At 36.8% G+C, this 72,089-nt stretch overlaps 1 protein-coding gene, 1 long non-coding RNA gene and 2 pseudogenes across 8 annotated transcripts in view; 3 read left to right on the top strand and 1 right to left on the bottom strand.

Moving 5' to 3' along the window:
• The first annotated feature begins 21,249 nt into the window (after window positions 1-21,249).
• On the top strand, window positions 21,250-29,781 carry LOC149236937 (uncharacterized). Its single transcript, XR_016246258.1, has 14 exons — window positions 21,250-22,053; window positions 22,230-22,412; window positions 22,523-22,905; window positions 23,107-23,185; window positions 23,645-23,720; window positions 26,882-26,958; window positions 27,048-27,747; window positions 27,842-27,915; window positions 28,007-28,081; window positions 28,343-28,409; window positions 28,533-28,627; window positions 28,995-29,066; window positions 29,156-29,444; window positions 29,585-29,781. It is a non-coding gene; the product is annotated as an uncharacterized LOC149236937 (long non-coding RNA).
• Window positions 29,782-29,807: 26 nt separating this feature from the next.
• Window positions 29,808-50,999, top strand: LOC149236936 (26S proteasome non-ATPase regulatory subunit 1 homolog B-like). 5 transcript variants are annotated; one of them, XM_089372534.1, is made up of 14 exons: window positions 35,922-36,448; window positions 39,567-39,643; window positions 39,733-39,969; window positions 40,119-40,206; window positions 40,412-41,011; window positions 41,150-42,076; window positions 42,215-42,285; window positions 42,977-43,058; window positions 43,190-43,361; window positions 43,493-43,572; window positions 43,827-43,871; window positions 44,274-44,578; window positions 50,036-50,598; window positions 50,745-50,999. In XM_089372534.1, the coding sequence occupies exons 9-12, from the start codon at window positions 43,336-43,338 to the stop codon at window positions 44,315-44,317; spliced, it is 195 nt and encodes a 64-aa protein (XP_089228660.1). In that variant the 5' UTR covers window positions 35,922-36,448; window positions 39,567-39,643; window positions 39,733-39,969; window positions 40,119-40,206; window positions 40,412-41,011; window positions 41,150-42,076; window positions 42,215-42,285; window positions 42,977-43,058; window positions 43,190-43,335; the 3' UTR covers window positions 44,318-44,578; window positions 50,036-50,598; window positions 50,745-50,999. The 5 variants fall into 5 exon arrangements, with proteins under 5 accessions (XP_089228659.1, XP_089228660.1, XP_089228656.1 ...); XM_089372531.1 differs by having other exon boundaries at window positions 35,955-36,448; window positions 43,493-44,578; window positions 50,036-50,188; window positions 50,437-50,598; XM_089372530.1 differs by having other exon boundaries at window positions 43,493-44,578.
• Window positions 50,583-55,360, top strand: LOC149236935 (26S proteasome non-ATPase regulatory subunit 1 homolog A pseudogene; annotated as a pseudogene). The gene is made up of 6 exons (XR_016245908.1): window positions 50,583-50,598; window positions 51,299-51,517; window positions 51,774-52,806; window positions 53,055-53,407; window positions 53,520-54,018; window positions 54,718-55,360. The product of XR_016245908.1 is annotated as a 26S proteasome non-ATPase regulatory subunit 1 homolog A pseudogene (transcript).
• Window positions 55,361-66,214: 10,854 nt separating this feature from the next.
• The window catches only part of LOC149236934 (26S proteasome non-ATPase regulatory subunit 1 homolog A-like), a 17,394-nt pseudogene continuing 11,519 nt past the window's right edge, over window positions 66,215-72,089 (bottom strand). The window contains exons 6-11 of the transcript XR_016245907.1: window positions 69,963-70,095; window positions 69,277-69,502; window positions 68,870-69,134; window positions 68,466-68,679; window positions 67,858-68,319; window positions 66,215-67,336 (exon numbers count right to left, since the gene is read on the bottom strand). The product of XR_016245907.1 is annotated as a 26S proteasome non-ATPase regulatory subunit 1 homolog A-like (transcript). The remainder of the gene's footprint in view (window positions 67,337-67,857; window positions 68,320-68,465; window positions 68,680-68,869; window positions 69,135-69,276; window positions 69,503-69,962; window positions 70,096-72,089) is intronic.

The following is a 72,089-nucleotide window of genomic DNA, read 5'->3' as shown; positions in this document are numbered from 1 at the left end:
GCTTTCATTCCCTAGTCTTGTTTCAACTACCAATAACATGAAACCCCTAAATATTCCTAATTCTAAAGTGGTATCTACCCCGCCACGGGTTAATTATGTGGCAACTTGTCCCATGTTTTCAGTTACCGATGTAAGTGAGCCTCTCACTATTTGCTCATCTTCCTTTGATTTAGATCTGGTAATTGACATGGAAAACTCTATGGATTTACTTGAATGCAATGTTCTTATCCCTTTTGAGTCCCTTGACATGTGTTCCTTCCAGAGAACTATTCTTCCTTCTGATGAAGACCTGTTGGAAGCCATGATCAAGGTGTGTCCATTGACATGTCTTTCTTCCAGTTGGAAGCCATAAGCAAGGGTCGCGAGGATAGTTTTTTTTCTCCTGTATCAACCTCGTTAAAAAATGAAACAGGCCTGGTTCGAGGAAAGTTCCTTTTACTGTGTCGACCTCGTTAAAAAATGAATCAATGAGTATGAGGACAATTCTTTTCCTGTGTCAACCTCATTAAAAAATGAATCAGTTGGTCAGAGGATAGTTCCTATTACTGAGTCAACCTCGTTAAAAAATGAATCAAGTATGAGGACAGTTCTTTTCCTGAGTCAATCTCGTTAAAAAATGAATCAGTTTGTCAGAGGATAGTTCCTGTTACTGAGTCAACCTCGCTAAAAAATGAATCAGGTATGAGGATAGTTCTTTTCTTGTGTCAACCTCGTTAAAAAATGAATCATTTGGTCAGAGGATAGTTCCTATTACTAAGTCAACCTCGTTAAAAAATGAATCAGGTATGAGGATAGTTCTTTTCCTGTGTCATCCTCATTAAAAAAAATGAATCAGTCGGTTATATAGGTAGATTGTAGAGAGTAGACTTGAGCATAGTTCCTTGTCTTGTGTCAAGCTCGTTAAAAAATGAATCAAGGATTTTATAACATAGTTCCATGTTAGGTAGATTGTAGAGAGTAGAGGTAGATTGTAGAGAGTAGACTTGAGCATAGTTCCTTGTCTTGTGTCAAGCTCGTTAAAAAAAATGAATCAAGGATTTTATGAGCATAGTTCTTTGTATTGTGTCAAGCTCGTTAAAAAATGAAACAAGGAGTCATGAGCATAGTTCCTTATCTTGTGTCAAGCTCATTTAAAAAGTGAAACAAGGGTTTTGAGGATACTTCTTTTCTTGTGTCAACCTCACTAAAAAATGAAACAATTCCCTCTAGTCTTTCCAAGATCTTGAAAGTAAACCTTCATTTCATCCACCTGGTTGAATGCAATGAAGCTTGGGGGGCATGTACCTTGTTTTGTGTCATTATGCTGGGGACATGAGAACTTATAACAAGCATAGTTTTTCGTTTCAAGCTTGTGTAAACATGAAACCGAATCCAAGTAGAGTTCTCTATGGTTCAAGCTTGTGTAAAAATGAACCTATACCTGATTTACATCTCATGATTGTCATTTTTATCTGCTAAATTCTGTTAGATGAGCCTTGGTTGTTTTCATTCCATCACCCCCATCTCTTTGGCTGATCATATGCTTTCACTTGGTTGTTTACCCTTCTTGAGGGACCGCATCTATGAGTGGTTTTATTAGCCAGCCTCTTAACCATTACATGTTTTGAGCAGTTCCTCCATTGCCGAAACCAGTTGCTACCCTTTATACCACTCGTTCCTCTAGGACGAGTCCTCTTTAAGCTCTTTTCTGACTCGTAAAATATGAAAAGATTGCCGAGTTTTTCCTTTTTAAACTCGCTAAAACGGAATTAAAAGGACGGTCCACTTATAGCTCTTTTCTGACCGTATAAACATGAAAAGATTGCCGGACTTTTGTCGTTTCAAGTTCGATATTGGTAATAAAACGATGTGTCTTTGATCACTTTTCTACTTTTTCAGATCAGAGACACTAATTATGAAAAGTACTCCTTGATCGTAATGGTCAAGCGGTTCTCTCAAGTATTATTTTATACTTTTTCAGGCTTGGGAGACACAAATTTATGAAAAAGGACAACCATGGAGTTTTATTAAGTTTTTCTTCTGACTCCATAAAATTGAAAAACGCCGAGTTTCTCCTATACTGGACTCGTTAAGATTTAACAGTAAAGGACCTGTTTAATTACAAACAGGAACGGACCACTCCTTAGGGTTCGAATTTTAAACTAAGTTGGACTCATCCGAAGGATGAGCTTATAATCAAGCAAATGTTATCCTCGTCAAACTTGCAAAAAATAAAGAGGTACTTGCCAGAAATGGTGGGGGAAAGAGAGAAAAATGAACATGTTTGTCATACTTTGTGTCCTAGAAAACCATTCAACCACTCTTCAACACGACACTTTTTGTTCACCTGGGTTGTGAAATCCTTTGCCTAACAGTTAATCAAACAATATTGAAAGTCTTCAGCCAGTTTCTGGGTATTAGCTTTGGGTCAATTGTCACCAAACCATCTGCAATGTCGTTATGTGTTCAAGAGGTTAGTGCAAATAAACCATTCATCTGCAAAATATCTGTCATCCATCTTGACCATCCCTGAGTCAGTCCTTGCAACTCTATTTCTTCAAACTTGATCTATGATTTCGTGTTGTGGGCTTGCCTATGACGGATCGCTTTCTATCGACTTCAGCTCATTATCTAGAAATATGATCCAGGAATCGTCAGTACCTTGGGATCTACATGCCTCAATGGCAGGTTTCTCGCCTTCAACGATAGGTTGCATCATTGACCTTCGATCAAAGGATTCCGTGACATGTTCGACATCAACACATCTATTCACATTTCATGGATTGTACTGAGTACTTTGAGAGCCATTGACCTTAATGGTGGTTTCTCTCACACTTGTTAACAGTTTACATCATTGACTGGTAATCAAGTGGTTTCTACCATGTTCGACTTCGACACATTCATTCACATGGATAGAATCGTACTATTTCGAGAAGTAGAAATCAAGACCCTGGATCTAGTTTCCACCATCCAGGCTGCGAGGAATTTTGTATTCATTATACAGTGGACTATTCATAAACAGATGGTTGCGCCCATACTATGTCTACATGTGTCTATACTTGTGATGTATTACAAGATCATTCCTATATCAGAGCAGTTTAGTTAGTTTTCTAGTCAGTTTTGATCTGAGTATGGGAATGCCTACCTCAACGATGATATGATCTCATATATATATTTTGTATTGAATGTTTTTACAGGTTCCAACCAGGCTCTCCACAAGACGATCCTCGAAATGATAAAGTACTTCACTCTTCTTAGATGACAAATACTATCTATTACAGACTTCGCACTTTAGGGGGCAATCTGTTACACAAAATATTGTCACCATGACTTTTTGCAATCAGTGTGAGTCTATCACCACTCATATTGTCCTCCTATGCAAGTCTTAAACCTCAGCTCTTCATGTCAAGCCTTAAAAATGAGAGAAAGTCCTTGAAAATCTCTAAAACTCTGGTTCCGCACTTTCTCTTAGCATTACCTGCGGTCCCGCACCCCTTTGGTCACCTCACCTGCGGACCTGCCCGCTCTGTCTCTAAAGGAAAGGGTGCGGACCCCTGTAAAAGTCAAAAAGGCGCAAGTTTATTCTTAAAAATTCACTTTGGGTTAATTTTGGACGCTTCTAGAAGGAATCTTGAGGTGGCAAGTTCGCTCCTAGGTGGTTCATGTATCCCATAACTAAAGGAGCTAACCCCTTGATGTGAGGAGCTTATCCCTTTGAAAGAGGACTCTATCCCTTTGAAGGTGGACTTGGTAACTTCCTTCCTCTGCACTATAAAATGAGGCATTGGGCTGGTTGCTAGGGAGGTTGAAATCTGAACATTTTTAAGGGTAAATGATGTTGGAATTAAGACTTCCTAGTTAAGCTTGAGAGGAGAGATTACATACCTTTTGGCTTCTTTGGGAAGAGAGTGAAACTTGTCAAAGTAGAGGAGATTCTTGCTGGACCCTGGGAGGAGCTTGTACAGCATCAAGGCACCAAGGTTGTAAAGTTCTTCTTTGTTTAAATTTAATACAATCAGATTCATTTTTCTCAATAAATTGTCTTCTATGGTTTATTTCATGAATTCCTTGATCATCATGATAAATATGGTTTATTATATTGGCTTTTCAGATGCTATTTGATGTGTGTGCCTATTTGTGTTTGCAGATTCTTCAAAAGGGAGCTCATTTGGATCAACGGAGCGTGGCTTCCACAAACTAGCACTGGACCCAAGGTAGGCCTAAAACATCTATTAGCCTTTATTTATAAATCACATATTTAGAGAAAGATAGAATTTGTTTGGTTTGCTTGTCGCTAGATATCCATAGATACTAGGGAGGTCGGTCTTGTCCGCAAGAACGATTCATCTGCCTGACAGTCGCGGGGATGAGCGAGTCACACGGTATCCGATGTTAAAAATGCGACTACGCGACTGAGGTCAAGGGTCGGGCGTGACTGCAAGGTCGCGATGCACAAAATTAGGTGGTGGATCACACAGCGAGCGGTGGTCGCAGGTCGCAAACGGTAGGATGTCGCAAGAAAGAGGAGTCGCAAAGTCGCGAGGGGAATCGTATCACAATTACAGGGCGCACGACTATGGCTCAGGTTGGCTTAGAGAAGGTCCTGAACAACTTTCGGGAGACTGGGGTCATTTTCAGAAGGATGGAGCTTCAGGTTCTTGGTCTAATGAGGGGGATCAAATGTAAGGCAAACCTGAAACTCTAAGTGAAGGAACGAGGAAAGGCTAGGGTAATTTATGAAGCACAAATGGAAAGGAAAGCTAAGTAAAGGGCTAAACCCTAGGGCAGGAGGTAAGCTAGAGGTCAGGAGGTGCAGTCAGTGACATTTGGAAGAAAATAATCATTGCAGGAGGGAGGACCGTTACTTACCGAAGTTGGACGCGCGCACAAAGTCAGGTCGGAGGGATTTCTAGCTTCCAGTGCAACCAACAGAGCCTTGCCAAATGCGACTGTGGTGCCCTCCTATTTATAAAATCATCGCACGTGCGGAGGTCGCGAGGGTCGGGTATGCGGATATTGCGACCTTGCGACTCGCAGGTCGCATGAGTCGCGAGGTCAGGTTGGAATGTGTGAATAGGTGGTGTGACCTTGCTAGTTGTGTATTCGCACAAGTGACTGATGGTAATTAAGGTGACTTTGTGACTCGGAAGGTCGCGGGGTCGTAGGACAGTTGAGCGGTTGGAAGTGCGACTATGCGACCTTGCGACCCGCGAGTCGCCATTGTCGCAAGGGTTTCCGTGGTTGCTGGTACAGGCGATAGTCGTGTTACGACTATGTGGCCCGATCTATCTCATGAACTGGCGACTTGGCTTGACTTAGCCAAAAACTTGGATTTTCTTTAGGTTTATCGACACATCTGAACCTTCGGGTAGGACCTGACGGGTCTGAAGCTTAGGCTTGATGTAGGGGCTCCAAAAATTTAATGGTTACCCATATTTTTGGAGGTGTTGTCGCAATAGCTACAACAATTGGCGATTCCCTGGGAAGAACCCAGGATCTCTGACGTTTACGAACCTCGCTTAAGGGACTGGAGTAAATATCATTTTATTGGGCTGTAGGTCCCACTGATGGTATTCTGGGTCCCCTTTTCGAACTTGGGCCAGTTTTCCTGAATCTCTTAACATGATCTTTGCATACGCAATAGGGTGCTACCTCCTGCTGCCTTGGGTCCAAAAAGGGAAACTGAAGTTACAACATGAGTTTTAAAGTATTCCCAGTATAGTGGTCATGGTACTCTGGTGTTGCTCCGCTACCAGCGAGCCTGGACAGTACTCCGGTGAAGTCACTACCTAGAAATCGCGAACGTTGCTCCACTGCCAGCAAGCTTGGTTAGTACCCCAACGAAGTCATTGCTTCACCTCTTTGCGCAGGAAGCCTCTCTCAGTCCTTTAGCCGTTATTATGAAAAGGTTTAGGTGCTCATGTGAACTTATTTTGCATATGCATATATGCACTTATTTAATGAAGGCTTTAAAACTTGGGAGGACGAGGGATCCCGACTTATTTGACTTGCAAAGAGGTTATTTCTAGCTTTTCAGAGTCCTTATTGTTTTCCCGGGATATGTGTATACTCATTGTTGGTTTCTTCAGTTTCTCTTTCGTTCCTAAGACTGCAGGTGAGCTAGAACGACTTCAAGAATTTTGACCATGTGAGCAGTGGGGATAGACCGACGTGGGTGCAAATGAGGACATGTGTATGCCATCGAGTTCCCCGCCATTACCAATCCTTCTTACTATATTCTTATCGTTCTTAAGCTCTGGTCTGTTAACAGATCCGGAGAGCATCTAAGGGATCCAAAGTGTAGGGTTGTTTTAACTTTAACCTGCCATCTCTACTTTATTCCAAAAGACAACAATTAAATTAGCAACTAAAACTAATTGACAGTAAATTAAAACTATCTATGAAAGAAATGGTAGACTATAGTACAAGGTGGGACTAGAAACTCTATGTTTTCTAGGTGAAGTAACGTTTGAGGTCGTGACTGTTCACTGGAAGGGGTTCCACCCATCCTCCCAGGGTTTGTAATTTGAAAGTGTGATAACAATTTTTTCTACAATCTGGAATGGACCTACCCACAAAGCTTGAAATTTTGTGTGTTTTCCTTTGTCCTTGTGAGCCTGGTCCCATTTGAGCATGAGGTCCCCTACCTCAAATTTGTGGGACCCTACGGGTTTCCTATTGAACCATCTTTTGATCCGGGCTTGGTGAATGGTGAACTTCTCCTTAGTTTTGCACCTTTCTTCCTCTAGTTTTACAAGGGTATCGATCTGACTTTGTATAGATGCGCAAGGGGTGCCATGCGACTCTTGGGCTAGCCTAAGGGCGAGGAGATACAGATTGGGGGGCGGGATGGCTTCTTTCCCGTAGACCAGGAAATATGGAGATGTGTTTATTGAGGTTTTAGGAGTGACCTGGTCAGCTCAAAGAGCGTTATTGAGGGAATTGTGCCAATTCTTCTACTGCGAGAGCAGGGTTTTCTTGATAACATGAATGAGGTTCTTGTTGGTTGATTATGCCAAGCCGTTTCCTTGGGGATAGTAATTAGCCGAATGTTTTAACACTATGTTATTTTCTAAAGCAAAATCATATAATTTCAAAGATGAGAAGTAAGTAGCGTTATCAAAAACAAGGGAGGTTGGAACCTGGCCATGATGTACTGCTTGATAAAAGATATTACCTCATCGTCGTTAACTTTTCATAATGGGATTTCTTCTACCCATCAAGTGAAATAGTCAGTGACCGTGAGTATGTACCTATGCTGCTTTGACGAGTTAGGGATGATCTCGCTTATGATGTCCAGACCCCATTGTTGAAAAGGTTCCTCGATTGCTATGGGTTGCAGGGGAGCAGATGACCTCGCCTGACTGCCTGCATGCTTTTGGTAGATCGAATGCTTTCATACATAGGCATGAGCATCTTTGAATAGAGTGGGCTAGTAGAAACCTGCCCGCATAACCTTGTGCGCTGTGCGCCATGGTGTCGCCCGCAGAATGACCTACTGCCAGTCCATCATGTAGATATTTCAACACCCGTTGGGCTTCATTATATTCTAGACATCTTAGCAACACACCAAGGTGATGCTTCCTAAAAGGGTTCCCCCAGACCATATGATATGAGGCTGCTTTAAGTTTGATGGCTCTTATCTGTTTAGCAGACATTGATTCGGGTAAAGACCCCTGTATTAGGTATTATTTTAAATCGGCATACCATGATGAGGAATCATGTGAGCTGAGGAGTTCATTGTGGTACATTTCGATCTCGTGCTCCCATCCTTCTGTTTCCTGGGCCAATCGATTGGATTCCGTGTCCTACAGATCCATGGCTTTGGCGGCCAGTTTACAAAGAGCATGTCCTTTTACATTGTGGGAGGGCTTAAATTCTAAATCATATTCTTGGAGGGATGTCATCCAGTTGGCTCTTCTCTCCTCCAACTCTTGTTGTACAAAGAGCAATTTGACGGCAGGATGGGGAACCAACACGGTGACGTGATTCTTCAGGATGTAGGGCCTGAAGTGTTTCACTACTTTGTATACAACATAAGCCTGCTTATCGATGTCCAGGTTTAGCACTGCCCCTTGAAGTCTTGTACTCATGAATGATATAGGACGTTCGTCATGATCACAGTCCTTTTGGGTAAGGACCGTGACCAGTGATGAATCTGAAGTGAAGGTGTACAAGATAAAATATTTGCTGAAATTGGGGTTTGAGAGGGAAGGTGCCTCCACAATAGCTGCCTTAATCCGATCAAAAGGTTCCTTTTCTTCCCGATCCGATTTGAAAACCGTATCTTTCTTTATCTTGTTCTGTAGAGGTTTGAAAATTTTTTCAAATTTTGAAATAAACTTGTGCAAGAAATTAATTTTGCCAAGGAAAGATTGCATACCTTTCTTGGTGTTTCGCTGCGGGATTTGTGCTATGGATTTCACATGTTCGAGATTGAAGGTGATCCCTTTCTTGGTGATGATGTGGCCTAGTAGGTTGCCTTCCAAAACTGCAAATATGCTCTCCTTAGGGTTGAGAGAGATCCCATATTTTCGGCATCTTTCAAAAATTTGTTTCAAGTGCTGGAGATGGTCACTTCTTCTTTTTGAAAAAATGGTGACATCGTCTAGGTAGACCACCACACTTTGACCCATTAACCTTCGAAAAGCGATATCCATAGCTCTCTGGAAAGTTTCCCCAACATTTATGAGTCCGAATGGCATACGACAAAAAGTGAATGTTCCCCACTTCGTTCAAAATGTCGTCTTAATCCTGTCTGGTTCTGACACTAGGACCTGATTGTAACCAGAGAATCCATCAAGTAGAGAAAAGACCTCGGCTCTTGAGACGGTTTGAAGGATTTGCTCCATGGATGGAATAGGGTAGTTATCTTTGTTCGACGCTCGATTAAGGTTCCGAAAATCGACGCATAGGTGTATTTCTCCAGATTTTTTTCTTACTGGCACTAGGTTAGATACCCATGTCAAGTGCCTGACTTTGAAAATAATGCGGGCATCCAACAATTTCTTTAACTCCTTTTGTATGAGGGTTTCTAAGGCGGGATGCACCTTCCTCAGTTTCTACTGAAATGGTTTGAACCCCTCTCTAGTAGGAATAACATGTTGAGTAATCTAAGTATCATATGCCTTCAGGTCATCATAAGTCCAAGCAAAGACATTGTGGTACTTTCGAAATAAACTGATGAAAGCCTGTCTTTCCTCTGGGGTGCACTATGTTCCGAATTTAACATATTTGGGGTCAAACTCGGTCCCAAGATTGACTTGCCCATGCAAGAGAGTGGAACTATGAGTCTTGGCATTTGGCGGACCTCTAAAACGATTCTGAAGGTCGAACAATTTTTCCAATGACACCACCCCTCTCAGTAAGGTATTTCCTTTCCGGGAATCAACCTCATCTTGTAATGATTTCTCATGTTCCTCTTCGTCGATAACCGCGTCTTTGAATACTTCCGCATTTGCCATGAATTACATAATTTGTTGGTCATCATTGAACACGTGCAAGTTAGTTACATTGTCTGGTAACGCTGGTTTATACATAATTTCAATCGAAAAACCATCTCTAAGGGGTGTGAACCTAGCTGCGGCATTAGCTAGAGTATCAGCAGCAGCATTGTTAAACCTAGGAACAGACATGATATTGAAAGCTTTAAAAGAATTTATGAGACGCCATACCTCTTGCTGGTAGTTCTTTAGATGCGGAGACAAATAATGGATGCTATTGCGTACCTGTCTCATAATGATTTCCGAATCCCCAATGACTTTTAGGCAGTCTGCTCTTAAGTCGATAACCTTTTTTAGGTCGAGCACCAATGCCTTGTATTTGGCAGTGTTGTTGGTACATTAGAATTCTAACCTACAAGAGATCAAAAATCTATCTCCTTTGGGATTTAGCAGGACACATCCAGCCCCTGCTCCATTGTGGGTTTTTGAACCATCATAGTACATCATCCACATCTCTGTGCTGGGGGAAGGTAAACCTGACATATGTAAGTTTAAGGAAAAAATTGCATCATCGCAGCTCGGGGTTTGCATGGGGATTTCAATCTGGGCATCCGGGGAAACGGTTGAGGTCTGAGGCTGATAGCACCCGAATGAAGATTCGAGGAGGCATACTCATAGATCTTGTTATGCATAACTGATTGGTTCATTAGAGCTTTCAAGGTCAGTAACAATATGTTTCATACAAGGCTCACTATTTACCCTGATCTGGTTATTCCTTCCTTTGTAAGGCAGCCATAAGTGAGACCAATCTGTGGCGAAGTAGCCCTGCAACTTGCAAGACCAATCTCTACTGAGAAGAAGACCGTAAGCTTCTAGGATGTCTACGACAATTATGTCAATGCACTTGTGCACTCGAGAATCAGAATATAACTGAATGATGACATTATTTAATTCTCCTACAGCTGGGACTTGATACCTGTCGCGTTAGATAATTTTGGCATTGGTTTTCTCTGGTTGAATATTTAGTTTCTTGCATACCGACCAGGGCATAACGTTGGTTGATGTGCCAGAGTCAACAAGGCAGTTGTGGACGCTGAAATTAAACATTCCAAAGCTTAAGAGGAATGGGGGAGTTGAGCCTCTCGAGTTGGTGTTGGTGGCGTTTACTATAGCTTGGAGGTTGACCACAGTTGGAGATCGACCTATGGGATTTCCCTTGCTTGACGTGGCAGGTTTAATAGGAGTAGGGGAGAAAGCGAAGGCTTTGGCTATTAGCTCACATTGAGTTGTCAATTTGCACAACTCGAATAATGAGATGTTGGCTCGCGTTTTCTTTAAATCTTCAATGATATTGTAATCTAACTCCACGGGTAAAGATTCTAGCATTATGCATGGTGTTGTCACAGTAGCCTTAGTAGTAACCCTTTTGAATGCATCTTTAGGTGTGGAGGATTTCTTTTTCTCGCTGGCGAGCGATTTGTTCAGGTATAGATCATCCGTTCCTCTGGGTGATGAGGAAGATGGTTGATTAGTATTGGTTGGGGGCAATATCCTACACAGCAAAGCCTTCTTCTTGTCTTCTAGGGAAGGTTCTGCTACCGCGCCTTTACTCCTGAGGTTGTAAATTTTGGGGGCTTTTGGGGAGCCTCCCTGACAAAGGCTTCTTGTGTAGTGCACACGTCTCCTCCCCGGAGGATCTCGAAAGTTAACATAGCAGACAGGGAATCCTCACCAAGGGGGGAATCATCTTCTCCCGATTCATTTGTTTCCTCTTATGCTTCCCCAACGATATAGTCTTCTAACAATTTGTTGACAACGGCGGTCATATTATGAAGCCATTGCAGGCAGGTTTTTTTAGAGTGTGAAGTCTGATGGAAAGTGCAGAAGTTATCTTTTCCTAAATCTTCTATGTTGAAGGTTGAGCTAGGGTTTTGTGAAACCTTAGGGGGAAAATTATTGGTCTTCCGGAAAAAGGGCTTAGTGGGCTTGGACCCTCCCGAAGCATCACTGGTTCTTCGCTTTAGCTCAGATACTTTGTTGGTTAGCTGTTTTAGCAATTTGGTTAGTCCTTCGAAATCGAAGGGGTCTTTGTCTTTATCAACCGTTTTACTTGAGGAAGCTTGGTTTTTCTTACCGGAGGACTTTGGGTCTTCTCGTGACTCGTGCTCCAAGGCGTTGATCGAAAGAAGATCCTTTTTGACCTCGAGTGTCGCGACAAAATTCTCTACTAGAGTGAGCTTTGCTTCGCACTTAATGAATACAACAATGTCTCGCGGCAGGGCCCTTGTGTAATAATCAATTGTGATGGAATTGTCAAGGGCTAAATCCATGGGGAACTTGTTCAAAATATTGGTAACATGTTGATTAAAATCTTTTACCTTCTCCTTCTTATGGCATTTCAGCGTGTTGATCTCGGTGAGGAGCATGGAAGGTGTCTTATCTTATGAAAATTTGTCCAGAAAGGATTTCCGGAACTCGTTCCACGTTCGGATGGAGGCAACGGGTAGTGCCCGATACCAAGTGGCCACTTTATTGTCAAGGGTATGCAGGAATATGCAGCATACTACATCGTCGAACTGGACCTTCATCATTTGCAAAGCTAAGTAGAAATTTCTAATGTGGTCATCAGCTGAGGTCCCTTTCTCAAGGTCGAACTTTGGGAGGTGCTTGTCAGAGCATCGAGGTATATCATGAAGGAGGCCTCTAAGGTTTAAAGGGGATTGCGCCATCCAAGTTAGCGGTGGGGGACGATGGTTTTCTCTAAGGTTGAAAAGGAGGTTGTCTTCTGATTCACTGTTTGTACCTAACCTGCCACTGGTGCGAGGGGGGCATCTGGCTTCTCTTCTTGACACTCTGAGATGTCCTAGGTCTCTCGTGTTTCTCACGTTCTAGTTGTCTCTTAGGTTTCTAAGGAGACGTTGATTTTTGTAGAATTTTATGTGGTCTCTAAGGTAGTCCCCGGCTCCTTGTCCCAAGATCCCATGAGTGCCCTCGGTGAGAGGTTGATTGTTGACATGGGTTTCCTCAGTGATTCGTCAGTTGTTCCCGTGCACTTCCTCTTTATGCATCCGGTTATTCTCAAAAATAAATATATTCTTAGGCTTCCTTTCTTCATCTTCAAGCTGGCTTTCCAACCCTTTGATAGATAGTCTTTCAACAGCGTCTGCATAGTCGTCCAACGCTAAGCCAATTAATTGTGAAATGGAGTTAACTAGGACACCCTGATGCGTATGTTGAAGGTTGGAGGTGTGAGAGTTGGCTAAGGAGTTAGTGGCGGGGATACATCTTAAACCCCTGGTGAATTGGCATGTGATAGGGCGCAGAGCCCTGAGCTGTTCATTAGTGACTTCGTACATGGGAAGTTCCTCTCCTCTAGGGGTGTCTTCAAGGAGGGGAATATGAGGTTCTTCCTAGAGCGGTTTTGTGAAGGGTGGCCCGAAAGGAGGATTATATCGTACCTCAGGGGGTGTGGGAGGCCGAGGTTGATTACTTCCTTGATGGGAAGTCTCTGTGTGAGGAGGGATTTTAGTGCTTGCCATGGCCCTCCTTCTAGTGCCAAATCTGTTGATGGGCTGGAATTTATCACCAACAATCAAGGGGATCTCTCCGGTGTAGGTTCCCAACTAGAGCCTGCACCGAGTGTGTTGGAGATCCCTTCCGGTATGTAGGCCCAGCTGTCGTTCAGTTTTGTGGAGCTAGCTTCAGACGGAGGTGTGATATAAACTTAGTAGAATGTATGAGCTTTAATAAACACAAGAGAATAATTGACAAATATCCTGTACCATATATATACCATGAATAGAAAAAGGTAAACCACACAATCTCACATAAAGTTACTGTTAGCAGGACTTTAGATAAGACTTGTGCATACTAGATAAATAATGCTTAACGATTGCAAAATCAGTTTACAACAATCAACCATTTATTAGCGTACATAACTGTGCAGTCAAAAGAAAGATTATACTAATACCTAAAGAAATAGTTCATTGGCATGCGTATAGAGTGAGTAAACCAAATACCATTCATACGTAGAAAAACCAGATTTGGAGTACGAAACAGCATGTGGGGAGACCGCACATCAAATAGCTTTCGGGAACATTCAATCTGTCAAGTGAGAAAATACTCATGGCACAAGCACATAGATATTTGAAGAATTCAATAGTGAAAATGTACAATTAACTCTTGTATTGACTAGAAGGACAACAATTCTCTCAAGCAATATGTCTATGAATCTCCAAAATAGTCCTCAACAAAAAGCCCTTGTCAAATGAGGTGTGAGGTTACATTTATAGGATGAGAGAGACCTTTGGTCTACTCTTGACTCTTGGACTTCCTAGTGACCTTTCACCAACAAAATGGCTCTTGGCATTCTATGTGACCTTTCGCATTCATAGATATTCTTTGCTATCATAGTACACAAAAGAAAAATGACTATTATCCTAGTTGACTAATTTGCAGATGGAGAGTTCCGGAATGTTGAGCCTGAGCTTTTCTGTCAGGTAAGTGCACCATATGTTGTATTCTGCCGCGATGGGAGAGATTTGTGGTTGGCCTTCATCATGTCAGTGTAAGCACTCCAGTGCGTCCGGATGAGGGTATTTCGCTTAGCACGTATATGATTGTTCAAGGTACCCAACTTGGTGTAGAGCCTCACTTGTTCTACGATGTAATGCTTGATATTTTCTCTTAAGATTGGCATATCTCTTGTGTGGGCGACTTGTCTATATGTCTCCACGAATGCTTGCACCTCATTGTTGATCTCCTCCTAATTTCTTACCTGTCCAATTTCTCCTATAGAAGGGGACCCATGTAGTTGGATGTTTCCAGAGTGTTGAACAATTGCCTGTAAGAAGCCAACACCCTCTCTGCATCTTTAGCCAATTTTTCTCTGGACTGCACTTTAATACGAAGTTGGACCCTAGTATTCTGCATAGCAATCCAATCTTTCCTGGGAACTACTTCCGGGGCTTTGGGGTACTTTTCAGACCACTCATGTATTTTATCTAAGGCAGTCATGGCCTCTTTGAGCATGGTGACCCTTTCTTTTGAGTGAGTTTGAATGGTCACTATGGAAGCTATAGTGTGGTGCATTTTTGCCATTTCTTCATACACTACTGCCATAGTCTCCCCTAGGATCTCTGCTTCTGATGCGACTGCTGCTTGGAATTCAGCTGATCATGTATGTAACAAGTGGAGTCTTGCGTTTTCCTCCTCCATCTTTCTCTTCCCTTTTCCTGAAACGCTAGCCCTTTGCTTTGATGCATATAACTTGTTTTGAAAATCTACAATCTGCTTACCCATCCGGGCTACGTTGTGTTCTGTGGCAGCCATGAATGCGGTACCGACGGAGGCGATCATTTGAGGGTTTGACGTGATATTTGGCACGATATCCATTGTCGTAGTTACCAACAATGGGTTAGCTGGGTTTCGGCTGCAGGATCTCTTCCTCTCCTATATAATTTTGAGGTTTACTTCATCAAATGTGATTTTAGTCAGAATCCCTAGAACCTCTTCATCTTGATCTTCCGAGATGCCTAGCTCTTGGAGGGGTAGGTTTCCACCAGTGAGGGGAGTAACGGGTGGTACATCCAAAGGAGGAAGCTCACTTTGTCTTGAGCTTGAGTCGACCACCTTGCTCCTCGTCTCTCCTTGTTCATTTACTACATCTTCCTTCTCCCTGTTTTCCCTAAGCTCCTCCTCCTGTTACCTCTTTTCTCTTTCTGCTAGTGCCCGTTTCCTTTCTAGCTCTTCCTCCATCTTCTTCAATTCCTATTCTAATCCTTGTTGTTTCTCCTATTTTTTTCTTCGCAGCTTCTTCTGCTTGTCTCTGCTTTTCGGCCTCTTCTTCCTTCTTTCTCTCTGTCTCATCCTGTGCTCTCTTTTCTTCTTCCTGATGCATTTTCTCGTCTTCTTGCCTTTTCTTCTATATCTCATCCTAGCTTTGGTCGTCGGATTCCTGCGATTATTTTCTTTCTAGTCCTCTTCGCCTCTTTAGCTCTCGCTCATTTCTTTCCATTTTGGCATTTCTTTGTATGAGCGTAACTTCCTCTTCCTCGTTGTCGCTTGGAGGGTCTTCCACTTCTTTTCATTTTTTCTTCCCTGATGTCTCGGCTCCCTTCGATGTTCTTTCTTTGAGGCTTACATCATCCTAGAAATCATCAAGGAGCTCATATTCTATGGCCTGCTGCTCACTGGGGTTGATCTCCCTTGTGGAGTTATACCAGTTCCTAATTTCGTCCTCAAGATCCTTCCTAGTGAGGGCATAAGACCAACTGAATTTCGCCTTCTTACAGTGGGTAGCTATGACCTTCTCGGGGTCATACATTTTGTAATTCAGGGTCAAGAAACGGCTCCCCTCCAATTCTTCAGCTTCCGCTTCCACCTGTTTGAATTTTTCTACTACATACGCTCCAATAGTGAGAGGGAAAGGCGGCCAAGGTTTCTTTTTACCTTTTTTCAACACCTTCGAGAAACCGTGTCATCTGGTAGCATACTTCTCATAGAAGGGTCCTATCTGTAATGAACTTGGGTAGAGCGTGTGGAGCTTTATGAGTACCAAACACCCTGACGATCGTTCCTTCATCGATAGGGAACCAATGAGCTACTTTAACCACAATCCTCATGTCTCTCTTTGACATGTAAGGTGGATCTTCCCCGAACAACAGTTGGTATAATGGGATGATAAATGTTTTAAATATTATATCCAACATGGATTTATAAGTTGTGTCCCAGAAGACTTTGTAGTGGCAGTGGATGGGTTGGGATATTGATGAGTCCCAATTACAGCTTCAATGCTCAAAGTGGCACCTCCAATAGACAACATCAAGGAGGTATGAAGACATATAGAATTTTGGAGGTTGCTTGAGGGGTGGGCTTTGGGCGACATCTATGTTGGTCCTCAAGGATGATGACAGGATGCTCACCCAGTTAAAAATAATTCCCTGAGTGGCAACAACATACATGAGAGGGACCCACATGCCATAAAACACATCACAGTTTGGCTTGCCATATAGTCGGCACATCATTGCAGCGATTAACTGATATACTTTGCGTAGCCCTTCTGTCTTGTAGGCCTGGTCTGTCCTAACTCAGAATTTCGCAAGGTCTTGCCACCAATTCCTCAATATGTCTTTTGTCGGGGTAGTGAATCCAGCGAGCCACTTGGTGTTAAAAAATTGTTGCTTCTCAAGTAATTTGTAGTAGGCATTGGTGTTTGTCGAAGCAATGGTGGCTATGGGTGCTCCATCATGACCCCTAATCATCCAGTCATTTGTACTTGTATATTGAAGACCCATTCGATGATCTTAGCGCACAAGAATACTGGTGGATGAGCTGCTACTTTATGTAATCTTGACCTTTTGACGTTGATATATACTTGGAAGTCCTCACGTGTTTCCGGAATATCCCTCTTAGCGAATTCTTTGTAGATATCATACCAAGAGAGCTTGGTGGTTTTATTTATGTTGCAAGCCATGTCTGTAAAGATAGGTGGTTGTTCGTCTGGATCGATTTCCCATGCCCCGCTTCCTGAGGTGCCTTGAGTTGTTTTAGTAGTTGGGTGACCTATCTCGTCTTCAAAAGAGGAAATGGATATGCACTCGAGCTTGACGTCACCTGACATGTCAAAAACATAGTCCCATGATGAGAGAGAGGGCATGACAATAAATTAAAAACACAATAAAAGGAAAACTTAGCCGGTGAAAGGAGGGTCACAGGGATGAGTGAGTCGCATGGTATTTGATGTTAAAAATGTGACTACGCAACTGAGGTCAAGGGTTGGGCGGTCGCGATGGGCAAAATTAGGTCGCGGATCGCACAGTGGGTGGTGGTCGCAGGTCACAAATGGTAGGAGGTCGCGGGAAAGAGGAGTCACGAAGTCGCGAGGGGAAGGGTATCGCAGCCGCGGGGCACGCAACTATGGCTCAGATTGGCTTAGAGAAGGCCCTGAATGAATTTTGGGAGACCTAGGTCACTTTCAAAAGGATGGAGCTTCGGGTTCTTGATCTAATGAGGGGGATCAAATGCAAGGCAAACCTGAAACTATGAGTGGAGGAATGGGGAAAGGCTAGGGTAATTTATGAAGCACAAATGGAAAGGAAAGCTAAGTAAAGGGCTAAACCCTAGGGCGGGAGGTAAGCCGAAGGTCAGGAGGTGCAGTCAGTGACATTTGGAAGAAAATAACCATTGCAGGAGGGAGGACCGTTACTTACCGAAGTCAGATGTGCGCGTGAAGTCAGGTCGAAGGGATTTCTGGCTTCCAGTGCGACCAACAGAGCCTTGTCAAATGCGACCAGGGTGCCCTCCTATTTATAAAATCATCGCACGTGCAGAGGTCGCGAGGGTCGGGTATGTGGATATTGTGACCTTGCGACTCGCAGGTCGCGAAGTCGCATGAGTCGCAAGGTCGGGTTGTAATGTGTGAATAGGCAGTGCAACCTTGCAACCTTGCGACCTTGCGAGTCGCGGAGTCGCATAGTCACGTAGTCGCATAAGTGATTGATGGTAATTAAGGTGACTTTGCGACCGGAAGGTTGCGAGGTCACGAGGTCACGGGGTCGCAGGACAGTTGAGCGGTTGGAAGTGCGACTATGCGACCTTGAGACCCGCGAGTCGCCATGGTCACAAGGGTTGCCGTGGTCGCGGGTACAGAAGATAGTCGCGTTCCGACTATGCGACCCGGTCTATCTCATGAACTGGCAACTTGGCTTGACTTAGACAAAAACTTGGATTTTCTTCAGGTTTACAGACATTGTTGAACCTTCGGGCAGGACTCGATGGGGCCAAAGCTTAGGCTTGATGTAGGGGCTCCAAAAATTTAATGGTTACCCGGAATTTTGGAGGTGTTGTCGCAACAGCTACAACAATACCGAAATGTTTTGAAAACTTATTTTTCTCCATATTCGAAGCTTCATGAAACTCAGAATGTACTGAGTCAATTGTAGAAAGTTGCTTTTATATTAATTGTCATTTTTATTTCTATGTGGTTCATGGATCACAGATGGGAGTACTACATCCATGAATATTTGTACCACGTTTATTAATATTTGCAATTATATTGACAAGACAAAAATCTCGAAAGATTATGTCCAACATTCCCCACCTTAAGCCGAAGGGATGTTTGTAAGCCCAAGCATCATTTTGAATTTTTCAAACTTCAAGATCCTCTACAACCTAGTATCTCAAGACAGTTGTATGTCTAGTGTTTCTTATGTAACTTGTGTCATGCTTCCTATGATAATTATTATATATTATTATGCATGGTATATGTGCTTCTCCTCTTCTCCCCATCACATGTCAAATGTGTTAACTATGGAAATCCATGAAAGTAGTGTTTAAGAAGGAGGAAATTAATGAATGAAGATGAAATCAATCTCTTTGACATTTTATAAATGGATAGTGAAATGACACGATAATGGATGAAGAAAGAAAAGTTGGAAAGTTGGAAAGGCAGTGATGTTGAATGAACTGTGCTCACGACCTTCCTTGATTAAGTCGCCAATGGTCATTGATGCCAAGTGCATCGCTAGAACTATATATGATCCTTCAACAACATGTCCTACCTCTAGGGACATAAACAATTTCTAGTGTATCCACTTGTAATTCCCTTTAAGATTCCCTTTCCCAAGCTATAATAAGTTTGGTCATTATGAATGGGAGTGTGTTTTGGCCTTATTTTAAATCTAATTGCTCTCCACCTCCCTTGGATTGGTAATAAATAAACCAAAACATCCTAAATAGCTTATTTAGTTGTAGTTAAACTTTTATATGTTTTGGCTCTTGTTCAGGCATATTTTCCGATCATTTTTTCTTGAAATCCAATAGAGATTTGTTTGAATCACAACTTTGAGTGTTTAATCTACATAATCCAAGTGTCCAAGGGATTTTTCAGGACATTGAATCTTTATGCATTCAAGAACGCATTTGAAACTATAAAAAATCACAACCTCGCTCAAAATTGTATTGCTTGATTCCAACCAAAATAGGAAAAACTTGGGAGATTTAAACAATGACATTTTTTTCAATGTTAACCACATCAAGATGATGGATAGTGCTTTAAACCTCAATCTAAGATACTCTCCTTGCTCAAGAATGATGCAATTTATGTTTATGTCATTCAAAAATGTATCTGAAACTATAAAAAATCACAACCTCGCTCAAAATTGTATCGCTTGATTCGAACCAAAATAGGCAAAACTTAGGAGATTTAAACGACAACATTTTTTCAATGTTAACCACATCAAGATGATGGATATTGCTTTGAACCTCAATCTAAGATACTCTCCTCACTCAAGAATGATGTGATTTATGTTTCTGTCATTCAAAAATACATTTGAAACTATAAAAAATCACAACCTCACTCAAAATTGTATCACTTGATTCCAACCAAAATAGACAAAACTTGGGAGATTTAAACGACAACATTTCTTCAATGTTAACCACATCAAGATGATGGATAGTGCTTTGAACCTCAATCTAAGATACTCTCCTCGCTCAAGAATGATGTGATTTATGTTCTTGTGATTCAAAAATTCTTTTGAAACTATAAAAAATCACAACCTCACTCAAAATTGTATTGCTTGATTCCAACCAAAATAGGAAAAACTTTGAAGATTTAAACATCGACATTTTTTCAATGTTAACCACATCAAGATGATGGATAGTGCTTTGAACCTCAATCTAAGATGCTTTGCTCACTCAAGAATGATGTGATTTATGTTTTTCTTCGATAATGACAAAGATCCAAGATGTTATCCCTTTAAATATCACTCAAGAATAACAAAAACCGCAATCCAAGATGCTCTCCCTGTAAAAATCGTTCCAATATGGTTTCCCCACACCCATCATTGTTTTGAATCTTTTCACATCGTGCACTCCCTCATGTGGCAGTATCTGACACAAAACTAATTGTTTCTCTTCAAAATGGCTCCTTCAAATTAACCATACAATATAAAATTGTCTCTTTCAAATTAACCATACAATATAAAGTGATATGAAATAAATCATTTTCCTTTTACTTTTTTCCAAAAAAAACTAAAAATTCAAATTACAATTCATTACAGATATTAAACGATAAAATATCTTTTCTTTACAAAGTCAATATCAAACTATCAACAATACCATAACCTTACACTATTATTATGGATATAAAAACATATTTATTTAAATCTTATTAAACAACCTTGATATATAACATTTTTGTTATAAAATCAGAAAACACTTTTAATTTTTTATAAAAACGAGTAAATTAACCTATTTAATTTCTTATAAAAACACATAGACATATAACATTTTTGTTGTAAAATCAGAAAAACACTTTTACATCTTTAATCTCTTATAAAAAAACATAGTAAACTAACATATTTAATTTCTTATAAAAACACATATAGTGATGAAAGAGTCATTCACCTTGGTTAATACAACTATAATAAAGAAAAAGAAAATGATCCCTTGCCCTGAACTTTAAACATTGTCCCATAATGTGAAGGAGACAACAGACTGACATTATGCTTTTTTGCAGAGGTGGTTATGCTTTATTTTGCATAGGTGGCAGTCAAGTAAAGTGCTTTTCCGCAGAGTTGTCAGTCCAAGAAAAGCAGGACCGTTGAATCCAACCAATATTTATTTGCAACTTTGGTCTGAATCTTTGCCTTTTTCATTCCCTCTCCTCCTCCTCCCATGGTCGCCTATGCTCTATGTGTCGTCTTGTCTGTATGACTCTTGGAGCTCCATGTCATGTATGTTTGTGTGTGTCTGGTTTGGTCTGTCTGAACTTTGCCTGGTCTGGTTTTGTATGTGTTGTGTTGTGCGGTTTGGTATGTTTTGTATTGTATGTGTTGTGTTGTGCGGTTTGGTATGTTTTGTATGTGTTGTGTGGGAGGTGAAGGCAGATATCACATCAATTCAATTTTTAATTAGCAGGGGCCAAGAGATTCAATTCCAGCTATATATATACGAGGAGATATCCACCCATATCCTTCTCAATCCCAGGTATGCAAATTTCTGTACATGTAATCTCATCTCTTTTTATTGGGTTAACCTTCATACAGATTTTAGATTGGCTTGGTAAGTGACGTACATTACAGGATTTAATATGAATTTTTTAATTTCAAGCAATTGGTTCGCTCTGCTCAAGTGTTATTGAATTGCCAGGCTAAACTTAAATATGAATTGGTACAACATCAGTTTGTGAATCCACAGGCGTGCGCAAGAATTGAATCCCAGGTAGACTAGATAAATTTATTTGCGTCTCTTTGCTTTTCTGGTTATATATGTTCAAATTTATATCAGCCCAATGAGTGAGATGAGCAGGAACAAATTTGATTTGGGATCGGCCTTTTTCAAGTTGTTAACTAGGCTGCATAACCTATGGCTATGGAAAACAGAGATTACCCATGTCTTGTCATGGTGCCATAGGATTATTGCCTCCTGCAACTGCTGCAAACTTCACAAGCCCTGATTGGTACAGAATTAAGAAGGTTGGGATCGACCTTTTTCAAGTTGTTAATTAGGCTGCATAAGCTATGGCTATGACAAACAGAGACTACCCATGTCTTGGTATGGCGCCATAGGATTATTGCCTCCTGCAACTGCTGCAAACTTCACAAGCCCTGATTGGTACAGAATTAAGAAGGTGTGTGGTAAAATTCTGTATAGTCTCTGTGTGCCTCCTCCTCCTCCTTTTTTTTTTTTTTTGGTTGGTTCTTATAGCAAATTGATTCAATTTTGTTAAATGCATACAACTAGCTATTCAATTCTGCATGAATTAACATGCCTATTTTTTCTAAAGTTGTAGCGCCTGGTTTGTAGATTTTCTCTAATGGAGGAGTATTGGTTTATCCCCAATTCGTTTCATAGAAAGAGTTGCCACTGTGTAATAAGATGGAGACTCCACCTCTGTGGTCTACAGTACCAGACCAGAAGTTTCACAAATACCAGCGTTGTTGCCTCTGTTCTCTATGCTTGCAATATGTTGCGAGGGGAGGGAATGTCGTAAGTATTGGAAGGGAACTTTTCATAATGTTCATTTTCAAACCCAGCAGAGTAGAGCAGAATGAATCTTAATCTTTAATCGTATTCGCTGTGTGGTTGCATATATGCAGGTCTCTATGGTGGCTCCCAACGTCCCTGAAATGCATTTGGCAGTTCAACTGGCAGGGGCCGTTATTGTTCTTAACACAATGCCTTCTCTGCTCGATTCAATTCCTGCCTCCAGACGGAACCAACCATAAGCTCAACCTTAGCCTGGTACTCAGAGTTAGATCCATCCATCAGAAAATCTTGACCTCCGCTCGCTGCTGTGTTGCTGAAAATTGAAACGCTTAAATTCTTTGTTACCCACGCGCGCTTCTGGGCTTCAATTCTCTGTTACCCATGGTTATATGCGCATGGAAATGTGCTTTGACTAGCAGCCCACCAAAGGAAAGCTAGACAGGGCATTAAGTTGCTAAGGGTCAAGGATGCGGGTAACATGGGTAGAGATTGGGTGAGGTTATTTTATTCGCGGGCTGCGTTGCTGGTTAATTTGTTAATTCTTTTTTTCATATTTTTCTGTGCATGACCATGCATCTTGGCTTTTACAGTCATTTTCTCTTTTAATTTTGTTTGTAGTTTTGGGGTTGATTTCTTATTTTTATATTTTTGTATGTGCACATTCTTTGGTTTGGTCGATTTGTTTTTTTTGCAGGATTTAAAGAAATGGACGAGGAGAAGAGAGTCCTCTGGTTTGGATTCTTTTTATGACTAATACTAGAATGGTCAAGCAGGTATGCTTCTTTTATAATTTTTTTCTCTAATTTGAATATATATATATATATACCTATTTAAATAATTCTTTATTAATAAATATTTGCATAATGGGATGTCTTATGTTCTGATAATAGCTGCTAGAGGGGATTGGATGCATATAGTTCTTTGAAGAGTTTAGCTATGGTTGGGCCTCTCAATAAAATGAAATCTATTCAACTTAAAGTTCACACTAAACGAGCTTATTGATTTATTTTTTTTGGTCGGCAGTTTTGATTATTTAGGGTTTTTTCTATCCAGAGGTTTTTCATCTTTGAAATGGGCATTGGTTTTTCCCAATTTTTTTTCTTTTCATCCATAATTTCATTTCAGCGTGAAGCAGCATTGCAGTGCTCTATGTTTCATTATGAATCCATGTTACATTATGAAAGGAACAAGGCACAATATATAATTATTCTAGATTAAATTGGCGGGTGCAGTAGATTGCAGCGGCTCTGGTTGGTACATCGTCGGCTGCAGCTACAGCCTCAACTTCAACCCAACATTTCGCAGCAGGTACAGCCTCAAATAATATAGGAACAAATAATATTTACATTTTAAATGATATATATGTGTGTATCTGTTCAGATCTTCTTACCTTTTGAATTCTCAGTTTTTTATTTGGAGAGTTTGAGATCTGTTTGAAGTGGATTTATGTTATTTAAAACAATTTAAATTTACATTTTAAAGGATAATTGTAAGGTAGATGATATGTTTGATTTGATTTGTTATATTTTTAATATTTTTGTTTGTGTTATTTTTAGGGATTTTTTTTTGATATATTTTTATTTTAATTAAAAAATAAAAGTTTTAAAATCCTAGAGTCTTTAAAATTTAGTTATCAACCATGTTTGACAACTTTTCAGAAAATTTAACGATATGATTCACACCAGAAATGTATTTACGAGAGGATTTTATATTTGAAACAACTGAAATTATTGAAAATATAACGATATGATTCACACCACAAATGTATTTACGAGAGGATTTTATATTTGAAACAACTGAAATTATAGTGTGATGGAAACAATTATATCGTGTCTGATATAAAGGATATCTCAGCACAGAAGACTTATCATTCATTTGTCAGCAGATTAGTTCATTTGTCATTATTTATTTGTATCAACATGAGTGCCCGCCTTCCTTTCTTGTGAAAAGTCCCTTCAAAAAGAGCGTCCTCTAGAGATATTGTGAATGCCCTAATTGGGTTATGGTTTCTCATTTTGATTGTATTCAGCATCATTTTTTTCAAACCATTGCCTAGATTAAGGTAGCTATGGTAATCCGATCAAGCACTACATGTATTACTTCTTCTGCAGGATGACGTAGAAGAACCTGGGGTTTTCTCCCTTCTTTCTTGGGAAGGTTTATCTCCATTTCCTCTTTTGATGATTGAGCATATAAATACATCTTATACCAAGGATTTCCTATTACATTAGATGTTCAATCTTGAATAGTTTTTCAAGATCAATGTGCATGTTTGGTTACAATGGCATGTTGAGTACTTTGAGCTATCGTGTCAGATTCACTAGCTCCATGGCTGGTTGCATTGTCATCTAAGTATATTGATCAGTTTCGGTCATGTTTGGTTAGTTTAGGATCTTAGGTTAGGTCCGGTTTAATATTTGTTAAGTTGTAGTTTTTTCTTTTAGAGTTTTGGTTTTCAACGTGCCTTGGGATACCATAGGTTGATGGGATGAGTCTGAATCATGTGGTTGGAGTTGACCTGGGAACAAGGTTTGTTTTAGGGTTGTGTCATATGTCACTAGTCTTGGAATCCAGAAGTTGTGTTTGATGGGTTGATTTGAGTCATTCACTTGTTTTCAAGTTGCCACTTTTCAAGTTTCTAGCATCTGGAGTTCTGGGAATCTCAGCATCCTGTAGAGGATGCTGCCCCAAGTTGGAGTAACTATTAACCTTTGAATACACACTTAGAAACAAAGACAAAGCCCAAATTTCCAAATCAGCATTTTAAGATCATATTGGTGGAGATGTTTCAGACTTTTACTGGCTGAATTTTGGTATAGATTTCAAGGTGGCTTCATGCTGACTTTGAGGGCCTTTTCTAGCATTTTGGGTCCTCTATTCAAGGTAGATTTGATGGTATCGTCACAAGAGTGGGTAGCATAGGAGGTGAGCTACAACAACTCTCAAATGTGCACTTTCCAAAGAAATATAAGCAACCTCCTTAGGTGAATAATGGATAGAGTAAGGGTGCACTGATGATGGCTGTTTCAGGCTACAACCTATTCTGAAAACGGATTTCATAAGTATGTCAGCTTTTATGATAGCACTAGGGTACAGTCTTGTAGCAGTCAAAAAGGCATAGCTTCTGGTAGTTTCTAATCCTATTTTGGGCAGTATCTTAACAAAATTATATGACAATCTGGCAGCTGATTTGAAAATCTATTTGAGGTGCTGATTTTAGTAGGTTGTGGCAGCCTGGAGGGTGCCAGTATGATAGCAGTCTAGCAGCAATTTCTTTCAATTTTTCATGTAGCCTTCATGCCGTCATGATGACAGCTAAATGCTTTATGCTTGACTAGATTGGAGGGCGCATTCCTCTAGAGTTATTCACCCTACACTCACCTATTTTAGGCATTGGCATCCTGTCAGAATTGGCAGAAATATGGCAGCCAGCTGACAGAGCTGATCTGCAATTATTATGACAGCATTATGCCAGTTAGTGAGTCATTAGACAAGTTACTTTACCTTTTCTGGGCAGAAATAAAGGGCCACCTTTCATCCTTTTGTGAACAGCACTTTCACCTTATTTCCTGGAAACGCATTGTTAGCATGAAGGTGAGTGAATGCAGAGGTACTCATGCACCATAGGCACCCCATTCAAGGGAGTTGCTTCATTTTTTCTTAGCATATGTAAGAGCGTCGTGACTAAGTTATTTTCCTATTTTTGAGAGAGTGACATTAATTGTAACTTACCCTTGCTCATTCTATAAGAGGGAAGGATAGTGAGACATTTTTTTCATATTTGCCCTTTGATCTTTTTTTGACATCTTTCAACACTTCTTCCTCTCCACTCATTATTCTAGAGACATTGCATGCAGCATAGAAGAGTGATCTTTTATGAATTTCAAAGAGTTGATGACAAATAGATGTCTATTTTTGGTTGTCATAATTAATCTTCTATGTGGAATTGCTTGATCAATTAAATAGCTTTTCAGTTTTCTAATATTTCTTCCAAGCAATCTGTAATTTTAGGGTGAGAATAGAGAAATGTACAATTAGTATGAAAGCCATAGGTTGCTATAGCCTAATTTGGGTTCTTTGAAATTTTCTTAGCTTTTAAATTTATGTCTCTTTTATTTGGTTTTTCTATTATTATGTTTGAAATGTATTTGATTCAGGTTATTTAAATAATTTAACAATATTTAAAACCAATTAAATTTTTTAGGGTGATAATAGAGAGATACACAAATAGTATGGAAGCCATGGGTTGCTATAACCTAGTTCGTTACTAGTTCTTGAATTTTTTTAGCTTTTAAATTCTCTCTCTTTTATTTGGATTTTCTATTGTTATGTTTGAACCTAATGAATTTAGGTTATTTAAAACAAATTAAATTTACATTTTAAAGAATACATTAGATATAGCAAGGCAAATAATACATTTAAATCTTCTTCAATTTTCAGCTCACGTCTTGGTTATCTATTTGTTGCAGACGGTTTGTTTCATTGAGCACCGATAAGTGGAAGAGAAAGTGGATTGTCCGTCTTTATAAAACAAACTCCATCGGAGGTGCTTATTGGTTTTGAAATATATTTATCATTACTATCTCTATCTATGTGTATTTCAACCTAATACTCCCCAATTTCTTTTCCTTGCAGCGAAGAACAGCACATTAGAAGAAAGATGAGTTGTAGAGGGAGCATATGAAATTTTTTGTTTGTTGTTGTCTACATATTTGTGTTTTGTTGAGTTTGAGCATGGCCATGCTTTGTGTTGTTTATTGTGTGTCGTACTTGTGTTCCTTTATTTTTCTTTTTTCCTTGTTTTTTTAGTTTGGTCTTGGTTTGGAGAGAAATGAAGGCAACATGGTGGGGGTTATTGTTCATAAATCAAGGTAATTCACCTTACCTATATGCATTGCATTTTATTTACTTTAATTAAAATAACCTATGATAATTTGTCACTCAATTTCTTTGCTATTTAATTTATTATATGTTTTATTTGTGTTCTCATGCTCAACTATATAGATCTTTTTTGTTGTAGTTACCAACTACAACTCTACAATATAGGAAGGTCAAATGGTGAAGATACCCTTGACAATACAAAGGCGGAACAGGGGATGGTTGAGCAATGCTTTTATCCTACAAAATAATGTTGTCCTTTAATTTTTTGTTGTAATGTTGATTAACATATAATGATTCCGTAAGTTGTAGATTTGAGGCTTCTACGATCTTCATTTTTTGTAGTGTTATTTTCCGGAGTCATCGCATTCATGATTTTATTGTATCGACTTTTCGAACCAACCTCTGTGGTTCATCATCAAGATCAGATGTGTTGGCACTAGGAAAAGGCAGGCAGGTATGTGTATGGTTAATTCATCACTTTCTTTATTTATTATTTAGTTTTCTCCATGGTTTATTCATGATCTTGTATAAAAATTTAATTTGTGCAGTGAGTGACTAAAATGTAGAGTCTAAAAAGGTTAACTGGAGAAGATACCTTAGGCAATGTAGAAGCAACACAGAGGTATGTTTGCTATTATGAATAATTATTGTATTTAATTCTAAAGTTTAACTTTTTATAATGATTCTAATATTTTATTATGCATCTGTTGTAGATGCCTTATTCTGTTGATCATCAATAAGTGGTACAAAGTGGATTGCCCATCTTTATAAAATAAACTGCATGGGAGGTATTTATCGGTTTTGAAATATGTGTATTTCAACATAATTCGCTCCATTTTTTTTCCTTTTAACGAAGTAGAGCACACTATAGGAACAATGATGCGTAGAGCGGATGTTTACAATTTTTTGTTTGTTGTTGTCTACATATTTTTGTTTTGAGCATGGTCATACTTTCTATTGTTTGTCGTGTGTCATACTTGTTTTCTTTTGTTTTGCATTTTTCTCATTTTTTGTGATTTGGTCTGAGTTTGGATTGTTGGATGTGAAAGAGGAAAGGAAGATAGCATGCAGAGAAACTGAAAGAGGTGAGATGGAGGTTATTGTTAATAAATGAAGGTGATTCACCTTACCTATATGTAGTGCACTTTACTTAAAATTACATATGGCTATTTTGTGACTCAATTTGTTTGCTTTTTAATTTATTATGTTTTATTTGTGTTCTCATGTTCAATTGTATAGATTTGCGTTGTGTAGTCACCAAATACAACTCTATAGTATAGGAAGGTCAAATGTTGGAGATACTCTAGACACTACAAATGTGGAACATGGCATGGGTGAGCAATGATTTTCCCCTACAAAATAATTCTTTGATTTAATTCCCTATTATATTGTTGATCAAAATATGAATATTCCATAGGAGTTGGCACTGGGCAAGGGCGGGTAGCTATGTGTATGGTTAATTCATCGCTCCTTTTATGTTTTATTTAGTTTCTTCCATCTTTTTTGGATGATGTCGTATAAAATATTACTTTATGCAATGAGTGACTGTAGATGTAGTCTAAGAAAGTTGAGTTGAAAAGATACCTTAGGTAATATAGATACAACACAGAGGTATGTTTTCTATTACGAATAATTATTGTGTTTAACACTACGGTTTAACTTTTGTAACAATGCTAATATTTTGTTATGTATTTGTTGCAGATGGGTTGTTCCATTGAGCACTATTAAGTGAAATAAAAAGTGGATGGTTTTATAAAACATACTCCATGGGAGGTACTTATTGGTTTTGACATATGTTTATCGTTACTATTACTATCTTTGCGTGTTTCAACTTAATTATCACCAATTTATTTTCCTTGCAGTGAAGGAAAAAAACAAGGAGAGCACATTGCAGGAAAGATGATTTGTAAGGAGGGTGTTCGCAATTTTTTGTTTGTTGTTATCTACAGTTTCTTGTTTTGTTGAGTTTGAGCATGGCCATGCTTTATGTTGTTTATCGTGTGTTATACTTGTTTATCTTTGTTTTGGTTTTTTTGTTCATTTTTTTTTATTTTTGTCTTGGTTTGGATTGTTGGGTGTGGGAGAGAAAAGGAAGGTAGCATGTAAAGAAATTGAAAGAGATGAGATGGAGGTTCTTGTTCATAAATGAAGGTAATTCAATTGACCTATATGCAATGCACTTTACTTAAAATCACCTATGGCTAATTTTCTATTGAATTTGATCGCTATTTAATTTAGTATATGTTTTATTTGTGTTCTCATGCTCAAATATTTAGATCTTCTTTGTGTAGTCACCAATTGCAGCTCTGCAACTCTACAATATAGGAATGCCAAATGGTGAAGATACCCTAGACACTACAAACGTGGAATAGGGGATGGGTGAGCAATGTTTTTGCCCTACAAAATAATGTTGTCATTTAATTCCCTATTATAATGTTTATCAATATATGATGATTCCATGGGAAAGGGCAAACAAGTATGTGTATGATTATTTTTTTATTTATTTAGTTTTTTCCATTATTTATTCATTTCATATAAAATTTTACTGTGTGCATTGAGTGACTATAGATGTAGTGTCTAGGAAGATTGAGTGGAGAAAATACTTTAAGAGAATGTAGATGTAACGCAAAGGTATGTTTGTTATTATGAATAATTATTGTGTTTGATTCAAAAGTTTAACTTTTATAACGATTTTAATACTTTATTATGTATGTGTTTTAGATAACTTGGTATTGATGGAATACAAAGTAGATTATCTTTTTTAATATAAAATAAACTCCATGGGAGGTACTTATTGGTTTTGAAATTTATTTATCATTACTATCACTATTTATGTGTATTTCAAACTAATTCACTCTAATTTCTTTTCTCCTTTTAACGAAGGAGAGCACAATGCAGGAACAACGATGCATGGAGCGAACGCTTGCAATTTCTTGTTTGTTGTTGTTTACATATTTTTGTTTTGTTCATTTTGAGCATGACCCTGTTGTGTTGTTTGTCACGTGTCTTACTTGTTTTCTTTTGTTTTGCATTTTTCCCTCATTTTTTGTAGTTTGGTCTTGGTGGATGTGGGAGAGGGAATGAAGGCAACATGGAGAGAAAATGAAAGAGATGAGATGGGAGTTATTGTTCATAAATGAAGGTGATTCATCTTACTAGTGCACTTTACTTTAAAATACCTATGGCTAATTGTCACTCAATTTGCATGTTGTAAAATATATTATATGTTTTATTTGTGTTCTCATAGTCAACTCTATATTTGTTTTGTGTAGTCACCAAATACAACTCTACAATATAGGAAAGTCAAATGGTGAAGATACCCTAGACACTACAAATATGGAAGATGAGATGGGTGAGTAATGCATTTCTCCTACAAAATATTGTTGTCCTTTAATTTCATGTTATATTGTAGCTCAGTATATGATGATTCCATAAGAGTTGGCACTAGGCAAGGGCGAGCAGGTATGTGTATGGTTAATTCATTGCTTTGTTTATTTGTTATTTAGTTTCTTCCATCATTTTCATGATTTTATAACTGAGTGATTGTAGATATAAAGTCTAAGAAAGTTGAGTTAAAAATATATCGTAAGCAATATAGATGCAATGCAAAGGCATGTTTTCTATTATGAATAATTATTGCGTCTAACTCTAAGATTTAATCTCCATAACAATTCTAATGTTTTATTATGTATCTGTTGCAAATGGCTTATTGCATTTAGCACTGATAAGTGGAATAGAAAGTGGACAATATGTCTCTATAAAAACAAAGTCCATGGGAGGTCTTTATTGGTTTTCAAATATGTTTATGCTCACTATCACTATATATGTGTATTTCAACCTAATCCTCTCCAATTTCTTTTGTTTGTAATGAAGAAGAGCAGGAGGAAGGAGAGAACATTGCAAGAAAGATGATTTGTAGAGTGGGCGTTTGCAATTTTTTGTTTGTTGTTGTCTACATATTTTTGTTTTGTTGAGTTTGAGCATGGCCATGCTTTATGTTGTTTGTCGTTTGTCAGATTTATTTTCCTTTGTTTTGCTTCTTTTTTTCCTCCTTTTTTTAGTTTTGTCTTGGTTTGAATTGTTGGGTGTGGGAGAGGAAAGGAAGGCAACATGTAGAGAAATTGAAAGAGATGAGATGGAGGAGATGGACGTTATTATTCATAAATGAAGGTAATTCACCTTACATATGTGTAGTGCACTTTAGTTAAATTACATATGGCTAATTTGTGACTCAATTTGATTTCTATTTGATATATTATATGTTTTATTTGTGTTATCATGCTCAGTGATATAGATTTGTTTCTTGTAGTCACGAAGTACAACTCTATAACTCTACAATATGTTGATTTTTCAAACTTTTCTAGATTGATAATTACTTTCAATGATTTCTTCATTAGTTTAACTTATGTGACATTCATTATTAAGAAATTACACAAATTCTTTAACAATAAAACTAGTAGGATCCTAATGAGAGCCAAACAAGAGACAAAATGTATCCTGGTAAAACCCTAACAAAGGAAAAACCCAACAACCTTTTCTTAGAGAAATTGTCCAATTCAGCAAGAGATACAATCTGGTTTCCCAATCAAAAGCAAAGTCAAATTACCAGTAACCAAACCCAGGTCAAACTTGGTCAAATAGAGACAAATTTGGCTTCTTGAAATTTCAGCCTCCTGCACTTTCCTTAGAAATTTCGGTCTACTACCTCAAAAATCATCCTTCTTGATGCCTTAGATTCGTTCTTATTCTACCTTATATGGTGATTTTAATTTCTCTTAAATGGAGACAAATGAGAGCCAAACAAGAGATAAAATTTATCTTGGTTAAACTGTAACCAAGGAAAAACCCAACAACCTTTTCTTAGAGAAATTGTCCAATTCAGCAAGAGATACAATCTGGTTTCCCAATCAAAAGCAAAGTCAAACTGACCAATAACCAAACCTAGGTCAAACTTGGTCAAATAGAGACAAATTGGCTTCTTGAAATTTCAGCCTCCTACACTTTCCTTGGAAATTTTGGTCTACTACCTCAGAAGTCGTCCTACTTGATGCCTTAGATTCATTCTTATTCTACCTTATATGGTGATTTTAATTCCTCTCAAATGGAGACAATTTTAATTCCTCTCAAATGCAATTTATGTTTATATCACTCAAAAATGTATCTGAAACTATAAAAAATCACCTCGCTCAAAATTGCATCGCTTGATTCAAACCAAAATAGGCAAAACTTAGGAGATTTAAACGACAACATTTTTTCAATGTTAACCACATCAAGATGATCGATAGTGCTTTGAACCTCAATCTAAGATACTCTCCTCGCTCAAGAATGATGTGATTTATGTTCTTGTCATTCAAAAATTCTTTTGAAACTATAAAAAATCACAATCTCACTCAAAATTGTATTGCTTGATTCCAACCAAAATAGGAAAAACTTTGAAGATTTAAACGTTGACATTTTTTCAATGTTAACCACATCAAGATGATGGATAGTGCTTTGAACCTCAATCTAAGATACTTTGCTCGCTCAAGAATGATGTGATTTATGTTTTTTCTTCGATAATGACAAAGATCCAAGATGTTATCCCTTTAAATATCACTCGAGAATAACAAAAACCGCAATCCAAGATGCTCTCCCTGTAAAAATCATTCCAATATGGTCTCCCCACACCCATCATTGTTGTGAATCTTTTCACATCGTGCACTCCCTCATGTGGCAGTCTCTAACACAAAACTAGTTGTTTCTCTTCAAAATGACTCCTTCAAATTAACCATACAATATAGAATTGTCTCTTTCAAATTAACCATACAATATAAGGTGATATGAAATAAATCACTTTCCTTTTACCTTTTTTCCCAAAAAAAAAACTAAAAAATCAAATTACAATTCATTATAGATATTAAACCATAAAATATCATTTCTTTACAAAATCAATATCAAGCTATCAACAGTACCATAAGCTTACACTATTATTATTGATATAAAGACATATTTATTTAAATCTTATAAGCTTACACTATTATTATTGATATAAAGACATATTTATTTAAATCTTATTAAACAACCTTGATATATAACATTTTTGTTATAAAATCAGAAAACACTTTACATCTCTAATTTTTTATAAAAACACATAGTAAATTAACATATTTAATTTCTTATAAAAACACAGACATATAACATTTTTGTTATAAAATCAGAAAAACACTTTTACATCTTTAATTTCTTATAAAAAACATAGTAAACTAACATATTTAATTTCTTATAAAAACACATATATTGATGAAAGAGTCATTCACGTTGGTTAATACAACTATAATAAAGAAAATGAAAATGTTCCCTTACCCTGAACTTTAAACATTGTCCCATAATGTGAAGGAGACAACAGACTGACATATGCTTTTTAGCAGAGATGGTTATGCTTTGTTTTGCAGAGGTGGCAGTCAAGTAAAGTGCTTTTCCGCAGAGTTGTCAGTCCAAGAAAAGCAGGACCGTTGAATCCAACAAATATTTATTTGAACTTTGGTCTGAATCTTTGCCTTTTTCATTCCCTCTCCTCCTCCCATGGTCGCCTATGCTCTATGTGTCGTTTTGTCTGTATGACTCTTGGAGCTCCATATCATGTCATGTTTGTGTGTGTCTGGTTTGGTCTGTCTGAACTTTGCCTGGTCTGGTTTTGTATGTGTTGTGTTGTGCGGTTTGGTATGTTTTGTATGTGTTGTGTTGTGTGGTTTGTATGTGTTGTGTGGGAGGTGAAGGCAGATATCACATCAATTCAATTTTTAATTAGCAGGGGCCAAGAGATTCAATTCCAGCTATATATATACGAGGAGATATCCACCCACATCCTTCTCAATCCCAGGTATGCAAATTTCTGTACATGTAATCTCATCTCTTTTTATTAGGTTAACCTTCATACAGATTTTAGATTAGCTTAGTAAGTGACGACATACATTACAGGATTTAATATGAATTTTGTAATTTCATGCAATTGGCTCGCTCTGTTCAAGTATTATTGAATTGCCCGGCTAAACTTAAATATGAATTGGTACAGCATCAGTTTTCGAATCCACAGGTGTGCGCAAGGATTGAATCCCAGGTAGAGTAGATAAATTTATTTGCGTCTCTTTGCTTTTCTGGTTATATATGTTCAAATTTATATCAGCCCAATGAGTGAGATGAGCAAGAACAAATTTGATTTGGGATCGGCCTTTTTCAAGTTGTTAACTAGGCTGCATAAGCTATGGCTATGGAAAACAGAGACTACCCATGTCTTGGTGTGGTGCCATAGGATTATTGCCTCTTGCAACTGCTGCAAACTTCACAAGCCCTGATTGGTACAGAATTGAGAAGGTTGGGATCGGCCTTTTTCAAGTTGTTAATTAGGCTGCATAAGCTATGGCTATGGCAAACAGAGACTACCCATGTCTTGGTATGGCACCATAGGATTATTTCCTCCTGCAACTGCTGCAAACTTCACAAGCCCTGATTGGTACAGAATTAAGAAGGTGTGTGGTAAAATTCTGTATAGTCTCGGTGTGTCTCTTTTTTTTTTATATATAACAAATTGATTCAATTTTGTTAAATGCATACAACTAGCTATTCAATTCTGGATGAATTCACATGCCTATTTTTTCTAAAGTTGTAGCGCCCGGTTTGTAGATTTTCTCTAATGGAGGAATATTGGTTTATCCCCAATTCGTTTCATAGAAAGAGTTGCCACTGTGTAATAAGATGGAGACTCCACCTCTGTGGTCTACAATACCAGACCAGAGGTTTCACAAATACCAGTGTTGTCGCCTATGTTCTCTATGCTTGCAATATGTTGCGAGGCGAGGAAATGTCGTAAGTATTGGAAGGGAATTTTTCATAATGTTCATTTTCAAACCCAGCAAAGTAGAGCAGAATGAATCTTAATCTTTAATCTTATTTGATATGTGGTTGCATATATGCAGGTCTCTATGGTGGCTCCCAACGTCCCTGAAATGCGTTTCCCAGTTCAACTGGCAGGGGCCGTTATTGTTCTTAACACAATGCCTTCTCTGCTCGATTCAATTCCTGCCTCCAGACGGAACCAACCATAAGCTCAACCTCAGCCTGGTACTCAGAGTTAGATCCATCCGTCAGAAAATCTTGACGTTCGCTCGCTGTTGTGTTGCTGAAAATTGAAACGCTTAAATTCTTTGTTACCCATGCGCGCTTCTGGGCTTCAATTCTCTGTTATCCATGGTTACATGCGCATGGAAATGTACTTTGACTGGCAACCCACGAAAGGAAAGCTAGACAGGGCATTAGGTTGCTAAGGGTCAAGGATGCGGGTAACATGGGTAGAGATTGGGCGAGGTTATGTTATTCCCAGGCTGTGTTGCTGGTTAATTTGTTAATTCTTTTTTTCATATTTTTCTGTGCATGACCATGCATCTTGGCTTTTACAGTCCATTTTCTCTTTTAATTTTGTTTGTAATTTTGGGGTTGATTTCTTATTTTTATATTTTTGTATGTGCACATTCTTTTGTTTGGTCGATTTGTTTTTTGGGCAGGATTTAAAGAAATGGACGAGGAGAAGAGAGTCCTCTGGTTTGGATTCTTTTTATGACTAATACTAGAATGGTCAAGCAGGTATGCTTATTTTATGAATTTTTTTTCTCTAATTTGAATATATATACCTGTTTAAATAATTCTTTATTAATAAATATTTGCATAATGGGATGTCTTATGTGCTGATAATAGCTGCTAAAGGGGATTTGATGCATATAGTTCTTGGAAGAGTTTAGCTATGGTTGGCCTTTCAATAAAATGAAAGCTATTCAACTTAAAGTTCACACTAAACGAGCCTATTGATTTAATTTTTTTTGATCGGCAGTTTTGATTATTTAGGTTTTTTCTATCCAGAGATTTTTCATCTTTGAAATGGCCATTGGTTTTTCCCAAATTTTTTTCTTTTCATCCATAATTTCATTTCAGCGTGAAGCAGCATTGCAGTGCTCTATGTTCCATTATGAATCCATGTTACATTTATGAATCTTTATGAAAGGAACAAGACACAATATATATCTATTCGAGATTAAATTGGCGGGTGCGGTAAATTGCAGCGGCTCTGGTTGGGACATCGCCAGCTGCAGCTACAGCCTCAACTTCAACCCAACATTTCGTTGCAGGTACAGCCTCAAATAATATAGGAACAAATGACATTTACATTATAAATTATATATATGTGTATCTGTTCAGATCTTCTTACCTTTTGAATTCTTGTCTCTTTTTTCAGTTTTTTTATTTGGAGAGTTTGAGATCTGTTTGAAGCGCATTTATGTTATTTAAAACAATTTAAATTTACATTTTAAAGAATATATATGGATAATTGTAATGTAGATGATATGTTTGATTTGATTTGTTATATTTTTAATATTTTTGTTTGTGTTATTATATTGCTGGTAGCTTTGATATTTTTAGGGATTTTCCTTTTTTGATATATTTTTATTTTAATTAAAAAATAAACATTTTAAAATTCTCGAGTCTTTAAAATTTAGTTATCAACCATGTTTGACAACTTTTCAGAAAAACAAGAACAATGACAATATGATAAATTTGAAAATATAACGATATGATTCACACCACAAAAATATTTACGAGAGGATTTTATATTGAAACAACTGAAATTATAGTGTGATAGAAACAATTATATCCTGTCTCATATAAAAGATATCTCAGCACAGAAGACTTATCATTCATTTGTCAGCATATTAGTTCATTTGTCATTATTTATTTGTATCAACATGAGTGCCCACCTTCCTTTCTTGTGACAAAGTCCCTTCAAAAAGAGCGTCCTCTAGAGATATTGTGAATGCTCTAATTGGGTTATGGTTTCTCATTTTGATTGTATTCAGCATCATTTTTTTTTTCAAACCATTGCCTAGATTAAGGTAGCTATGGTAATCCGATCAAGCCTACATGTATAACTTCTTCTGGAGGATGACGTAGAAGAACCTGGGGTTTTCTCCCTTATTTCTTAGGAAGGTTTGTCTCCATTGCCTCTTTTGATGATTGAGCATATAAATACATCTTATACCAAGGATTTCCTATTACATTAGATGTTCAATCATGAATAGTTTTTCAAGATCAATGTGCATGTTTGGTTACATTGGCATGTTGAGTACTTTGAGCTATCATGTCAGATTCACTAGCTCCATGGCTGGTTGCATTGTCATCTAAGTATATTGTTCAGTTTCGGTCATGTTTGGTTAGTTTAGGATCTTAGGTTAGGTCTGGGTTAATATTTGTTAAGTTGTAGTTTTTCCTTTTAGAGTTTTTGGTTTTCAACGTGCCTTGGGATACCATAGGTTGATGGGATGAGTCTGAATCATGTGGTTGGAGTTGACTTGGGAACAAGGCTTGTTTTAGGGTTGTGTCATATGTCACTGGGCTTGGAATCCAGAAGTTGTGTTTGACGGGTTGATTTGAGTCATTCACTTGTTTTCAAGTTGCCACTTTTCAAGTTTCTCTAGCATCTGGAGTTCCGGGAATCTCAGCTTCATGTAGGGGATGCTGCCCCAAGTTGGAGTAATTGTTAACCTTTGAATACACGCTTAGAAACAAAGACAAAGCCCAAATTTCCAAATCAGCATTTTAAGATCATATTGGTGGAGATGTTTCAGACTTTTATTGGTTGAATTTTGGTATAGATTTCAAGCTGGCTTCATGCTGACTTTGAGGGCCTTTTCTAGCATTTTGGGTCCTCTATTCAAAGTAGATTTGATGGTATCGTTACAAGAGTGGGTAGCATAGGAGGTGAGCTACAACAACTCTCAAATTTGCACTTTCCAAAGAAATATAAGCAACCTCCTTAGGTGAATAATGGACAGAGTAAGGGTGCACTGATGATGGCTGTTACAGGCTACAACCTATTCTGAAAACGGATTTCATAAGTATGTCAGCTTTTATGATAACACTAGGGTACAGTCCTGTAGCAGTCAGAAAGGCATAGCTTCTGGTAGTTTCTAATCCTATTTTGGGCAGTATCTTAACAGAATTATATGACAGTCTGACAACTGATTTGAAAATCTATTTGAGGTGTTGATTTTAGTAGGTTGTGGCAGCCTGGAGGGTGCCAGTATGATAGCAGTCTAGCAGCAATTTCTTTTAATTTTTCATGTAGTCTTCATGCCTTCACGATGACAGTTAAATGCTTTATGCTTGACTAGAGTGGAGGGCGCATTCCTCCTAGAGTTATATTCACCCTTCACTCACCTATTTTAGGCATTGGCATCCTGTCGGAATTGGCAGAAATATGGCAACCAGCTGATTATGCCAGTTAGTGAGTCATTAGACAAGTTACTTTACCTTTTCTGGGCAGCAATAAAGGGACACCTTTCATCCTTTTGTGGGCAGCACTTTCACCTTATTTCCTGGAAACACATTGTTAGCATGAAGGTGAGTGAATGCGGAGGTACTCATGCACCATAGGCACCCATTCAAGGGAGTTGCTTCATTTTTTCTTGGTATATGTAAGGGCGTCGTGACTAAGTTATTTTCCTATTTTTGAGAGAGAGACATTAATTGTAACTTACCCTTGCTCATTCTATAAGAGGGAAGGATAGTGAGACAGCTTTTTCATATTTGCCCTTTGATCTTTTTTTGACATCTTTCAACACTTCTTCCTCTCCACTCATTATTCTAGAGACATTGCATGCAGCATAGGAGAGTAATCTTTTATGAGTTTCAAAGAATTGCTGACAAATAGATGTCTATTTTTGGTTGTCATAATTAATCTTCTATGTAGAATTGCTTGATGAATTAAATAGCTTTTCAGTTTTCTAATATTTCTTCCAAGCAATCTGTAATTTTAGGGTGAGAATAGAGAAATGTACAATTAGTATGAAAGCCATAGGTTGCTATAGCCTAATATGGGTTCTTTGAAATTTTCTTAGCTTTTAAATTTATGTCTCTTTTATTTGGTCTTTCTATTATTATGTTTGAAATGTATTGGATTCAAATTATTTAAATATTTTAACAATATTTATAACCAATTGAATTTTTTAAGGTGATAATAGAGAGATACACAAATAGTATGGAAGCCATGGGTTGTTATAGCCTAGTTTGTTACTAGTTCTTGAAATTTTTTTAGCTTTTAAATTTATCTCTCTTTTATTTGGATTTTCTATTGTTATGTTTGAACATAATGAATTTAGGTTATTTAAAACCAATTAAATTTACATTTTAAAGAATATATTTAAATCTTCTTTAATTTCAGCTCACATCTTGGTTATCTATTTGTTGCAGACAGTTTGTTTCATTGAACACCGATAAGTGGAATAGAAAGTGGATTGTCCGTCTTTATAAAACAAACTCCATCAGAGGTGCTTATTGGTTTTGAAATATATTTATCATTACTATCTCTATCTATGTGTATTTCAACCTAATACTCCCCAATTTCTTTTCTTTGCAGCGAAGAAGAGCACATTACAAGAAAGATGAGTTGTAGAGGGAGCATATGAAATTTTTTGTTTGTTGTTATCTACATATTTTTGTTTTGTTGAGTTTGAGCATGGCCATGCTTTGTGTTGTTTATTGTGTGTCGTACTTGTGTTCCTTTATTTTTCTTTTATTCCTCATTTTTTTAGTTTGGTCTTGGTTTGGAGAGAAATGAAGGCAACATGATGGGATTTATTGTTCATAAATCAAGGTAATTCACCTTACCTATATGCATTGCATTTTAATTACTTAACTTAAAATAACCTATGGATAATTTGTCACTCAATTTCTTTCTTATTTAATTTATTATATGTTTTATTTGTGTTCTCATGCTCAACTATATATATCTTCTTTGTGTAGTTACCAACTACATCTCTACAACTCTACAATATAGGAAGGCCAAATGGTGAAGATACCCTTGACAATACAAACGCGGAACAGGGGATGGGTGAGAAATGTTTTTCTCCTACAAAATAATGTTGTCCTTTAATTTCTTGTTGTAATGTTGATTAACATATAATGATTCCGTAAGTGTTGGCACTAGGAAAGGGCGGGCATGTATGTGTATGGTTAATTCATCACTTTGTTTATTTATTATTTAGTTTTTTTCCATGGTTTATTCATGATCTTGTATAAAAATTTAATTTGTGCAGTGAATGACTAAAATGTAGAGTCTAAAAAGGTTAAGTGGAGAAGATACCTTAGGCAATGTAGAAGCAACACAGAGGTATGTTTGCTATTATGAATAATTATTGCGTTATTTCTAAATTTTAACTTTTTATAACGATTCTAATATTTTATTATGTATCTGTTGTAGATGGCTTATTCCATTGATCATCAATAATTGGTACAAAGTGGATTGTGCATCTTTATAAAATAAACTGCATGGGAGCTATTTATTGGTTTTGAAATATGTTCATCATTTCTATCACTATCTATGTGTATTTCAACCTAATTCACTCCATTTTGTTTCCTTTTAACGAAGTAGAGCACACTATAGAAACAATGATGCATAGAGCAGATGTTTACAATTTTAAATTTTTTTGTTTGTTGTTGTCTACATATTTTTGTTTTGAGCATGGTCATACTTTCTATTGTTTGTCGTGTGTCATACTTGTTTTCTTTTGTTTTGCATTTTTCTCATTTTTTGTAATTTGGTCTGAGTTTGGATTGCTGGATGTGAAAGAGGAAAGGAAGATAGCATGCAGAGAAACTGAAAGAGGTGAAATGGAAGTTATTGTTAATAAATGAAGGTGATTCACCTTACCTATATGTAGTGCACTTTACTTAAAATTACCTATGGCTATTTTGTGACTCAATTTGCTTACTTTTTAATTTATTATGTTTTATTTCTGTTCTCATGTTCAATTTTATAGATCTGCTTTGTGTAGTCACCAAATACGACTCTACAGTATAGGAAGGTCAAATGTTGGAGATACTCTAGACACTACAAATGTGGAGATACTCTAGACACTACAAATGTGGAACATGGCATGGGTGAGCAATTCTTGTCTCCTACAAAATAATTCTTTCATTTAATTCCCTATTATATTGTTGATCAAAATATGAATATCCCATAGGAGTTGGCACTGGGTAAGGGCAGGTAGGTATGTGTATGGTTAATTCATCGCTCCTTTTATGTTTTATTTAGTTTCCTCCATCGTTTTTGGATGATCTCATATAAAATATTACTTTGTGTAGTGAGTGACTGTAGATGTAGTCTAAGAAAGCTGAGTTGAAAAGATACCTTAGGTAATATAGATGCAACACAGAGGTATGTTTGTTATTACGAATAATTATTGTGTTTAACACTACGGTTTAACTTTTGTAACAATGCTAATATTTTGTTATGTATTTGTTGCAGATGGGTTGTTCCATTGAGCACTATTAAGTGAAATAAAAAGTGGATTGTTTTATAAAACATACTCCATGGGAGGTACTTATTGGTTTTGACATATGTTTATCATTACTATTACTATCTTTGTGTGTTTCAACTTAATTATCACCCATTTATTTTCCTTGCAGTGAAGGAAAAAAAACAAGGAGAGCACATTGCAGGAAAGATGATTTGTAGGGAGGGTGTTCGCAATTTTTTGTTTGTTGTTATCTACAGTTTCTTGTTTTGTTGAGTTTGAGCATGGCCATGCTTTATGTTGTTTATCGTGTGTTGTACTTGTTTATCTTTGTTTTGGTTTTTTTGTTCATTTTTTTTGTTTATTTTGGTTTTGGTTTGGATTGTTGGGTGTGGGAGAGAAAAGGAAGGTAGCATGTAAAGAAATTGAAAGAGATGAGATGGAGGTTCTTGTTCATAAATGAAGGTAATTCACTTGACCTATATGCAATGCACTTTACTGAAAATCACCTATGGCTAATTTTCTATTGAATTTGATCACTATTTAATTGATTATATGTTTTATTTGTGTTTTCATGCTCAAATTTATATCTTCTTTGTGTAGTCACCAATTGCAGCCCTACAACTCTACGGATGAAGATTCCCTAGACACTACAAACGTGGAATAGGGGATGGGTGAGCAATGTTTTTGCCCTACAAAATAATGTTGTCATTTAATTCCCTATTATAATGTTTATCAATATATGATGATTCCATGGGAAAGGGCGAACAAGTATGTGTATGGTTAATTCATCGCTCCGTTTATTTTTTATTTAGTTTTTTCCATTATTTATTCATGATTTCATATAAAATTTTACTGTGTGCATTGAGTGACTGTAGATGTAGTGTCTAGGAAGATTGAGTGGAGAAAATACTTTAGAGAATGTAGATGTAACACAGAGGTATGTTTGTTATTATGAATAATTATTGCGTTTGATTCTAAAGTTTAACTTTTATAACGATTTTAATGCTTTATTTGTTATGTGTTGTAGATAACTTGTTATTGATGGGGAATACAAAGTAGATTATCTTTTTTTTTATATAAAATAAACTCCATGGGAGGTACTTATTGGTTTTGAAATTTGTTTATCATTACTATCACTATTTATGTGTATTTCAAACTAATTCACCCTAATTTATTTTCTCCATTTAACGAAGGAGAGCACAATGCAGGAACAATGATGCATGGAGCGAACGTTTACAATTTCTTGTTTGTTGTTGTTTACATATTTTCGTTTTGTTCAGTTTGAGCATGACCCTGTTGCGTTGTTTGTCACGTGTCTTACTTGTTTTCTTTTGTTTTGCATTTTTCCCTCATTTTTTGTAGTTTGGTCCTGATGGATGTGGGGAGAGGCAACATGGAGAGAAAATGAAAGAGATGAGACGGGAGTTATTGTTAATAAATGAAGGTGATTCATCTTACTAGTGCACTTTACTTAAAAATACCTATGGCTAATTTGTCACTCAATTTGTATGTTGTAAAATATATTGTATGTTTTTTTTGTGTTCTCATAATCAACTCTATATTTGTTTTGTGTAGTCACCAAATACAACTCTACAATATAGGAATGTCAAATGTTGAAGATACCCTAGACACCACAAATATGGAAGATGAGATGGGTGAGTAATGCATTTCTCCTACAAAATATTGTTGTCGCAACATGAAGAGAAAATGAAAGAGATGAGATGGGAGTTATTGTTAATAAATTAAGGTGATTCATCTTACTAGTGCACTTTACTTAAAAATACCTATGGCTAATTTGTCACTCAATTTGTATGTTGTAAAATATATTGTATGTTTTTTTTGTGTTCTCATAATCAACTCTATATTTGTTTTGTGTAGTCACCAAATACAACTCTACAATATAGGAATGTCAAATGTTGAAGATACCCTAGACACCACAAATATGGAAGATGAGATGGGTGAGTAATGCATTTCTCCTACAAAATATTGTTGTCCTTTAATTTCATGTTATGTTGTTGCTCAGCATATGATGATTCCATAAGAGTTGGCACTAGGCAAGGGTGGGCAGGTATGTGTATGGTTAATTCATTGCTTGAATGTCAAATGTTGAAGATACCCTAGACAACACAATATGGAAGATGAGATGGGTGAGTAATGCATTTCTCCTACAAAATATTATTGTCCTTTAATTTCATGTTATGTTGTTGCTCAGCATATGATGATTCCATAAGAGTTGGCACTAGGCAAGGGCGGGCAGGTACGTGTATGGTTAATTCATTGCTTGGTTTATTTGTTATTTAGTTTCTTCCATCATTTTCATGATTTTATAATTGAGTGACTTAGATATCAAGTCTATGAAAGTTGAGTTAAAAAGATATCGTAAGCAATATAGATGCAATGCAAAGGCATGTTTTCTATTATGAATAATTATTGCGTCTACTAAGATTTAATCTCCGTAACAATTCTAATGTTTTATTATGTATCTGTTGCAAATGGCTTATTGCATTTAGCACTGATAAGTGGAGTAGAAAGTGGACAATATGTCTCTATAAAAACAAAGCACATGGGAGGTCTTTATTGGTTTTCAAATATGTTTATGCTCACTATCACTATATATGTGTATTTCAACCTAATCCTCTCCAATTTCTTTTGTTTGTAGTGAAGAAGAGCAGGAGGAAGGAGAGAACATTGCAAGAAGGATGATTTGTGGAGTGGGCGTTTGCAATTTTTTGTTTGTTGTTTTCTACATATTTTTGTTTTGTTGAGTTTGAGCATGGCCATGCTTTATGTTGTTTCTCGTGTGTCAGATTTATTTTCCTTTGTTTCGCTTCTTTTTTTTCGTCGTTTTTTTTTTGTTTTTTCTTGGTTTGAATGGTTGGATGTGGGAGAGGAAAGGAAGGCAACATGTAGAGAAATTGAAAGAGATGAGATGGAGGAGATGGACATTATTATTCATAAATGAAGGTAATTCACCTTACATATGTGTAGTGCACTTTATTTGGAATTACATATGGCTAATTTGTGACTCAATTTGCTTGATATTTAGTATATTATATGTTTTATTTGTGTTCTCATGCTCGGTGATATAGATCTGTTTTTTGTAGTCATGAATTACAACTCTATAACTCTACAATATGTTGATTTTTCAAAATTTTCTAGATTGATAATTACTCTCAATGATTTCTTCATTAGTTTAACTTATGTGACATTCATTATTAAAAAATTACACAAATTATTTAACAATAAAACAATAAAACTAATAGGATCCTAATGAGAGCCAAACAAGAGACAAAATGTATTCTGGTAAAACCCTAACCAGGGAAAAACCCAACAACCTTTTCTTAGAGAAATTGTCCAATTCAACAAGGGATACAATCTGGTTTCCCAATCAAAAGCAAAGTCAAACTGACCAGTGACCAAACCCAAGTCAAACTTGGTCAAATAGAGACAAATTTGGCTTCTTGAAATTTCAGCCTCCTGCACTTTCCTTAGAAATTTCGGTCTACTACCTCAGAAATTGTCCTTCTTGATGCCTTAGATTCGTTCTTATTCTGCCTTTTATGGTGATTTTAATTCCTCTCAAATGGAGACAAATGAGAGCCAAACAAGAGACAAAATTTATCTTGGTAAAACCCTAACCAGGGAAAAACCCAACAACCTTTTCTTAGAGAAATTGTCCAATTCAACAAGAGATACAATCTGGTTTCCCAATCAAAAGCAAATACAAATTGACGAGTAACCAAACCCAGCTCAAACTTGGTCAAATAGAGACAAATTTGGCTTCTTGAAATTTCAACCTCCTACACTTTCCTTAGAAATTTTGGTCTACTACCTCAGAAATTGTCCTTCTTGATGCCTTAGATTCGTTCTTATTCTGCCTTATATGGTGATCTGAATTCCTCTCAAATGGAGGAGGACGAGTGTGAATTTATAGTGATCAAATATGCCCCTAAGTGGTGTGTCTCTTGGGTTGGGTCGACTTATCCATTTGGGGATGACTTGACTTAGAGGAGACAAATAATTTAAATTTCAAAAATTGATTTTCCCTATATTGAAACGGGGACTTTAGATTCAAATTATATTTATCATTTTCCTTCATATGAGCACTGACCATAGCTACAAAAATTCAACACTCCCTCTTAGGGAGGTATTCGTAATGACTTCTTCAAATGTTTTCTTGTTGAAAAATCTCTATACCAAGAAAAGGTTGAACGAGCTCAACTATGTTGATGAATCCATCCACCTCATGTTCTATACTAGAACCATGTGGAAATCATCCCCGCATCAACATCAAATAAATGAATTAGCTACCCACTAGTCCTTAGGTCACCAATCTACCAAGTTGACACTTGGAGTCTTGTGAGGAACCCACTTGACCCATAGTGAAGTCACCAATCTACCAAGTCATCACTTAGAGTCTTGTCAAGAACCCACTTGACCCATGGTGACAACCGGGGCCCATTTACCATTCCCACATGTCACATGCAATTGAATCGTAAAAAAATCACCCGATGTTATAAGGCACAAGCTCAACACACTAGCCAAACCCCATGGCAATATGGTCAGATAACCCTTGACCGAGGGAGTAATCCAGGCCTCTATGCTAACTAGGCCAATCTTCCCAACCATAAACCATGGCTTCCGGGTCAATACCCTTGACCTAAAGGAGATTATGCCCCTTGATGCTACAACATCAACACTCCCTCCAACCAAGGGAAGCATTCTCAATCACTCCAATCTTGTCCGAAAAGTATGCAAATGTCATCCAAGGATAGAGGCTTTGAGAATGTCAGCAACAAGCTCAATTACATAAATACATAGGAGCCTCGTTATTCCTTTTGTATCATGTGCTTTGACTTGTCAACATGGTTGTCTCTCGCATAGTCCTGCGAGTAGCCTCTAAAGCCACATTGCTTCACAACTTGCCCAACAAACTACAATATACTCTGCTTCAGTAGTGCTAACAACTTCCTGTTCATTATAGCAAACCCCAAGCTAAATTTGTCAATCCTTGTAACTATATGAGATATATCTCAATCCATATCCAATTGTACCATGCCCATACCTCAATGAATGTTGTGCCACATGCCTTGGCTCAACCATAAACTGACCAGCTTCAATCCATCACCACAGTTGTTTTCTGATCACTCTCACTGGGTGCTCCCTTTAACACTGAAACAAATTTTGCTGAGACAATCCAGACTGCTCCCTTTGCCACTCAACTTCATCAGATTAGATACCATGGGAATGACCATGGACATGTTGTCCATCATCCTAAATCTCTGAAGGATCATAATAATACAATTCCTTTTGAGCCAGGAAGATCTCATTTGGCTTCTGCCACACTTCTAGTCCCAAGAAGTAATATATCCAACCAAGATCCTTCATCTTGATCCTAGAGATCAACTTCCTTTTTCATGACTTCTCCCTCTATCATGGAAGAAAATCTTCATACAATTGTCACTCCCTATAACAAGTGAGTCCATCCACTCTCATTAGAAACAAGATCAACCAAGCTTTCTCAAATATCCATACCAAGCTCGAGGTTCGTACAAAGCTTTCTCTAGTTTGCAAACATGTACCTCAAAGTCCAAAGGTTTTTCCTTGTACACTTCTTCTTCCTGACAACTAGAGCAAATGTCTCTTCATAGTCCTCTTCCTCTTCCTAGGAGAATCCTCAGTTTATGCTACCATCTACCAAATGCTTGATCTTATAAATCCACTTTGAACTCATCACTAACTTTCCATAGATCTCGACACAATGACATCCTTCAAACTTGTTGGCCTGCTTGCTCCTTTTGTACTAGTAGCTTCTCTAGTCATCAGGTATGATTATGGATGTCAGTACAATTTCTCCTTCTTGAACATGAATCACTCCAGAGAGAATCCTCTTGCCACAAATCTTGCTTTGTTCTTCTAAAAACTTTATATCTGCTACCAGAGCCTTGGCAGTCTTCATGGTGTACCTTCAATCCTCACTAGGAGGCCATGGAAGAACGATTATAACCCAACAAAAGGAAACAAAGGCAAGAGGCTAACAAAAATAATAAACAAAGCATAGATATATGAAGTACTTATATTTTGAAGATTGTAGGGAATTCGTTGACTCCCTCTTGATCCTTTCCTTATTGCAAACACCCTTGTCTTCATCATCAGCACGTTGTTTTCCTTTCCTTTCCTTGTGTGAGCTAGGGTTTCTCCATTCAAGGAAATCATCGATCTAGTTCCAACTCAAGGATTTTATCCATAGTCCTTAGGGAATTCACATCCAAGACTTTAAGTCTTCTACGGTTTATAAACCCTAGATTTACAATTTTCATTTACACCTTTTGTAAGTCCAACAGACTTTGTCATATGCAAATTTTTTTCCATATCCAAATTTCCAAATTCATAGAGTCCCCATGTCTCAGTATATGTGATAAAATCCATCATGTCATCAAACAATCAACGATGTTCCATCTTGATATCAATATAAGTAAATGTATCAAGATTAATGGTCCATTGTAGTTTTTGTAGGGCTTGTATTCTGCCTCCATCTAACATTGTAAAGAAACAACATCCTCCAACTATCAACAAAGGACAAAATATAGCAGGTCGACTTATAGATACAAATCTCCAAGGAATACTTCATGAAAGTAAGTTTCTTTAACCAACTCTTAATAAATGGGCAAGTAAAAGTCTTCAAATGGTCTAGACTTCCTTTATAGAAGTGTTGTGCTCAAGATAGTACAAACTATTTGGCAGATCTCAGATGATTACTCTCAGTGCTTCCAAATTAAGTTGTTGGATAATGTAACTAGTTTCGGTCTTCACAATGATCTTTGTAAACGTGACATTGTATATTTTGTATTTAAAAAGAGAAAATTATTTTTTATTTGTTAAAGCATGGGTTTTATGCTCAATTCTAGGTCAAACCATGTTCTTCATGCTTCTAGGACTTTGTAGGTCAAAAAAGAAGTTTTGTCATGTATTATAGTCCCATTTGGACTCATTGCAACAAAAGAAAATAATTATTTTTTAGTCAAGAAAGCTAATTTATCCTCCAAGACCAAGACGGCCTAGTCATGATGAAGTCGGCCTAAAGAGGGCTATTCAATCCCTCAAGAAGGCTATCAATAAGACGGACTTCGACTCACTTGATACACCAATTCACTCAAGTTCGATTTGCAATAGCGAAGGAAGAAAAAGAGCAAGGAAGACAAGAAGAAGAGGAAGAAGTCGAAGGAAGGTCTCTTAGTGAAACATCTTTTTTTGTCCACACGTGCAAAGTTGTCTAGGGTTTTTGTGTGAGTTTTAGAGGCCGAAATTGCAAATTCAAGTTGCAGGGTCGAGATTCTAAGTTGAAGCTGCTTGGACCGAGCTTGACTTTTGTTGACTTTGGAAGAATTTGGTTCATTTGAAAGAGATCTTGCTAGTGGGTTGACTTGGTGCTTGGGAGGATTTTTGGCTTTGGTCTTTGGGTTTTGGAAGTCTCATTTTGAATTGATTCTATAAGAAGAGAAGTATTCCTTTTGGGTTTTCCCCTCGGAGGGGTTTTGCCCTGGCTTGGAGCCTATATCTTATATACTTTGTCTCTTTATGATCTTCATTGTTTTGGTAATTGCTTGATGAACAAGCAATAATAAGTAATAAAAGACGAACTAATATCACAAGTAATTATCAAGTAAGATAAGTCAACTATAATCTACAAGTCTCTTGATTTTCCAACAAAAGTAACTACAAATGAGTTTATAATTACTATAGTTTCTCCTACTTCGTCGATAACAAATTTTCTAATTTTGTATAAACCAATTTTCCTTTTAGTGAAAAGAAAATAAGCACAAACACTAAAAGAGAGTTCAAGTTCAACGTAATCATGAGAAATAAGTTGGTAAACATCAACGCGATGTGAAACTCAAATGGAAAATAGCACCTACTCAAAAAATCTCAGTATTGTGATAAACCAATGTATTTGGCATACTAAAACATTGTCTTTGCTTTGATGATGTTTTATGCTCCATTCCAATCAAAACGTGTCAATCTCTTATCATGCAATTGATTTCGCAGTTAGTCAGCAATGTTGTACACAATGACTGAGTTTGGACATACCAGAATGCATTCAAGAATTAATAAGCCTAAGGGAGCAATGAATATAGTGCTTATAAAGGGGAAGAGTCGAAGTGGATTGAATTGATTGATATTAATATATATTATTATTCTCTACAAATCTGGTATTCAAGAAGCACGACCAAATCACAATTCCGCTTTTAATATAGTTTTACAAAACACTATGAGTAGTTTGTAATCCCAGACACATTCTTGAGAGAAAATCTGGTCATATGCCTTTGTTTTTCAAGCTGTTTCGCTCACCTACTTTTTACATTTTTTGGGATATTATTTTAATAAGCTAGAATTCTAACGTTTAGCACATTCTCTTACCAGGAATGGCTTAGCAGAGCCACAAATTGGGCAAAGTTCAGTGCTACCGCTGGTTTAGGTGTCATTCACAGGGGTCACCTTCAGCAAGGTCGATCTTTGATGGCTCCTTATCTTCGTCAAATGGTTCATCTGTGGGTGGAAACCCATATTCGGAAGGTAGAGCTTTGTATGGTTTAGGGCTTATCCATGCAAACCATGGGGAAGGCATTAAAGTGTTTCTTCATGATAGTTTGCATAATACAAGTGTTGAAGTGAGTGTCCACCTAACTTTCAGCCACTGATATCATTTGATGTATAGAACCTTTAATGAAAAATGCGTTGTTCAAATCAATTGTTTGTTTTCAAAGCACTTATAACAAATTTGTGGTGATTGCAAAAGATAATTCAACATGGTGCATGTTTAGGACTGGATTTGGCTGCTTTGGGAACTGCTGATGAAGAGATTTATGAGGATGTCAAGAATGTTCTTTACTTAGATAGTGCAGTTGCTGGAGAGGAACTGCGAGTGGAAAGGCCAGTAAGATGATTGCATATGCACATGATACTCAACATGAAAAGATTATCAGGTATTGTTGGTTACTTACGTTTGAACTTAAAAAAGTATTTCATGTGAAAATATCATTCGAAGATTTATTTTTCCTTGACTAATTCTAGTCAAGTTGAAACTTTCCACCAGATTTTAATATGTCTATTTGTAAACAATTGTGTACAGAGATCTGGTCCTTGAAATATCATTAACTCTCTAGCCCTTGAAATGTCATTAACTCTCTATGGAAGAAGAGACTGATACACTTATAGTGGCCCTTGAAATGTCATTAACTCTCTATGGAAGAGAAGAAGAGACTGATACACTTATAGAGCAAACAACTCATGATTAGGATCCAATTCTATCCTATGGTGGGATTTATGCTCTGGCCCTCGCATACAGGGGCACATCCAATAACAAATTCATTCGTCGTCTATTGCACTTCGTTGTTTCCGATGTTAGTGATGATGTGAGAAGAACTGCGGTGCTAGCACTTGGATTTGTTTTAAACTTCGAACCTGAGCAGGTTTAAACTCCGAACCTGAACAAGTTACAGTGTACCATGTTTTTATTATTAAATCAATTTTGGACTTGATTTGTTATAAGTTTTGTGCTACATCTTGATGGAGCATATGGCTCAATATTTTAAGAATAATATCAAGGGGATCAGTGTATGCTGGCTTGGTCCTTTATGCTGGTGCTAAATCAAACTCTGCAAATTTAACGGACCCCACTAATAGTTTCTTTACTTTCCGAATCATATAATCCACATGTCAGACATGGAGCAGCCTTGGCAGTAGGTCTCTTGTACAGGCACAGCATTAAGTGAGGCCATTTTTCTGCTGAAACCATTAACATCAAATGTCGTATATTTTGTTCATCAAGGTGCCCTTATAGCCATGGTTATGGTTCTTGTGCAAACAAATGAGGCACGTGAACCTCGTGGTAGGTAGCTTCAGGTATGTTATTATACAATGTTGTAAGCTTTTATTTAGGAAACAAATGTTCATTGTTGCCATTGTAGTTGCACTTCTATTGTTAATTTTTAATGCAAAGTTCCCAATTGAAATAATAACTTCTAAATGTTGGCATTTAAAGGTAGAATTATATCCTATATAGACTGATGTTGTTATTATATTGCATTCAAACTCCAGGCTTTGCCACAATAGATCTTTTTATCACCTTTACATCGTTTTTTTTTATTTCATACTTCAGGCGTCAACTTGAGAAGATCATTCTTGACCAGCATGAAGACACCATGAGCAAGATGGGTGCAATTTTAGCTTCTGGTATTTTAGATGCAGGTGGGCGGAATGTCTCAATTAATTTTTCATCGAGGGCTAAGCATGACAACATCACTGTTGTTGGTATGGAAGTATTTAGTCAATTTTGGTATTGGTATCCACTTGTATATTTTTCTGAGCCTCCCTTTTGCACCTACTGCTTTGATTGGGCTCAATTATAAACTGAAGGTCCCAAAATTAGACTTTCTTTCACATGCCAAGCCCTCATTATTTGAGTATCCACGTCCTACAACACCTCCAACAACAACTTCTGCAATAAAATTGCCAACTGTTGTTTTTTCTACATCAGCAAGGGCTAAAGTGAGAGCAAAGAAGGAAACAGATCAGAAAACTGCTATGGATGAGGGAAACATTTTTGGTGAAGCAGGGCCCATAAAAGGCCCAAAATCTAGTGATAAGGAGGGGGAAGCAATGCAGGTAATTGCCACCTGCAACAAAGTAGATCTTTGATGACTCCTTATCTTCCTTAGAATGGTTCATCTGGTGGTGGAAGCCCATATTCGGAAGGTGGAGCTTTGTATGTTTTAGGGCTTATCCATGCAAACCATGGGGAAGGCATTAAAGAGTTTCTTCGTGAAAGCTTGCACAGTACAAGTGTTGAAGTGAGTGTCCACCTAACTTTCAGCCACTGGTGTCATTTGATGTATAGAATTTTTAATGAAAATTGTGTTGTTCAAATCAGATATTTGTTTTTAAAGCACTTACAACAAATGTGGTGATTACAAAAGATAATTCAACACGGTGCATGTTTGGCACTGGATTTGGCTGCTTTGGCAACTGTTGATGAAGAGATTTATGAGAATGTCAAGACATTCTTTACTTAGTGCAGTTGTTGGAGAGGCTTTAGGCACAAGTATGGGCTTGCTTATGGTTGGAACTGCAAGTGAAAAGGCCAGTGAGATGCTTGCATATGCACATGATACTCACCATGAAAAGGTTATCAGGTATTGTTGGTTACTTACGTTTGAACTTTGAAAAGTATTTCATGTGATATGAAAATATCATTCGAAGATTTATTTTTCCTCGACTAATTCTACTCAAGTTTAAACTTTCCACCAGATTTTAATATGTCTATTTGTAGACATACTTTTCATGTGATATGAAAATATCATTCGAAGATTTATTTTTCCTCGACTAATTCTACTCAAGTTTAAACTTTCCACCAGATTTTAATATGTCTATTTGTAAACAGTATGTCTGGCACTTGAAATAGCATCAATTGTCTATGGAAGAGAAAAATAGGTTGACACACTTACAGAGAAAATGATTCGTGATCGGGATCCAATTCTATGCTATGGTGGGATGTAAGCTCTGGCCCTCGCATACAGGGGCACATCCAAGAACAAAGCCATTCGTCGTCTGTTGCATTGTGTTGTTTCCGTTGTTAGTGATGATCTGAGAAGAACCGCAGTGCTAGCACTTGGATTTATTTTGTTGGTGGAACCATTAACATCAAATGTGGTAGATTTTGTTCGTCAATGTGCCCTTATAGCCATGGTTATGGTTCTTGTGCAAACAAATGAGGCACGTGAACCTCGTGTAAAGGTGAAATTATATCCTATAGAGACTTATGGTGCTATTATATTGCATTCAAACTCCAGGTTCTGCCGCAATAGACTTTTTATGATCCTCACATTGTTTTTATTTCTTACTTCAGGCGTCACTTGAAAGATCATTCTTGACAAGCATGAAGACACCATGAACAAGATAGGTGCAATTTTAGCTTCTGGTATTTTAGATGCAGGTGGTCGAAATGTCTCAATTAAGTTGTCATCCAGGACTAAGCATGACAGAATTATTATTGTCATTGGTATGGCAGTATTTAGTCAATTTTGGTATTGGCATCCACTTGTATATTTTTCTGAGCTTCTCTTTTGAACCCACTGCTTTGATTGGGCTCAATTATGAACTGAAGGTCCCAAATTTTGAGTTTCTTCGACATGCCAAACCCTCATTATTCGAGTATCCTCGTCCTACAACACCTCCAACAACTTCTGCAGTAAAATTGCCAATTGTTGTTTTGTCTACATCAGCAAAGGCTAAAGTAGCAAAGAAAGAAACATACAGAAAACTGCTATGGATGAGGGAAACATTACTGGTGAGGCAGGACCCATGAAAGGCCCAAAATCTAGTGATAAGGAGGGGAAGCAATGCAGGTAATTGCCACTGCAACTTTATTCCATACTTTGAGTATTTCAGAGTTTAGATTTCTGTGATGTGAATTATTTAGCTTAAACATTTTCTGGATTCCAAAATTTTGTGTGATGGATTCGGAAATGTTTAATATACTTTGAGTATTTCAGAGTTTAGACTGTGATGTGAATTATTTAGCTTAAACATTTTCTGGATTCCAAAATTTTGTGTGATGGATTCGGAAATGTTTAATCCAAGTAAATGGAGGTATTTTAATTAAAAGGTCGTTCTTGAGTCAACATCTCTTCTTGGCTTTTGTAGAGCTCCTGTCTTATTATAGTTAAGAAGGTTATTTGTCAGATTTCATATCATAGCTATTTTGGTCTTGCCACCACTTATTGGTTATTTTCCATTTCATATCTATGATATCTATGTCTTATTGCCACCTTATTATATGTAATAATTTTCTCCAGTGAAAATGGGCACAAAGGTTCTGTAGGGAATATTGTAGTTGAAATCTAGGAATGTTGTAGTTGAAATCTAGGAATGGAGTGTATCACATGAGTGTTGTTTATGGTCATGGTTGTAATGAGAAAATCAGGGTCACTTTAACACTGTTGTTTAATGCTTTTTGTTGCTTAACTTTATGATCTTGGGCTTCTTTTGGATTTGTCCATCTACATAACCTACTCTGCCTTTATTCTTATTCAGGTTAATTTCAGTTTTGCAGGTGGGTAATGCATCTGAAAAGAAAGTTGAAGCCATGCCATCTTGTGAAATTCTCTCAAATCCTGCTCGAGTTGTTCCAGCGCAGGAAAAGTATATTAAGTTTTTTGAAAAGAGTAGATATGTGCCCATTAAATTAATGCCTTCAGGGTTTGTTTTACTAAGGGACACCAAGCCATCAGAACCAGAAGCGTTTGTTTTGACTGATGCATCATTAGCGTCATCTGGGAATTCGTCAATGTCCCAAACACCTGCACTGTCTGTTGAAGGATGGAGAAACTCAACCACCACGACCTTTCGAATATACACATGATCCAACTGATGGGACAGTTTTTTCATTGGAAGAAATCGTTCCTTGAAAGAATGACAGGCCTTCCAAAAGGTCCTCTTTCTTTTATTTTTCAGAAGTCATTACGTGGCTTTGTTTAGTTTTAGCCATGTCATTTTGTAAGATCTGCACCTCTTGCTTTCCACATGTTGAAAATCTCCTCAAGACAAGTGAAGGGAGCACTTAGCCGTCAAGCCCATTCCATACAAGATTGTGCTTGGGATACTGTATTTCATATGAATTGAAACTAATTTTTCTTTAAACTTTCCAAAAAAGCCATTTAATAACCTTGTTTTGGGATATTGTATTTCATATGAATTGAAACTAATTTTTCTTTAAACTTTCCCAAAAAAAGGCATTTAATAACCTTGTTGGCTGAACTTCTATGGATATTATGGTCTTTGTATCTGATCCGATGAATCATAAATTAGTGAGTTTGGAGTGTAATAAGATTGTGTTTGGGATATTGTATTTCATATGAATTGAAACTAATTTTTTTTTAAACTTTCTAAAAAAGCATTTAATAACCTTGTTGGCAGAACTTCTATTGATATTATGGTCTTTGTATCTGATCCGATGAATCATAAATTATTGAGTTTTGTGTGTAGTTTTTATGGTGGTTTTGCATATTATTTTTTCACGGGCATTATTATTTTATATGTGGGTGAGCAATTGTGGGTTTGATTGAGGGATTTTACCCTTGAAGTCCTTCATCAGGTACATTTGAATCGTAAATTAGTGAGTTTGGAGTGTAATTTTTGATTGAGGGATTTCACCCTTGAAGTCCTTGATCAGCTACATTTGAATCGTAAATTAGTGAGTTTGGAATGTAATTTTATATGATGGCTTTGCATATTATTTTTTCATGGGCATTATTGCTCGAATATGTGGGTGAGCAATTATGTAGGTTTGATTGAGGGATTTTACCCTTGAAGTCCTTGATCAGCTACATCTGAATCATAAATTAGTGAGTTTGGAGTGTAATTTTTGATTGAGGGATTTTACCCTTGAAGTCCTTGATCAGCTAAATTTGAATCATAAATTAGTGAGTTTGGAGTGTAATTTTTATGATGGCTTTGCATATTATTTTTTTCATGGGCATTATTGCTCTGATATGTGGATGAGCAATTATGTAGGTTTGATTGAGGGGTTTTACCCTTGAAGTCCTTGATCAGCTACATCTTGTTATTTTTGGAGTTGGTTAGTTGTTAAATGGATATTATGGGCTTTTTATTTTGAATTGTTTCATCTTCAAAAAACTATTCTAACATATAGTAACACTAGATATTTGTCACTGCAATATGAAACACAAAAACTACATTAAGGCAAAAGGCAACCCACTGGGAACGCAAAGTTAAACTACATTTAAGGCAAACAAAGTTAAACTACACAGTCAGTTGGCTCATAACATGTCACCCACCCTTACTAAGTGGCGTTGACTAATGCCAATAGTGTGCCCAAGGGTCTTTTATATTATACCTAAGGGCCTCTCATATTATTAACATACACTCAGTCTCTCATATTATTAAGAGACTATTATTGTTACTCAAGTTCATGCTTGTTTACCTCATGCTTGAGGTATACAAGCATGAAATTATTTATTTAAAGAAAAAAAATACACCCCAAAAATCAACAATGAAATAGTTCTTATTTTCTACTAAAGAGTTGAGTATTAAGCTTGAGGTAATTTTGAGGTATACAAGCATTAACTTTTATATGAAGTTGAAGATGTAGCAAGGTCAGTAGCTACCAATAAGCTTGAGGTAATTTTCAGGTAGACACAAGCATTAACTTTTATATGAAGTTGAAGATGTAGTGAGATCAATAGCTACCAATAAGCTTGAGGTAGATTTGAGGTAGATAAGCATTAACTTTTATATGAAGTTGAAGATGTAGCAAGATCAATAGCTACCAATAAGCTTGAGGTAATTAGCAAGATCAATAGATACCAATGTTCTCAATAAAGATGATAATTGTGTATTGAGCTTAAAGTAATTTTGAGATAGACAAGCATGAGCTTTAACATACAATCTCTCATATTATTAACAACATATTCACCTTTTATATCTATATATATATAAAACAAAATCACAAGATGATAATTGAGTATTGGGCTTAAAGTAATTTTGAGATAGACAAGCATGAGCTTTAACATTCAATCTCTCATATTATTAACAACATATTCACCTTTTATATATATATATATATATAACAAAATCACAAAATATAACATTAAAGTCAGAAAAATATTACTCTTTTAACATTAAAATTAAAAAAAAATATATATATATATATATATTTTATAATATCAAAAATTATAAAAATAGTATTTTTAAAGTGAAATATTTTTTTAATTAGGTTAAATTTTAGTCAGAGTTAGACTGTGTTAAAATTATTTTTACTTGACATAAAGCTCATCTTCATCTTATCTAAGCAAATGAATTAATGAGCCAAGACCTAAAGATATCTAACCACCAATAAAGTAATTCTAAACACTAATAATTCTAAGGAACATGGTTTTCCTTGAAAATTTGTGATAAATAAAAAATAACAACTAATAATAAAATTATAATAAAAATCAAACAATATACCTATTTCAAAAATACTACTATACTATGAAAATAATAACCGAATTCCCTTTTTCAAGTTCCCGTGATATCAGCATTTCAAAACAAACAAAACAAAAGGACAAGTGTATTGAAAAGCTAGTCAATTTTCTACATTGCTAATAAAGTTTAGGATTTCATTGCCAGATTGGATTGGCTTGGCGTGGTTGGGTGTTCCATGATTTGAACTTTTAAGTTTCCAAAGCGTGGTAGCTTTCTGCCAAAACGCAGAAGTTCAAATTTCCAAAATTTTGTAGTTTCTTGCCAAATTTCCAAAAATTTGATGAATTCCATAGGTTCCTGCTAGCACATGCTGGTAACCCTAATTCAAGAATCTACTCTGAGCCCACATTCTAACCCTAAAACAGAATTGGCCATCAAATATAAAACGTTTTCTGAAAGAAACGCATTGCATAAATTCTTTTCCTGTAGCTCCGCCGATTGACCTTGAATTAGGGTTAAAAAATCTTCAAATTGACACCAATTTCATCAAATTTAACAGAGAAAATAGCACTCTACCCAAAATGGTTCCCACAGAGGGCACGAGCGCGAATCGCTCTCTGCCTTGCGAGGATTCGCCTCTATTACCCAGTTCGTCACAGTCGGAGAAGTCAGGGTCGCGGCCAGTTCAGTAGTATATAAATATTTCAGCAATATCTCGATCGCCATTGTTGGAGCAGGCGTCGATTGCCTGTAGCTCTGCGTTACAGTTTCATGAAAACGGGATGGCTTGCAGGAATCATAACGCTGGGAATGGTGGCAGGGATTAGTGCATGATGCTGCTGGTCTGGACCAGGAGGAAGCTCGATATTGCAGAATATCTCGACCTCTCGCCAGATCTCATCCGTCGGATCTTGGGCAATCTGGACCATCAGATCTGACATATTTCGGCCGTAGGATCTAGCAAATATGGGCCGTCTGATCTTCATGGATCTGGACCGTCGGATAGCACAAAGTTGGGCCGTCTGATCTTCATGGATCTGGACCGTCGGATAGCACAAAGTTGGGCCGTCAGATATCGCTAATCTAGGCCATTAGATCTCGAAGATCTAGGCCGTCGAATCTAACAAATATGGACCGTCGGATCTCTGGCGATCTTGGCCGTCGGATCTCGATAGATCTGGGCCGTCGAATAGCACAAATTTGGGCCGTTAGATATCAACCAATCTAGGCCGTTAGATTTAGAAGATCTGGGCCGTTGGATCTCAGGCGATCTTGGCCGTCAGATCTCCGGTGATCTAGGCCGTCAGATTTCGATAGATATGGACCGTCGGATCTAACAAATTTCGGCCATCGGATATCAGCTAATCTAGTCCGTTAGATGTAGCAGATCTTGGCCATCGGGCGATCTGGGTCGTCGGATCTTCCCAGATCTGCGCCGTCGGATCTGACATATCTCAACCGTCAGATTTGGAAGATCTGGGCCATTGGATTTCGGTCTGTCCTGGCCGTCAGATCTAAGCAGATAAACCGATAACAGAAGAGGTTATTTGCCCGTGGGTTTATGGGCTTATAATTGATAGGCTATAAAATGATAAGTTTACCTGATTATAAATTGAGAAGCGTATCTGATTATAAATTGATAGCTTATAAGCCGATAGGTCTTCACGCTTATAAAATTATAAGCTTATCTGGTTATAAATTGATAGCTTATAACCGATAGGTATTGACGCTTATAAAATTATAAGCTTATCTGATAATAAATTATAGCTTATAAACCGATAGGTCTTCACGCTTATAAATTATAAGCGTACCTGATTATAAATTGATAGCTTATAAACCAATAGGTCCTGTCACTTATAAAATTATAAGCTTATCTGATTATAAATTGATAGCTTATAAACCGATAGGTCCTCGTGCTGATAAAATTATAAGCATATCTGGTTATAAATTGATAGCTTCTAAACCGATAGGTCCTCACGCTTATAAAATTATAAGCTTATCTGGCTATAAATTGATAGCTTATAAACCGATAGGTCTTGACTCTTATAAAATTATAAGCTCATCTGATTATAAACTGATAAGTTCCCATGCTTATAATGCTATAAGCTATCGGGTTATAACTAATAAGCCCTAGGACTTATAAGCTGATATTCTGAACTGCTTATAAGAAGATAAGCCAATGTATTTATAATACTATAAGCTTATCTGGTTATAAAATAATAGCCTCATCTAGTTATTATTTCGACCATCAGATCTGGAATATCTGGGCCGTTGGATTTCGATAAATCCTGGCCGTCGAATCTCGCCAGATCGAGGCAGTCAGATCTGGAATATCTGGACCGTTGGATTTCGATAAATCCTGGCCGTCGAATGTCACCAGATCGAGGCCGTCAGATCTGGAATATCTGGGCCGTTGGATTGCGGTCGATCCTGGCCGTTGGATCTCGCCAGATCGGGGCCGTCAGATCTGGAGTATCTGGGCCGTTGGATTTCTGTCGATCCTGGCCGTCGGATCTCGCCAGATCGAGGCCGTCAGTTCTGGAATATCTGGGCCGTTGGATTTCGGTCGATCCTGGCCGTCAGATCTCCCTAGATCGAGGCCGTCAGATCTGGAATATCTGGCCCGTTGGATTTCGGTCGATCCTGACCGTCAGATCTCGCCAGATCGAGGCCGTCAGATCTGGAATATCTGGGCCGTTGGATTTCTGTCGATCCTGGCCGTCGGATCTCGCCAGATCGAGGCCAGATCTGGAATATCTGGGCCGTAGGATTTCCGTCGATCTTGGCCGTTGGATCTCGCCAGATCGGGGCCGTCAGATTTGAGCAGATTTGGACCGTCGAATCTCGCCACATCTGGGCGGTCAGATTTAGCTATGGTTGCTGCCATTGGCAGTCTGCATTTTACTGGACTCACGGCACCATTGTAGAATATCTGGGCCGTTGGATTTCCGTCGATCTTGGCCGTTGGATCTCGCCAGATCGGGGCCGTCAGATTTGAGCAGATTTGGACCGTCGAATCTTGCCACATCTGGGCGGTCAGATTTAGCTATGGTTGCTGCCATTGGCAGTCTGTATTTTACTGGACTCACGGCACCATTGTAGGGTAAATAATAGAATCTGTTCCTCTGTTTATTGCGGATTTAGCCACTGTTGCTGCCATTGGCAGTCTGTATTTTCCTCTGTTTATTGCGGATTTAGCTACCGCTTGCTGCCATTGGCAGTCTGTATTTTACTGGACTCACGGCACCATTGTAGGGTAAGTAATGGAATCTGTTCCTCTGTTTATTGCGGATTTAGCTACGGTTGCTGCCATTGGCCCTCTGTACTTTACTAGACTCACGGCACCATTATTCCTTATTGGTATGGACGGTGCTATTCGGGGATATTCTCATCATTTGGAGACTAAAAGATTATTCTCTTTGGTGGTACAGTATGGAAAATGTGCAATCAAAATATAGTTTTGTTCTGCCAGTTACCCATAGAGTCGGTGTTTTAAAATCTGAGAGAGGGTTTAAATTTGTGATTTAAATGTTTATTAAAAATATTTTTAAGTAATTTAAAATTTATATTGTAATTCGATTTTGATAATAATTTAGTTTGATTTCCATTTCCAAAAGAAATTTTGCTGGTGTAACAAGTCGATGTAAATTTACTTTAATATGAATTAATAAGATTTTAACTTTTGATTTTTTAATTATTAATTTTAAACCCTAGATTGATTAAATAAATAAATAACGAATGGTTAAATCATATTTAATTAAGCAAAGTTTTTCACTAGAAATCACATAAGAGAAATAATCGTGATGAAGAAGCATGACATGGCAAAGATTTAACAGTTTATCATCATATTTAATTAAGCAAAGTCTTTCACTAGAAATCACATAAGAGAAATAATCGTGAGGAAGAAGCATGACATGGCAAAGATTTAACAGTGTATCATCAGATCAGATGAAAAGGCTTAAATAGAGAGCAACGACCAAAATTTATCTTATGTGATTTCTATCATAAGACTTTGCTTAATTCATTATGGATCAAACGAGATAGTTTAGATTGCTAAACGAAGAGTTGTAAATAAGTACAAGATAATTGGAAACAAAAAAGTTGGAAAGTACAAGATAATTGGAAACAAAGAAAAAGAGTTGGAAGAAGTACAAGACTTTATTTGAAGGGAAAAAGATACCTCCAAAAATATTCTATATAATAAACTTTTAATGAATAAAAGTTTAAACAATTTGGAATTTACAATAAGTAATGAGTAACCAGTAAATAATGAATAGTACTTCATTTATAAAAAGAAATATAAACAATTTTGGAATTGAAAGCAAATAAAATAAATAATTAAATAGTTCTTATATTCTAGCCAAACTATTGAGTATTGAGCTTGAGGTAATTTTGAGGCAGATAAGCATGAGTTTTTATAAAGGAAAAAAAAAACACACTCCAAAAATCAATAATGAAATAGTTCCTATGTTCTAGCTAAACAATTGAATATTGAGCTTGAGGTAATTTTGAAGTGGACAAGCTTGAGCTTTTATATAAACTTCAAGAAGTGATTAATAATATGAGTGACAGATGATAAGTAACAATACAATAATAGTTATTAATAATATGAGAGACTCATGGGTATAATATTAAAAACCCTAAAGCACTCATTTGCAAATGATTTTTTTTCAAAATCATTAATTAGAACTTTCTCAAAACTTTCTCAAAAGTAAAAATTCAAAATCATTAATTAGAATTTTCTCAAAAAACTTTCTCAATAGTAGTTTTACTTTCATATGCAAATAAGTAAGCCTCTTGTTTACCAATGCGTATTAATTCAAAGCTTCAATGAACAACAATAAAATATGCTATATTAGACATTCTATATATATGTTATATTAGACATTCTTCAAACAAGGTTTGCAATTCTATCAAACTTATTAAAAAAAAAAGCCTCTTGTTTACCAATGTGTATTAAGCTTCAATGAACAACAATAAAATAAGCTATATTAGACATTCTTAAAACAAGGTCTGAAATTCTATCTTGTTTAAGCCACTTAGTTTTACTTAGTGTTTAATTTGGTTATTTAAAAATAGTATTTCATTTATTTGAGGGCAAAACTTCCATATGGAGATAAGTAAGCCTCTTATTTACCAATGTGTATTAAGTCAAAGCTTCAATGAACAACAATAAAATATGATATATTAGACATTCTTAAAACAAGGCTTGAAATTCGATCAAACTTTAAAAAAAAAAAAACGCAAATCTCTCTAGCGTGATTTTGAAAGCACAAAACTAATAAATTAGTTTTCTTTTTGAAAGAATGTTAGAATGGTATTTTTAAGATTAAAAAAGTCAAATGGTACACTCATGATTATGAAAGCACGAAGCTAATAAATTACCCTTCCTTTCGAAGGAAAGTTACAAGTCTTCTCGAGGTGGGATTCTATCCCTCCATGCGAGTTATTGAGGCTCCCTCACCATGCTATTTGTTGGGAGTACGATCACATTATTCGAAGATGAATGCCCTTAGTCGTGCACAACTAATGGAAAATACCATTCCCCTACAACTACTACTTCCATCTAGCCATCTATCCACTAATCTTTATAGCAAATACTCACACCTACACTAATCTAATCTTTATAGCAAATATTTTTAAAATAAAAAGGCCATAATATCCCTTACCAGCTAACCAACTCCAAAAATACAATTCCCCTACACCCTTCGCCTTTCCCCTACGCCCTTTTGCCTCTCCACCCAACACTAAGTAGATTACACTAACTCCATATACTTATAGCTTTGTAACTATTTCCCTATGAACTAGATTCCATATCAACATATACCAAAGAAAAATACCACCACACTCATGCATCTATTTCCCTATAAATTAAATTCCACAACATATAACAAAGAAAGATGTCATCACACTCATGTAACTATTTCCCTAAAATTTAGATTCCACATCAACATATAACAAAGAAAGATGTCACCACACATCAACATATAACAAAGAAAGATGTCACCACACTCATGTAACTATTTCCCTAAAATTTAGATTCCACATCAACATATAACAAAGAAAGATACCACCACATTCATCTAATTTATGGTTACTCTATAAAAATTAAAAATTTAAAACTTTATACAATAATCTCCATAAAAGTCCATAAAGATTAACAATTTAAATCTTTATACAATAATCTCCATAAAATATAACAGAATCTCAACAAAACACAAAAAATTATCATATTCTAAACAAAATATGATATTATAACTCACATTCTCAACTGAATATGAAAAATATGAATAATTATAACTATATTATAAATTAATATGATATTACAATTCATATTCTAATCAAAATATGAAAATTGCTTTTTCTTTTGAAATATTAATATATAAATTAATGTGATATACTTTTGAAATATTAATATATAAATTAATATGATATTACAATTCATATTTTTTATTTCATATAGTGAAAATTGGTATTTCTTTTCCGTCTTTATATGTTCGAAATACATATATATATAATACATATAAAATATTAATATATAAATTAATAGGATATTCTAAACGAAATATTAATTTATATTAATATATAAATTAATAGAATATTCTAAACGAAATATTAATATATAAATTAATATGATATTACAATTCATATTCTATGAAAAATAGTGAAAAATGCTTTTTCTTTTCCAATATTAAGAATTTAAATCTGGATACAAAATGTCGCTCATCAAGGAGTTTAGGGTAGACTCCCTTAACCAAACCCAGATATCAGAGCACTGATGCTGGTGAAATTTCAAGGGTAAAATTCTTCAATCAAACCCAGATGTCAGAGAATTGTTGAGTTTAAGGGTCGAAACTCTTAATCAAACCCACATATCATAATCATAGCACTGATGCTGGTGAAACTTCAAGGGTAGAATCCTTCAATCAAACCCAGATATCAGAGAATTGTTGTTGGTGAAAAATAATAAAGGCAAAGTCCAACATATCGGAGAATTGTTGAGTTTCAAGGGTCGAAACTCTTAATCAAACCCACATATCATAATCATAGCACTGATGCTGGTGAAACTTCAAGGGTAGAATCCTTCCATCATACCCAGATATCAGAGAATTGTTGTTGGTGAAAAATAATAAAGGCAAAGTCCAACATATCGGAGAATTGTTGTTGGTGAAAAAATATATCAGAGCACATGACGTGCATGTTAGGACGGCTGGGGCGGTTGGCTTTCGCACCCCCAGCCGTGATCGAGTCCTGCGGCGGCCCCTCGCTGGGCAATTTCGAACGGCTACGCCGTATTCTGCTGGCTTCGGCCATATTCTGCTGGCTTCGGCCGTATTGTAAAAAATATCTGTAGGCTTTGACCATATGTATTCTGCTGGCTTCGGCCGTATTGTAAAAAATATCTGTAGGCTTCGGCCATATGTGGATTTTCTCTCTGAAAAAAAAAAGAAAAATTCTGCTGGCTTCGGCCATATTCTGCTGGCTTCGGCCGTATTGTAAAAAATATCTGTAGGCTTCGACCATATGTATTCTGCTGGCTTCGGCCGTATTGTAAAAAATATCTGTAGGCTTCGGCCATATGTGGATTTTCTCTCTGAAAAAAAAAAGAAAAAATATATCAGAGACCTGTTGGTGAAAAATAATACAGGCAAAGTCTAACATATCAGAGAATTGTTGTTGGTGAAAAAAGATATCAGAGAATTGTTGTTGGTAAAAGTCTAACATAAAAAGACACCATAAAATTTATGGTCCAAACTCACACTAATTTATGATTTATCTTTTTAGATACAAGTTTCTGAGCTTCAGAGGCAAATACAAACTTCAAATGTATTCATGACCATCATAACAATATACTTTATGATTTATCTGCTCAGATACAAGTTTCCATACTTCATCATAACAATATAATTTATGATTTATCTGCTCAGATACAAGTTTCCATAATTCAGAGGTACATACAAACTTCAAATGTATTCATGACCATCATAACAATACAAATTATAATTTAATTTATGATTTATCTGCTCAGATACAAGTTTCTGAGCTTCAAGTTTCCAAGCTTCAGAGGCAAATACAAACTTCAAATGTATTCATGACCATCATAACGATATAAATTATAATTTAATTTATGATTTATCTGCTCAGATACAAGTTTCTGAGCTTCAGAGGTACATACAAACTTCAAATGTATTCATGGCCATCATAACAATATAAGTTCTGCCCACAAGATTATTAAATGCCATTATGGTCCAAACTCACACTAATTTATGATTCATGTGCTCAGATACAAAATGGCCATCATAACAATATAAGTTCTGCCAACAAGATTATTAAATGCCATTATGGTCCAAACTCACGCTAATTTATGATTCAAGTGCTCAGATACAAACTTCCATACTTCAGAGGCACATACAAACTTCAAATGTATTCATGACCATCATAACAATATAAGTTGTGCCAACAAGATTATTAAGTGCCTCTTTTTGGACGAGATACAACATTTATCTGCTCAGATACAAATTTATAAGCTTCAGAAGCACATAGAAACTTCAAATGTATTCATGACCATCATAACAATATAAAAGTTGTGCCAACAAGATTATTAAGTGCCTCTTTTTGGACGAGATACAACATTTATCTGCTCAGATACAAATTTATAAGCTTCAGAAGCACATACAAACTTCAAATGTATTCATGACCATCATAACAATATAAGTTCTGCCAACAAGATTATTCAGTGCCATTATGGTCCAAACTCACACTAATTCATCTGCTCAGATACAAACTTCCAAACTTCAGAGTCACATACAAACTTCAAATGTATTCATGACCATCATAACAATATAAGTTCTGCCCACAAGATTATTAAGTGCCTCTTTTTGGACTAACTTATGATTCATCTGCTCAGATACAAACTTCAAACTTCCATACTTCAGAGGCACATACAAACTTCAAATGTATTTAAATGTATTCATGACCATCATAACAATATAAGTTCTGCCAACAAGATTACTAAGTGCCTCTTTTTGGAGAAGATAAAGAGATGGGTAAAATTAAACAAAGCCACATAATGACTTCTGAAAAATTATGAAAAATGGAAATAAAGAGGACCTTTTGGAAGGTATGTCGTTTCGAAATACTTTCAATAAACGATTTCTTCCCTCCCGTAAAAAACTGTCCAATCAGTTGGATCATGTGTTATAGTCAAAAGATTGTGGTGGTTGAGGTATCCATCCTCAACAGACACAGCCGATGTCCAATCAGTTGGATCATGTGTTATATTCAAAAGATTGTGGTGGTTGAGGTTATCCATCCTCAACAGACACAGCCGATGCAAGTGCTTGGGGGTCAATATTGGATCATTTGTTATATTCAAAAGATTGTGGTGGTTAAGGTTATCCATCCTCAACAGACACAGCCGATGCAAGTGCTTGGGGGATTGACGAATTTCCAGATGACGCTAATGATGAAGGTGATGAATCAGTGAAAATACACTTCTGGTTGAGGGCTTGGTGACCCTTAGTATGAAGGTGATGAATCAGTCAAAATACACTTCTGGTTCTGATGGCTTGGTGACCCTTAGTAAAACAAACCATGAAGGCATTAATTAAATGGGCACATATCTACTCTCTTCATTAAATTTTATATATTTTTCCGCGCTGGAAAAACTCGAACAGGATTTGAGAGAATTTCACAATATGGATCGGCTTCAGCTTTCTTTTCAGGTGCATTATCCACCTGAAAAAATGAAATTAACCTGAATAAAAATGAAATTAACCTGAATAAGAATAAAGGTAGAAGAAGCCTTGAAGCCTTCTTTTCAGGTGCATTATCCACCTGAAAAAATGAAATTAACCTGAATAAGAATAAAGGTAGAAGAAGCCCAAGATCGTAAGATCATAAAGTTAAAGCTTTAAACAACAGTGTTAAATTGACCCTGATTTTCTCATTACAACCATGACCATAAACAATGGTGTGATACACTCCATTCCTAGATCTCTAGGACAATATTCCCTAAAGGCCCATTTTAACTGAAGAAAAAATCATTACATATCATAAGGTTGCAATAAGACTGAGATATCATAGCTAAGCTATGAAATGGAAAACAACAAATAAGTGGTAAAAATATGGCACCATTTTCATTTAAGAAAAAATCATTACATATCATAAGGTTGCAATAAGACAGATATTATAGCTATGAAATGGAAAAGAACAAATAAGTGGTAAAAATATGGAATCAAATTGCAGGTGGCAATTACCTGCATTGCTTCCCCTCCTTGTCACTAGATTTTGGGCCTTTCATGGGTCCAGCTTCACCAGAAATGTTTCCCTCATTCATAGCAGTTTGTATGAGCAGTTTCTTGATCTGTTTCTTTCTTTGCTCTAGCTTTAACCTTTGCTCCTGTAGACAAAGCAGCAGTTGGCAATTTTACTGCACAAGTTGTTGTTGGAGGTGTTGTAGGATGAGGGTACTCAAATAATGAGGGCATGGCATGTGAAAGAAACTCAAATTTTGGGACCTTCAGTTCATAATTGAGTACAAGTTGTACGACCACTTGTGAAAGAAACTCAAATTTTGGGACCTTCAGTTCATAATTGAGTCCGACCACCTGCATCTAAAATACCAGAAGCTAAAATTGCACCCAAATTGCTCATGGTGTCTCCATGTTTGTCGAGAATGATCTTCTCAGGTTGAGGCCTGAAGTAAGAAATAAAAACATTGTGAGGATGATAAAAAGATCTACTACGGCAAAACCTGGAAAACCTGGAGTTTTGAATGCGATATAATAGCACCATCAGTCTCTATAGGATATAAATATAATTCTACGTTGAAATGCCAAAATTTAGAAGTTAAGTCAATGAGGTTCACGTGCCTCATTTGTTTCAACAAGAAACATAGCCATGGCTATAAGAGTACCTTGACGAACAAAATCTACCACATCTGATGTTAACGGTCCCAGCAGCGAAATGGCCTCAATGCTGTGCCTGCACGAGAGATCTCAGATACCCACTGCCAAGGCTGCTCCATTTCTGACATTTGGATTATATGACTCGGACAACAAAGTAACTATTCGTGGGGTCTGTAAAATTTGTAGAGTTTGATTTAGCACCGGCATAAAGGATCAAGACAGAATAGACTGACCCCCTTGATATTATTCTTAAAATAATGAGCCAAATGCTCCATCAAGATGTAGCACAAAAGTTATAAGAAATCAAGTCTAAATTGATCAAATAATAAAAACATGGTACACTGTAGGATAGCATATAAACCTGCTAAGGTTTGGAATATAAAACAAATCCAAGTGCCAGCACCGCAGTTCTTCTCACATCATCATTAACATCGGAAACAGGAAACAGCAAAGTGCAATAGACGACGAATGGCTTTGTTATTATTGGATGTGCCCCTCTATGCGAAGGGCAGAGCATACATCCCACCATAGCGTAGAATTGGATCCTAATCACGAGTCATTTGCTCTATAAGTGTATCAGCCTCTTCTTCTCTTCCACAGAGAGTGCTATTCCAAGGGCCAGACCTCTGTACACAATTGTTTACAAATAAACATATTAAAAACATGTGGAAAGTTTAAACTTGAGTAGAATTAGTCAAGGAAAAATAATTCTTCGAATGGTATTTTCAAGTGAAAGACTTTTCAAAGTTCAAAAGTAACCAACAATACCTGATAATCTTTTCATGATGAGTATCATGTCCATATGCAAGCACTTCACTGGCCTTTTCACTTGCAGTTCGAACCATAAGCAAGCAAGCCAGCCCATACTTATGCCCGCAGCCTCTTCAACAACTGCACTATCTAAGAAAAAAACGTTCTTGACATGCTCATAAATCTCTTCATCGGTAGTTCCCAAAGCAGTCAAACATGCACCATATTGAATTATCTTTTGCAATCACCACAAATTTGTCAAAGTGCTTTGAAAACAAATATTTAATTTTAACAACGCATTTTTCATTCAAGGTTCTATGCATCAAATGATACCAGTGGCTGAAAGTTAGGTGGACACTACAACACTTTTACTGTGAAAGCTTTCACGAAGAAACTCTTTAATGCCTTCCCCATGGTTTGCATGGATAAGCCCTAAAGCATATAAGGCTCCACCTTCCGAATATGGGCTTCTACCCCAAATGAACCATTCTGAGGAAGATAAGAAGCCATCAAAGATTGACCTTGTTGAACGTGACCCCTGTGAATGATACCTAAACCAACGGTAGCACTGAACTTTGCCCAATTTGTGGCTCTGCTAAGCCATTCCTGGTGAGAGGATGTGCTAGAAGTTGGAATTCTAGCTGATTAAAATAAATCCCAAAAAATGCAGTAAGTAGGTGAGCCAAAAAAGAAAGGCATATGACCAGATTTTCTCTCATAAATGTGTCTACAGTGGTTCCAGCATGCATGACTGCATTTGCATATATGGTAGCACTGTGGCAGACACTGAACAGCTCAGCTGATTGCTTTATTGTCTTCAATATCAGAGGTTTTTCCCTGCAACATTAAAAATACTGTTATAAGTCATAATCACTCCCGACTGTCGGGCTAATTCTGATGGTGTTCAAAGTAGTTGGACAAAAAATTTATACATAAATGTCACAATGTTATTTTTGGAATGAGAAGAACATGAGATCTTGTTCCCTGAATGATCAGACGAATAAACATATAATCTTAGACATTGAAACTAAGCCACGGGCTTATCAGTTCTTGAATGCATTCTGATATGTCCAAGCTCAGTCATTGTGTACAACATAGCTGACTAACGGCCAAATCAATTGCATTATATGATATTGACACGTTTTAACTCAACAACCTCTTCATAAATTGTTGTAAAATTATGTACATACTGATTGTGATGCATTGAATCTGCGTACCCAGCGTGGGACAAACATCAAACATCTTTTGGTCTAAATTCATGCTACCAACCATACTGGAATGGAGCATAAAACATCATCAAAGCGAAGAAAATGTTTTAGCACGCCAAATACATTTGTTTATCACAATAAAGAGATCATTTCAGTAGGTGCCATTTTCCATTGAGTTTCACATTGCATTGATGTTTACCAGCTTATCTCTCATGTATAAGTTGAACTCTCTTAGTATTTGTGTTTATTTTCTTTTCAATAAAAAAATTATTTTATACAGAACTAGAAAAATTGTTATCCACGTAGCACGAGAAACAAAACCAGTCATAAACTCTGTTTTGTAGCAAAGTTGGATGTAAAAAATCAGAATCCAACCATTTCTGAATCTAACAAAGGTAACCCACCTGCCCCTAAAATCAAAATTTAAGCTATACCTTTCAGAGCACTGTAACTGCAGCTTGGGTTGAACAAAAGTGACTATCCACGAGCTTCTCCATGCTCATTTTGTTATCCCTTTTTATGGGAGAGGTTAGAAAGGCAGATTCTTCTATCTACTTTAACTCTGAATGTTAGAAGCATATTTGTACCACTTATCTAGAAAAATATTTGTACCACTTATCGTAGATTAGACATGAAACAGATCTTTAGGTTGGGACGCAAGATAGCGTTATTGCATGGGGCCTGAAAGAGGACATTTATATCAGACAGCCTGAGGGTTTTGTATTGCAAGCACTGCACAAAATAAAATTTTATACAAGATCATGAATAAACCATGGAAAAAACTAAATAACAAATAAATAAACCAAAAACTAAATAACAAATAAACAATTAACCATACACATACCAAACCATGGAAAAAACTAAATAACAAACAAATAAACCAAAAACTAAATAACAAATAAACAATTAACCATACACATACCTGCCCGCACTTACCAAGTGCCAACTCCTATGGAATCATCATATGTTGATCAACATTATAACAGAGATATAAAGGGAAACATTATCTTGTAGGAGAGGAACATCGTTCACCCATCCCCTGTTGTACGTTTGTAGTGTCTAGGTTATCTTCACCATTTGACATTTTTACATTCTTATACTGTAGAGTTATAGAGTTATTTATATCAGACAGCCTGAGGGTTTTGCATTGCAAGCACTGCACAAAATAAAATTTTATACAAGATCATGAATAAACCATGGAAAAAACTAAATAACAAATAAATAAACCAAAAACTAAATAACAAATAAACAATTAACCATACACACACCTGCCCGCACTTACCAAGTGCCAACTCCTATGGAATCATCATATGTTGATCAACATTATAACAGAGATATAAAAGGAAACATTATCTTGTAGGGGAGGAACATCGTTCACCCATCCCCTGTTGTACGTTTGTAGTGTCTAGGTTATCTTCACCATTTGACATTTTTACATTCTTATACTGTAGAGTTATAGAGTGCATAGGGGCCTGAAAGAGGACATTTATATCAGACAGCCTGAGGGTTTTGCATTGCAAGCACTGCACAAAATAAAATTTTATACAAGATCATGAATAAACCATGGAAAAAACTAAATAACAAATATATAAACCAAAAACTAAATAACAAATAAACAATTAA

This window comes from Pinus tabuliformis, chromosome 8 (genome assembly GCF_031772625.1).
Source record: "Pinus tabuliformis cultivar Carrire ecotype Pingquan chromosome 8, CPIR1, whole genome shotgun sequence".
NCBI lineage: Eukaryota > Viridiplantae > Streptophyta > Pinopsida > Pinales > Pinaceae > Pinus > Pinus tabuliformis.
The sequence above is the reverse complement of the archived record's forward strand: the minus strand, read 5'-3'. Positions and strand labels throughout refer to the sequence as shown.

What these genes read in the sequence shown, in the direction of transcription:
- LOC149236936 (XM_089372530.1), top strand. Translation starts at nt 36,318, where the DNA reads ATGAAAGGAACAAGACACAATATATATCTATTCGAGATTAAATTGGCG. An exon ending in AACCCAACATTTCGTTGCAG is followed by an intron (nt 36,449 to 39,566) that starts GTACAGCCTCAA and finishes TATTTGTTGCAG; the next exon opens with ACAGTTTGTTTCATTGAACA. An exon ending in TAAAACAAACTCCATCAGAG is followed by an intron (nt 39,644 to 39,732) that starts GTGCTTATTGGT and finishes TTTTCTTTGCAG; the next exon opens with CGAAGAAGAGCACATTACAA.